Below are 71,773 nucleotides of genomic sequence, written 5' to 3'. Positions count from 1 at the left end.
CTTTCAATATTTAATAGGCTTCAGTGAGATTCGCCCCACCCCCATTCTTCTAAACTCCAGTGAGTACAGACCCAGGGCCATCAAATGCTCGTAATATGTTAACCCTTTCATTCCCAGGATCATTCTTGTGAACTTCCTCTGGACCCTCTCCAATGGCAGCACTTCTTAGAGATTGACCCATATCTGCTCACAATACTCAAGGTGAGGTCTCACCAGCGGCTTATAAAGCCTCAGCATCACATCCTTGCTTTTATATTCTAGTCCTCTCAAAATGAATGCTAGCATTGCATTCGTCTTCACCACCGACTCAACCTGCAAGTTAACCTTTAGGTAATCCCGCACAAGGACTGTCAAGTCCCCTTTCACCTCTGAATTCTGAATTTTCTCCCCATTTAGAAAAAAGGTCAACTAGCAACCAATCAATAAAGGCCTTTCTTTATTCCCACTCGTTGCCTCCTGCTCACCAGCCAATCTTCTATCCATGCTGGTATATTTTCTGTAATACCACTGTCTCTTTGCTTGTTAAGCAGCCTCATGTTGTCAAAAGCCTTCTGACAATTCAAATACACAGCATCTACCAATTCTCCCTTGTCTATCCTGCCTGTTATTTCCTCAAAAAACTCCAACATATCTGTCAGGTTCTCCTTAAGGAAGCCATGCTGACTTCAGCCTATTTTATCATGTACCTCCTAGTAACCCGCAACCTCATCCTTAAAAATGGACTAATAAATTATAAATTATAATAATCAATAACATCTTCCCAAACACTGAAGTCAGGCTAACTGGCCTATAATTTCTTTTCTTTGGCCTCCCTCCACTCTTTAAGATAGGAGTGAGGCAAAAGGGAATCTCAGAGAGTGGGAACATAAGAAGATGTGATGATTTCATTTAGGTCTGTGGCTGAAGATGAAAAAAGCAGCGCTTTGTGGCAGTTTTCGGAAATGGACTGCACCCAATCAGTGAATGGAACCATGGGAGAAGCAATTATTTCAACTTAGGTCCACAGCAATTTTTGGAGATGGGCTGTGCCCAATCAGTGTGCAGGATTCATTAGAAAGGGTGTATAAAACTAAGGCAGGGCCAAGCAGAGCGGCCATTGTGTGAGTGGGCCCGTTCTGGAGTGGTTTTCACTCATCAGGTTTGGGCAAAGTAAGTATCTGGTCAGTTTCTTCCTCTTTATTCTCCACTCCTCATCTGTTAGGGCATAGTCAGTGCAGTGAGAATGGCTGCAGAGGCAGTGTTTTGTTGTGTGTGTGAGATGTGGGGATCCTAGAAGACCTCCAGTCTCCCAGGTCACCAATCAGCACCAGGTGCACAGAGCTGCAGCTCCTCGGAGAACTTATTAAAGAACTTGGGCGCAGCTCGATGACCTTTAGAACATAGAACATAGAATAGTACAGCACAGTACAGTACAGGCCCTTCAGCCAACAATGTTGTGCAGACCCTCAAACCCTGCCTCCCATATAAGCCCCTACCTTGAATTCCTCCATATACCTGCCCAGTAGTCTCTTAAACTTCACTAGTGTATCTGCCTCCACCACTGACTCAGGCAGTGCATTCCACGCACCAAACACTCTCTGAGTAAAAAACCTTCCTCTAATATCCCCTTGAACTTCCCACCCCTTACCTTAAAGCCATGTCCTCTTGTATTGAGCAGTGGTGCCCTGGGGAAGAGGCGCTGGCTATCCACTCTATCTATTCCTCTTATTATCTTGTACACCTCTATCATGTCTCCTCTCATCCTCCTTCTCTCCAAAGAGTAAAGTCCTAGCTCCCTAAATCTCTGATCATAATGCATACTTTCTAAACTAGGCAGCATCCTGGTAAATCTCCTCTGTACCCTTTCCAATGCTTCCACATCCTTCCTATAGTGAGGTGACCAGAACTGGACACAATACTCCATGTGTGGCCTAACCAGAGTTTTATAGAGCTGCATCATTACATCGCGACTCTTAAACTCTATCCTCGACTTATGAAAGCTAACACCCCATAAGCTTTCTTAACTACCCTATCCACCTGTGAGGCAACTTTCAGGGATCTATGGACATGTACCCCCAGATCCCTCTGCTCCTCCACACTACCAAGCATCCTGCCATTTACTTTGTACTCTGCCTTGGAGTTTGTCCTTTGACTCATATGAGAGAATGAGGAGGTGATAGACAGGAGCTACAGGGAGGTAGTAACCTCCAGATTGCAGGACATAGATAACTGGGTGACTATCAGGAGGAGGAGAGGAAATGCACAGTCAGTGCAGAGTACCCCCGCGGCCGTCCCCCTTGATAATAAGCTTTGGATACTGTTGAGGGGGATGACCTAACAGGTGGGAGCTACAGCCATCGGGCCTCTGGCACTGTGGCTCAGAAGAGAAGGGAGGAGAGGAGGACTGCAGTGGTGATGGAAACTCCATAGTTAGAGGAACAGAGACGAGATTCTGTGGGCGCGATAGAGACACCTGGATGGTATATTGCCTCCCTGGTACCAGGGTCAGGGATGATTCAGATTGAGTTCACAGCATTCTAAAGAGGGAGGGTGAGCAATCAAAAGTCTTGGTACTTATTGGCATCAATGACAAAGGTAGGAAAGGTGAGGAGGTCCTGAAGAGAGATTTTAGGGAGCTAGGTAGGTAGCTGAAAAGCAGGACCCCCAGGGTGGAAATCTCTGGATTGCTCCCTGTGCCATGTGCCAGAGAGCGTAAGAATAGGGTGATCTGACAGATGAATGCTTGGCTGAGCAACTGGTGTAGGGGCAGGGTTTCAGATTCTTCTGTGAAAGGTATGACCTCTGTAAAAGGGATGTGTTACACCTGAACCCGAGGGAGTCCAATAGTCTTGCGAGCAGGCTTGCTAGATGTGCTTGGGAGGATTTAATCTAAGTTGGCACGAGGATGGGAAGGAGAGCACTAGAGCAGAGGATGAGGTCATTGGTTTAAAAACAGTGTAGCGAGACTGTCAGAAAGGACAAAGGTGACGGGGCAGAATCGCAGGCTACAGGATAAGTTGCAGTGTAAAAGGGGGACAAAATCAAAAGGGATGATGAATACAGGACTGAAGGTGTTTTATTTGAAGGCATGCTGTATACTGAATAAGGTAGGAGAACTTGTAGCACAGTTACAGATTGGCATGTATGAAGTTGTGGACATCACTGAAGTGTGGCTGAAAGTTTGTAGCTGAGAGCTTAACATCCAAGGATACGCATTTTATGAAAAGGATAGGCAGGTAGACGAAGGGAGTGGTGTGACTCTGTTGGTAAAAATGTAATCAAATTGTAAAGAGGTGACATAGGATCAGAAGGTATAGAATTGTTGTGGGTGGAGTTAAGAAACTGCAAGTGTTAAAAGACCTTGATAGGAGTTATATTCAGACCTCTGAACAATAGCAAAGATGTGGTCTACAGTTCACAATGGGAGACAGACACTGCATGTCAAAAGGGCAATGCTATGATAGTAATGGGGGATTCAATATGCAGGTACATTAGGAAAATCAGGTTGGTGCTGGATTCCAAGAGGAAGAATTTTAAGAATGCCTACGGGATGGCTTTTCAGAGCAGCCTGGTTGAGCCCACTAGGGGATCAGTTATTCTGCTTTGTGTGTTGTGCAATGAACCAGAATTGATTAGAGAACTTAAGGTAAAAGAATCCTTCGGGGTCAGTGATCATAATACAACAGAATTCACCCTGCAATTTGAGAAGGAGAAGCTCAGGTCAGATGTATCAGTATCACAGTGGAGTAAAGGGAATTACAGAGGCATGAGAGAGGAGCTGGTCAAAATTGATTGGAAGGGAACACTAGCAGGGATCGCAAAGAAGAATTGTCCCAAAAAAGAAATATTTTAAAGACAGGATGACGTAATTGAAACGTATAAAATCTGAAAGGGATTGGTCAGGCTAGATGCAGGAAGATTGTTCCCGATGTTGGGGAAGTCCAGAATGAGGGGTCACAGTTTGAGGATAAAGGGGAAACCTTTTAGGACTGAGATTAGGAAAATCTTCTTCACACAGAGAGTGGTGAATCTGTGGAATTCTCTGCCACAGGAAACAGTTGAGGCCAGTTCATTGGCTATATTTAAGAGGGAGTTAGATTTGGCCCTTGTGGCTAAAGGGATCGGGGGTATGGAGGGAAGGCAGGTACAGGGTTCTGAGTTGGATGATCAGCCATGATCATACGGAATGGCGGTGCAGGCTCGAAGGGCCGAATGGCCTACTCCTGCACCTATTTTCTATGTTTCTATGTAACCATGACTGACAAGTGAAGTCAAAGCCAACATAAAAGATAAAGAGAGGGCATATAATAGAGCAAATATTAGTGGGAAGTTAGAGGATTGGGAAGCTTTTGAAAACCAACAGAAGGCAACTAAAAAAAGTCACAAAGAAGGAAAAGATGGAGTACAAAAGAAATGGCGGACGAACTGAATAAGTATTTTGCATCAATCTTTCACTGTGGAAGACACTAACAGTATGCTAGAAGTTGGAGGGTGTCAGGGGGCAGAAGTGAGTAAACTTGCATTACTAGGGAGAAAGAGCTTGGGAAGCTGAAGTACCTGAATGTAGATAAGTCACATAGACCAGATAGTCTACGCCCCCAAGTGTTCTGAAAGAGCTGGCTGAAGAGATTGCGGAGACATTAGTAATGATCTTTCAAGAATCAATGGATTCTGGCATGGTTCCAGAAGTATGGAAAATTGCAAATGTCTCTCCAGGAATAGAGGCAGAAGGAAGGAAATTATAGGCCAGTTAGCCTGACCTCAGTGGTTGGGAAGATGTTGGAGTTGATTGTTAATGATGTGGTTTCAGGGTAATTGGAGGCACATGATAAAATGAGCTGAAGTCAATGTTATTTCCTTAAGGAAAAATCTTGACTAACAAATTTGTTGGAATTCTTTGAAGAAATAACAAGCAGGATAGACCAAGGAAAATCAGTTGATGCTGCGTATTTGGAATTTCAGAAGGTCTTTGACACTGTGTCACACATGAGGCTGCTTAACAAGCTACGAGCCCATGGTATTACAGGAACGATACTAGTCTGGATAGAGCATTGGCTGAATGGCAGGAGACAAAAAGTGGGAATGAGGGGAGCCTTTTCTGGTTGGCTGCCAGTGACTAGTGGTTTTTCCTCAAGGGTTTGTCTTTTGATGTTATATGTCAATGATTTGGATGACAGAATAGATGGCTTTGTTGCCAAGTTTGTGAACGATACGAAGATAAGAGGAGGGACAGGAAGTTGTGAGGCAGTAGAGAGACTACAGAAGGATTTAAACAGATTAGGAAAATGGGTAAAGAAATAGCAGATGGAATACAGTGTCCAGAAGTGTTTGGTCATGTACTTTGGTAGAATGAATAAAAGAGTTGACTATTTCCTAAATGGAGAGAAAATTTAAAACTCAGAGGTACAACGGCACTTGGGAGTCCTCATGCAAGATTCCCTAAAGGTTAATTTGAAGGCTGAGTTGTTGGCGAGGTTGGTGAATACGATGTTAGCATCCATTTTGAGAGGACTGGTATATAAAAACCAAGATGTAATGTTAAGGCTTTATAAGGCATAGGTCAGACTGCACTTGGAGTATTGTGAGCAGTTTTGGACCCAATATCTAAGAAATGATGTGAGGGTTCAGAGCAGGCTCATGAAAATGATTTCAGGATTGAAGGCTTGTCATATGAGGAGCATCGGATGGCTCTGGACCTCTTCTCACTGGAATTCTGAAGAATGAGAGGGGACCTCATTGAAACCTATTGAATGTTGAAAGGTTTTGATAGAGTGGATGTAGAGAGAATGTTTCCTTTGCTGGGGGAGTCTATGACCAGAGGACACGGCCTCAGAATAGAGGGATGTCCATTTAGGATTGAGATGAGGAGGAATTTCTTTAGCCAGAGGGTAGTGAATTTGTTGCCATGGGTGACTGTGGTGGCCAAGTAAACTACTTCTTTCTCTATGTTTACTTTTTTTAAAATTGTGGCTCTGCTACAGTTCAAGCCTGTGATCTACATTTTGGTAGTATATTTTCAGGACAATTGAGCAATCTGGTGTGTTACTGTCTCCGACTAAGTTTAGGGAGATAACAAGCAAAGGAGGGAACCAGTCTCTCTCTCCCTCTCGCTCGATGCTGCCAAAGGATTGTGCCAGATTCCTGGGTCTTGGACAAAGTTTAATTGACGTGGTTTGTGGTTTGGACTCTGTAGCTCATGTTATGATGTGCTTCTGGTATGTGTTTGCTTCTTTTTTTGTTGCTATGTTTGTACGATTTAGATCAGGACAGACTAGTACTGTGGCCTGAAGATAACGAAGACGCAGTGCTGGGATAGGATGAACTGAGCTGGACTGAACACCTGGACTTCTTCCATACCAGGTTGTGAAGCACCCGAGAAGAATGCTTTCTACAGTGCATCTATAAAAATTAGTGAGGGTGTTAGGGGACAGGCCAAATTTCTTTCGCTTCCTCAGGAAGTAAAGGCGCTGGTGGGCCTTCTTGGCAGTGGACTCTGCTTGGTTGGACCAAGTCAAGTCACTTGTGATATTGACTCTGAGGAACTTAAAGCTTTTGACCTGTTCCACTTGTGCACCACCAATGTAAATTGGGTCGTGTGGTCCGCTACTCCTTCTGAAGTCAACAACCAATTCCTTCGTCTTGCTGATGTTGAGGGATAGGTTATTGTCTTTGTACCATGCCACCAGGTTCTTAATTTCCTCTCTGTACTCAAACTCATCATTACCCGAGATACAATTGTGGTGTCACCAGCAAACTTATATATTGAGTTCAATGGAAACTTGGCTACATAATCATGGGTGTACAGTGAGTACAGCAGGGGGATGAGTACACAGCCTTGCAGGGCACCGGTGCTCAGAGTGATTGTAGAGGAGAGCTTGTCCCTTATTTTTACAGCCTGGGTCCTGTCTGTGAGGAAGTTGAAGATCCAGCTGCAGATCTGAGTGCTAAGGCCCAGGTTCCAGAGCTTAGGAATCAGTTTATTTGGAATGATGGTATTAAAGGCAGAGCTGTAGTCAATGAAAAGGAGCCTTACATATGTGTCTTTTAAAGGAAGTTATTAAAGAAAAGAAACAGTCAAATGTGCATGTAATTTGGAGGTCATCTTGAAGCTGTCTTTAACTCGCGCACTGGACCCTCGGTCTGCGTGAAAGCACACACCACCTCCTGAATATCGCTCGAAATCCATCTCAAACAAACGGGCTCCCCCACAGGAGAATAGGCCCTTCCTCCTTGAAGCCATTCATCTGCACAAAGCACCTCGTGCAACAGGGACAGGTTCCTCAGCCATCTTCCCTCCTGTCTTCTCCTAGCTCCCATCAAAAAGACCTCGACTGAAACTCGTCACAAACACCTCTCCACCCAGCATTCTCCAGAACCTTCTCCCAATTCCACCACCCTGATTGGTTGACACCACATTCCAAAGTTGAACAACAAAGCCTCTTCTCTTGGACTCGGTCTCAAACCCGAACCGAACCAGGCTGAAAGCAGAACAGACAGCTCTTACAGAACTGCTAAAATGAAATGCCTACAACATAGAGGTAAAAATCTTAACCAGGGCGTTACACTTCAAAGTAAATTTGTTATCAAAGTACATACTGTATATGTCACCATATACAACCCTGAGATTCATTTTATTGTAGGCATACTCAATAAATCTATCGAATATCTAGGTAATGATAGAGATCTAGAAAATTATAAGGCTAGTAGGAAGGAGCTTAAGAAAGAAATTAGGAGAGCCAGAAGGGACCATGAGAAGGCCTTGGCAGACAGGATTAAGGAAAACCCCAAGGTATTCTACGAGTATGTGAAGAGCAAGAGGATAAGACGTGAGGGAATAGGATCAATCAAGTGTGACAGTGGAAAAGTGTGTATGGAACCAGAGGAGATAGCAGAGATACTTAATGAATACTTTGCTTCAGTATTCACTATGGAAAAGGATCTTGGCGATTGTAGGGATGACTTACAGCGTATTGAAAAGCTTGACCACGTAGATATTAAGAAAAAGGATGTGCTGGAACTTTAGGAAAGCATCAAGTTGGATAAGTCACCGGGACCGGATGGGATGTACCTCAGGCTACTGTGGGAGGCGAGGGAGGAGATTGCTGAGCCTCTGTCGATGATCTTTGCATCATCACTGGGGATGGGAGAGGTTCCGGAGGATTGGAGGGTTGCAGATGTTGTTCCCTTATTCAAGAAAAGGAGTAGGGATAGCCCAGGATATTAAAGACCAGTGTGTCTTACTTTGGTGGTTGGTAAGTTGATGAGAGGCAGGATTTATGAACATTTGGAGAGGCACAATATGATTAGGAATAGTCAGCATGGCTTTGTCAAAGGCAGGTCGTGCCTTACAAGCCTGATTGAATTTTTTGAGGATGTGACTAAACACATTGATGAAGGTAGAGCAGTAGATGTAATGTATATGGATTTTAGCAAGGCATTTGACAAGGTACCCCATGCAAGGCTTATTGAGAAAGTAAGGAGGCATGGGATCCAAGGGACATTGCTTTGTGGATCCAGAACTGGCTTGCCCACAGAAGGCAAAAAGTGGTTGTAGACAGGTCGTATTCTGCATGGAGGCCGGTGGCCAGTGGTGTGCCTCAGGGATCTGTTCTGGGACCTTTACTCTTTGTGATTTTTATAAATGATCTGGATGAGGAAGTGGAGGGATGGGTTAGTAAATTTGCTGATGACACAAAGGTTGGGGGTGTTGTGGATAGTGTGGAGGGCTTTCAGAGGTTACAACGGGACATTGAGAGGATGCAAAACTGGGATGAGAAGTGGCAGGTGGAGTTCAACCCAGGTAAGTGTGAGGTGGTTCATTTTGGTAGGTCAAACATGATGACAGAATATAGTATTAATGGTAAGACTCTTGGCAGTGTGGAGCATCAGAGGGATCTTGGGGTCCGAGTCCATAGGACACTCAAAGCTGCTGCGCAGGTTAAGAAGGCATATGGTACATTGGCCTTCATTAACCGTGGGATTGAGTTTAAGAGTCGAGAGGTAATGTTACAGCTATATAGGACCCTAGTCAGACCCCACTTGGAGTACTGTGCTCAGTTCTGGTCCCCTCACTACAGGAAGGATGTGGAAGCCATAGAAAGGGTGCAGAGGAGATTTACAAGGATGTTTACAAGAAAGCAGGATCTCCCAGTGGCCACACATTTTAATTCCACATCCCATTCCCATTCTGACATATATATCCACGGCCTCCTCTACTGTGAAGATGAAGCCACACTCAGGTTGGAGGAACAACACCTTACATTCCGTCTGGGTAGCCTCCAACCTGATGGTATGAACATTGACTTCTCAAACTTCCGCTAATGCCCCACCTCCTCCTCGTACCCCACCCATTATTTATTTTTATACACACATTCTTTCTTTCACTCTCCTTTTTCTCCCTCTGTCCCTCTGACTATACCCCTTGCCCATCCCCTGGGTTCCCCCCCCCCCCTTTCCTTCTCCCTAGGCCTCTTGTCCCATGATCCTCTCATAGCCCCTTTGCCAATCACCTGTCCAGCTCTTGGCTCCATCCCTCCCCCTCCTGTCTTCTCCTATCATTTTGGATCTCCCCCTCCTCCTCCCACTTTCAAATCTCTTACTAACTCTTCCTTCAGTTAGTCCTGACGAAGGGTCTCGGCCTGAAACGTCGACTGCACCTCTTCCTAGAGATGCTGCCTGGCCTGCTGCGTTCACCAGCAACTTTGATGTGTGTTGCTTTACAAGGATGTTGCCTGGATTGGGAAGCAAGCCTTATGAGAATGGGTTGAGTGAACTCGGCCTTTTCTCCTTTGAGCGACAGAGGGTGAGAGGTGACCTGATAGAGGTGTATAAGATGATGAGAGGCACTGATCTTCTGGATAGTCAGAGGCTTTTTCCCAGGGCTGAAATGGCTAACACGAGAGGGCACAGGTTTAAGGTGCTTGGAAGTAGGTACAGAGGAGATGTCAGGGGTAAGTTTTTTACGCAGAGAGTGGTGAATGTGTGGAATGGGCTGCCAGCAACGGTGGTGGAGGCAGATACAAAAGGGTCTTTTAAGAGCTTAGAAAAATAGAGGGCTATGTGTAACCCTAGGTAATTTCTAAAGTAAATACATGTTTGGCACAACATTGTGGCCCAAAGTGCTTATATTGTGCCATAGGTTTTCTATGTTTCTATATAATAACTGTAACAGAACCAATGAAAGATCGCGCCTACTTGGGCACTCAGCCAGAGTGCAGAAGATAACAAGCTGTGCGAATACAAAAAGAAAGAAATTATATTAATAAATAAATAAAAGTTCAATGGTTCAAAGATTCAATTTAATATCAGAGAATGTATACAACCAGAAATTCACAGACATCCACAAAACAGAAACAAACCTCAAAGAAACAATTCACGAACAATGTTAGAACCCCCAAACCGCCCTGGCCCTCCACACACAAGCATCAACCCTCCCTCACCTACCTCAGCAAAAAAGCATGAAACCTCCCTCCTCACCGCCCACCAAGCAAGCAACAGTAATGCCCCCGAAGAGACCGTGATGCAAGTCCATACGAAAATAAACAATAAATATCAGGAATATGAGATGAAGAGTCCTTGAAAGTGAGTCCATTGGATGTGGGAACGTTTCAATGATGGGGCAAGTGAAGTTATCCCCTTTGCTTCGAGAATCTGGACAAGCTTTTGGATTACAAGGACAGTTCAGTCCATGCGTGGGAATTTGTCAGTGTTAAACCCTATGGAACACCAAATTATAGTACACTCCCTGGTTAGGCTTGTAGAAATTTCTGTCATGTGGTATAGAGTTGGAACAACTTCCTGTCACATGATATTTATCAAATCAAATGGTTCAATTTAATATCAGAGAAGGTATGCGTCATACATTCTTACTTGTCACAGACTTCTTCGAAACAAGAGACCCAGAATCAGAATCTGCTTTATTATCACCAGCATCTGTCATGAAAATAGAATGAATAATGGATTTAAAAACGCAAACACGAGGAATTCTGCAGATGCTGAAAATTCAAGCAACACACATCAAAGTTGCTGGTGAACGCAGCAGGCCAGGCAGCATCTGTAGGAAGAGGTGCAGTCGACGTTTCAGGCCGAGACCCTTCGTCAGGACTAACTGAAAGAAGAGTTAGTAAGAGATTTGAAAGTTGGAGGGGGAGGGGGAGATCCAAAATGATAGGAGAAGACAGGAGGGGGAGGGATGGAGCCAAGATCTGGACAGGTGATTGGCAAAAGGGATATGAGAGGATCATGGGACAGGAGGCCCAGGGAGAAGGAAAAGGGGGAGGGGGGAAAACCCAGAGGATGGGCAAGGGGTATAGTCAGAGGGACAGAGGGAGAAAAAGGAGAGGGAGAGAAGAATGTGTGTATATAAATAAATAACGGATGGGGGAGGTGGGGCTCCAGCGGAAGTCTGAGAAGTTAATGTTCATGCCATCAGGTTGGAGGCTACCCAGACGGAATACAAGGTGTTGTTCCTCCTACTTGAGTGTGGCTTCATCTTTACAGTAGAGGAGGCTGTGGACAAACACATCAGAATGGGAATGGGACACGGAACCAAAATGTGCGACCATTTCTGATGTGTCTGTCCACGGCCTCCTCTGCTGTAGAGATGGGGCCACACTCAGGTTGGAGGAACAACACCTTATGTTCCTTCTGGGTAGCCTCCAACCTGATGGCATGAACATCGACTTCTCTAACTTCCGCTAATGCCCCACCTCCCCCTCGTACCCCATCTGTTATTTATTTATATACATCCATTCTTTCTCTCACTCTCCTTTTTCTCCCTCTGTCCCTCTGAATATACCTCTTGCCCATCCTCTGGTTCCACCCCCCCTTGTCTTTCTCCCCGGACCTCCTGTCCCATGATCCTCTCGTACCCCTTTTGCCTATCACCTGTCCAGCTCTTGGCTCCATCCCTCCCCCTCCTGTCTTCTCCTATCATTTTGGATCTCCCCCTCCCCCTCCAACTTTCTAATCCCTTACTCACTCTTCCTTCAGTTAGTCCTGACGAAGGGTCCCGGCCCGAAACATCGACTGTACCTCTTCCTAGAGATGCTGCCTGGCCTGCTGCGTTCACCAGCAACTTTGATGTGTGCTGCTTGAATAATGGATATTAGCATTACACAATTTTTTTTGTGTTATCCGTATACTTAGTCAACCCCAGTTCCCTGAATTTGTGCTAAAAGAACATGAGAGATTTGGCAGATGCTGGAAATCCAGAGCAACGTGCACAAAATGCTGGAGGAACTCAGCAGGTCAGGCAGCATCTATGGGGAGGAAATAACAGTTGACGTTTTGGGCCGAGCCCCTCCATCAGCACTCATGCTGTGACAAACATTTCTACAGGTGTAGTGTCTATATAAATCAGACAATCACTTTCCAACCCACTTGTGTCAATCTAGTGGCTCCCCTCAGCCCTCTCTTCCAGTAGGGAGCAGTCATTGTTTACTCATCCGCTTCCTGTGCTCGCAACTTGTGAAATTCCAACTGAAGTGGCTTATTTGTGATATTATTTTCTGTATTTACATTTTTAACATGTTTATTGATGTATGCTTTTTTTTGAAAATTATTCAGCATAGAATGTGATGTGTATAAATTCAGCATTTAATGTATGTTTTTGACCTGGATAAAAATGTAGATGGGTGGGTTAGTAAATTTGCAGATGATACCAAGAATTGGTGGAGTTGTGGATAGTGTAGAAGACTAACAAGGAATACTGCACGACGTAGATCAAAGATTCAAAGATCAAAGCACATTTATCAACGAATGTATACGTAACCCTCAGGTTCTGTCGGCGGCGCAAGTCTAGGGAAGACAATCTCTGGCCCCACCAAACGTGTGAGATTGAGGTGCAAAACCTCCTGTCTGTGTGGATGCTGTGTGATTTGCTCCCCTGTTACAAATCAGTACCACGAAATAACACACAGTACACCATATGCCATTAAACGATTTAGCTTTATAATTCTTAATTTGTCTAAAGGGTTAGTAAAGTAAAACAAAAAGAAAAGTGCCCATTTTGATGAAACAGTCTATTGTGCACAAATTGGAGCTCACGGTTTCCCTTCCGCTGGTCCTCCATCGATTTCCTCGGGCTTCATCAACTCCCAGCCCCACTCCAAGTCCACTGCTTTCTGGTTTCTACGACCTCTCCTTTCTGGCATCTTCTCTCCCCATCTTCTGCCGAACAAAAGACCAATTCACCTCGGTCTCAGGCACACAACGAGAAAAAAAACACTCCCTTCATGGACAGCGCACATTCCAAAGCCCCCGTTATCTCTAGCCATAACCCAAACACTGCTGCTGCAGAAAAACCATTACATGAGCAGCAAAACCTTTCCCAGTCCGCTATGTATAAATTACACACCTTGAAATGTGTCTGCCTACAGTCAGCCACAAAGCAAAAAACTCTAATAACCCAATTTTTAAAAAGACCAAAAACCGGTGTGCAGAGAAAGAGAGGAAGAAAATCACACATCATGCAACAATAGAAGCAAGCCAACAGCATCCGGAACCAGATTGATTCCCACACCTGCTCGCGGAGGAGCGAGGGTGGGCCCAAGAAAAGCCACGATCCCCAGTTCATCACACCAGCGGGGATGAACTGCACAGCGGCTGGATCAGTTCACAGCCTCATGCCGCAGGGAAAGGAATGAAAATCCATGGGAGAGCGAGTGGAATCAGCCCCATCCTCACCCCTGCACCCGGCACTTGGGTTTCCAGTCTGTGTCGGCATTTAAATTGTCCAGGTACCAGGTAGTGCCACGCTCTGGGACCTGAATCCAGGTGCAGTGACACGCTGGGGCTGCCCAGCCTGAAGCCATTCTCTAGCTCAGCAAATTGGCTCAGTGCTTAGGCGATCCAACCTCGCACCCGGGTTAGGTGAACAGGCATCGAGATTCTTCCGCATCGACTCCTCTCCAAGTCACTCAATCATCTCCGGCAGCAATACAAACTCTGTCTGTGAACCCAGCAGCTTAAACACGTTGCACTTCGCAATGCTCCAGCACAGCTCATCTCCTGAACCAGTCTTGCTTCTGCCTGCCTCCTCAATTTGTTCACCACAATTTGTTTCATGAAAGATGTTATAAGCAATATCTTTAGTCGAGTCTCTTGCCTTATGATTTACCAGTAAGCCGTCACACATCTTCGGTAGGGTCACCTTAAACCAGAAACTGGATCAGTTACAGATCTGGGCAGAGGAATGGCAGATGGAGTTTAATCATGATAAGTGTGAGGTGTCACACCTCGGAAGGACAAATGCAAGGAGACAATACACAGTTAAAGGGAAGATCCTTAACAGTATTGCTGAGCAGAGTGATCTTGGGACCAAGTTCATAGCTCCTTGATAGTAGATATATAGGTTGATAGTGTGGTTGAGAAGGCTTATGGAATACTTGCCTTTAATAGTCAAGGCACCGAGTTCAAAAGTCAGGAGGTTATGTCGCAACTTTATAAAACTCTGGTTAGACCACGTCTGCAGTATTGTTTACTGTTCTGGTTGCCCCACCATAGGAAGGATGTTCAGGCTTTGGAGAGGGTGCAGGAGAGGTTTACCAGGATGCTTCTTGGTTTAGAGGGCATGCGCTATCATGAGAGGCTGGATAAACTTGGGTTGTTTTCTCTGGAGTGTCGGAGGCTGAGGGGAGATCTGATAGAGGTTTATAAGATTATGAGAAGCATGGATCGAGTGGATGGAGAGTATCTGTTTCCCAGGGTAGAAATGTCTAATACCAGAGGGCATGCATTGAAAGTGAGGGAGGTGGGGGTAGGTTCAAGGGGGATGTGAGGGGTAATTTTTTTTGCTCAGAGAGTGGTGGATGTCTGGAATGTGCTGCCTGGTCTGGTGGTAGAGGCAAATACATTAGAGGCTTTTAAGAGACATTTGGATAGGCACATGGATGCGAGGAAGATGGAGGGATGTGGACATTGTGCGGGTAGGAGGAATTAGTGTTTGTGTTTTTAAAACATTACTTTTTAGCCAGTTTGGTACAGCATTGTGGGCCGAAGGGCCTGTTCCTGTTCTACATAGGAGTGGAATTAGGCCATCCTGCTTATCGAGTCTGCTCCACCATTCCATCATGGCTGATTTACTATCCCTCTCAACCCCCATTCTCCTGCCTTCTCCCTGTAACCTTTGACACCCTCAGTAATCAAGACCCTACCAACCTCCACCTTACACCTACCCAATTACCTGCCCTGCACAGATACCTGCAGCAACAAATTCCACAGATTCACCAGCCTCTGGGGGAAGGAATTCCTCCTCATCCCCAGTCTAAAAGGATGCCCCTCTTTTCTGGAGCTCTGTTCTCTGGTCCTAGACTCACCACCACGGGAAACATCCACTCCATCTAGGCCTTTCAACATTTGGCAGGTTTCCATGAAATTACCCCCTCATTTTTCTAAACACCAGTGAGTGAAGGCCCAGATCCATCAAATGCTCCTCTTATTTTAACACTTTCATTCCCAGGATCATTCTCAAGAACTTCTTCTGGACCCTCACCAAGTATATTTAGGTTTGTTTGGAGAATGAACAGGTACAAGGCACCTGCAACTTCCATTGTTTGTGGGAAGTCAGTAACAATATCCCTCTGGGATAAAGAGGACTTTGAGTCCTGAACATTGACTGGAGGTCACAGTGTCACACAGCACAGAAACACGTCCTTCAGCCCAGCTCGCCGATGCCTCCTCACGTTCTCTGCATTATTTATTTAGTTACTTATTTATTTGCACAGCTTGTCTTCTTTCACACATTGGTTATTTGTCAGTCTTTGTTTGAAAAAGTCCTTCCCCATTGAGCACATTTACAAGGACTGCTGTCACAAGAAAACAGCATCCATCATCTAAGAACCTCACCATACAGACCACGCTCTCTTCTTGCTGCTGCCATCAGGCAGGAGGTACAGGACCCTCAGGTCCCACACCACCGGGTTCAGGAACAGTTATTACCCCACAACCATCAGGCTCCTGAACCAGTGTGGATAACTTCACTCACCACAACGAGCCTCAGGTCCCACACCACCAGGTTCAGGAACAGTTATTACCCCACAACCATCAGGCTCCTGAACCAGTGTGGATAACTTCACTCACCATAATGAGCCTCAGGACCCACACCACCAGGTTCAGGAACAGTTATTACCCCACAACCATCAGGCTCCTGAACCAGTGTGGATAACTTCACTCACCACAATGAGCCTCAGGTCCCACACCACCAGGTTCAGGAACAGTTATTACCGCACAACCATCAGGCTCCTGAACCAGTGTGGATATCTTCACTCAACACAATGAGCCTCAGGTCCCACACCACCAGGTTCAGGAACAGTTATTACCGCACAACCATCAGGCTCCTGAACCAGTGTGGATATCTTCACTCAACACAATGAGCCTCAGGAGCCACACGACCAGGTTCAGGAACAGTTATTACCCCACAACCATCAGGCTCCTGAACCAGTGTGGATAACTTCACTCACCACAATGAGCCTCAGGTCCCACACCACCAGGTTCAGGAACAGTTATTACCGCACAACCATCAGGCTGCTGAACCAGTGTGGACATCTTCACTCATCTCAACTTACGGACTCAGTTTTAAGGAATCTGCAACTTATGTTCTCAATATTATCTTTGAACTTTGCAACAAGGTGAACCATCCAAGCCAGTAGTACTTGCTTGTGTTTTGGTCCATATATTCCTAAACCAGACGTCCCCAACTGTTTTTATGCTATAGACCAATACCATTAAGCAAGGGGTCTGAGGTTGGGAACCTCTGCTCTGAATCTTTCTGTCCAATTGCTTTTGGAAAGCTGTTCAGGCCTACCTCAACCACTGCCTCGCAGCTTATTCCATATGCGGACCACCCTCTGGGTGAAGTAGTCGCCCTGCAGATGCCTTCTAAATCTCTCCCCTCGCAGCTGACGCTTATTCCCTCTGGTTTTGTTTCCATTTTGCTGGAGAAAAAGAATGTGCATTCATCCCGTCCAAGAGCCACACGATTTTATACACCCTCAGATCACCCAGTCTTCAACGCTCCAAGTAACAGTCCTAAGCCTGCCCAACCTCTCCCTTATAAGACCACAAGGGATATGAGCTACTTAGGCCATTTCGACCATTGAGTCTGCTCCAGCATTCCATCACAGCAAATTTATTATCCCTCTCAATACCATTCTTGTCTTCTCCCCTTAACCTATTCAATCTTTCCTTATAACTCAGGTCCTCCAGTCCTAGCAACAACCTTGTAAATTTTCTCTGTAGTCTGTCAACCTTACTTATATCTTTCCTGCAGGTTGTTGTTCCTTTCCACACCTTGTGGCACATCAGGTGGAAACTAACCGTTTCCTTTAGCATGTGGATTTTTTTTTACAAGGCCGAGCTGCTACCTCAATGCACAACCCAGCACGGATAAGAGTGCATAACACACACAAAATGCTGGAGGAACTCAGCAGGCCAGGCAGCATCTATGGGAAAAAGTAGTCGACGTTTTGGGCCGAGACCCTTCTGTCCTGGCCTGCCGAGTTCCTCCAGCATTTTGTGTGCGTTGCTTGGATTTCCAGCATCTGCAGATTTTCTCTTTGTGAACAGATGAAAGCGTGCAAGGAGCCGGCCGGATTCGAACCTAGAACCACAACTCGAAGTCTGGTGAGGATGCCACTACACCACTGGCTGGCTAATTCCTGTAGGTAGGTGACCAAACCTGCACACAATACACCAAATTAGGCCTCACCAACATCTTATACAACTTCAACATAACACCTCAAGTCCTGTACCCAATACTTTGATTTCTGAAGACCAATGTGCCAAAAGCTTTATTTATGACCCTATCTACCTGTGCTACCACTTTCAATTAATTATGGACCTGTATTCCCAGACCTCTCTGTTCTACCACACTCCTCAGTGCCCTACCCCTCACTGTGTAAGACCTGCCCTGGCTGGCCCTACCAAAGTGCAACTCCTTGTGCTTGTCTGCATTAAATTCCTTCTGCCATTTCTCAGCCTATTTTTCCCAGCTGGTCCAGATCCTTCTGCCACTCTGATAGCCTTCTTCACTGTCCACTAGACCCCTAGACCCCCTATCTTGGGTGTCATTCACAAATTTGCTGATCCAGTTTACCACATTATCACCCAGATTATTGATAAGAGATAGAAAACAACAACAGACCCAAAAATAAATTAGACAATAACAGGCAGCGATATCAAATCTTATTCTGATTCGATGGACGGTGAGATGGTAGAGGGATAAGCACACTCATGCCATTGGGTTGTAGACTAGAAGATCAGCACCTATCAGATTCCTTTTCTTTCCTCCCTTCACCTCTTCCATCTATCACCTCCCAGCTTCTTACTTCATCCTCCCTTCCCAAACCCACCCACCTATCACCTGACAACATGTTCTCCTCCTACTTCCCCCCACCTTCTTATCCAACCATCTTCCCCCTTCCTTTCCAGTCCTGATGAAGGGTCTCACTTCAAAATATCGACTATTTCTTTCCATAGATATTGCCTGACCTGCTGAGTTCCTCCAGTGTTGTGTGTGTATTGCTCTGCCTTTCAAAACCCACCAGAGAAAAAGCAGGGAGTGCTGGATTGACCATTTCCCACTCCGCTCTAGACCCTCCATCTCTGTCCAACCGGACTACAGGTGACTCCTGGCCCTCTCTTGCATGGGGTGACCCAGAGAGCAGTAACCTCATTTTCCCCCCATTCATTTTCTGGTCTACCCCCTCAGGTACAAAAGCTCGGGACCTGGTCCCACCAGACTCAGAGAGTCTCTACCCCATGCTTGAAAATACCACTTGTACAATAAAGGTGAATTTTTGATCTCTCAATGAATCTCGTTGCGTTTTGTCCACCTGTACTATACCTTCTGTTACTGTATCACTATCTTCCACAGGATTGCACTGAAAAAACATGCCAGAGGAACTCAGCAAGTTAGGCAGTTTCTGTAAGGAAATGAACAGTCAACATCTTGGGTCGAGACCTTTCATCAGGACAATATATTCTGCATTCCTGCTCATAAATCAGTCCTGATGAAGGGACTCCGCTCAAAAGATTGGCCATTTATTTCCCTGACGTGCCGAGTTCCTGTGAGTGTGAGTGTGAGTGCTGCTCTGGATCTCCAGCACCTGCAGAATCTCGTGTTCACTATATTCTGAATCATGGTTTCCCTCAACTGCCTTGTACGTGGGAACGATCTGTCCGCATGGCCAACAAAAGATTTTCACCGTATCTCAGCACGTGACAATAATGAACCAATTTCAGTATAACACCAATAATCCAGCACCTGCAGGACTGGCAGATTTTTATGAATGTTATTTCTAATAAACACCAACACACTTTGATTTCACAATAAACATGATAGCAGTATAATACATCTTTCACTGAACCCAGAGTGTTTAAAGAGAGTGGGGAAAAAAGACCCAGAGGGTTCCAGCTTGTCAAAACCACCAGAAACTGGTAAGCATACTGCTCTGGCTCACAATCCAGTTCAGAGTCCAGATCTCTGCCCACCATCCAGATCCAAGATCACAATCTGGACCAATTTGCTGGTGCAGGGTCTAAATCCCTGCTTATAATCCAGATCCGGGACTATGGGCCTAGTAACTGGTTCAGAGTCCAGATTCCCCCTCATAATCCAGATTGGGATCACGATCTGGACCAAGTCGCTGGTGTGGAGTCCGGATCCCTGTTCGCCATCCAGATCTGGGAATCCAGACCAAGTCGCTGGTGCGGAATCTGGATCCCTGTTCACGATCCAGATCTGGGAATCTGGACCAAGTTGTTGGTGCATTGTCCGGATTCTGCTCACAATCTGGATGCCGAGCCACAGCCCAGATGCCAGACCAAAATCCAGACTCTAGCTCCAATCCTTTTCCGCCTGTTTATACAAGAATGCGCCTGCTCACGCTCCAGATTAACGAGCGAGTCCTGTGAAGGGTCTTGGGCCGAAATGTTGACTGTTCACTCCCCTCCATGGATACTGCCTGACCTACTGTGTTCCTCCAGCATTGCGCTAGTGAGCGAAGCACAGGGTATTCCCAACAATCAGACGCCAGGGTAGCAAAGGATCACCTGCAGGGACCCCGGGATCGCTCCCGAATCTCGTCCTGCGAGGTGGGAGGGGTCGCGTCCACTCCTACACACCCCCACCCCGGGTTCACAGATCCCCTTTCTTCTGGCTGCAGTCCACGCACACCCGCACGGGATGATCCCAGCCCCGGGAGGGGACGCTCCGCAGGCCGGGGGAGCAGGGGCCACAGAAGCCTCGGCCGCAGGCCCGGCAGTGGTGACGGGAGGTGGTGCTGGTGAAGGCCTTCCCGCAGCGGTGGCACTCGGCGAGCTGGTCGTCGGGCACCCAGTAATCCGGCCTGGCCACATCCTTAACCAGCCCTGCAAAACAGAAACGCCAATAGGTAGTCACCTGATGTTCGCACGGGCGGGGGGGGGAGGGGAGGTGACTCCATGGAGACCCCTTTCACCCTCCCCTATCATAGAAACCATAGAAACTACAGCACAGAAACAGGCCTTTTGGCCCTTCTTGGCTGTGCCGAACCATTTTCTGCCTAGTCCCACTGACCTGCACACGGACCATATCCCTCCATACACCTCCCATCCATGTATCTGTCCAATTTATTCTTAAATGTTACAAAAATTACCACCTTGTTTACCACTCATTTACCACCTCGTCTGGCAGCTCATTCCGTACTCCCACCACTCTCTGTGTGAAGAAGCCCCCCCCTAATGTTCCCTTTAAACTTTTCCCCCCTCACCCTTAACCCATGTCCTCCGGTTTTTTTCTCCCCTTGCCTCAGTGGAAAAAGCCTGCTTGCATTCACTCTATCTATACCCATCATAATTTTATATACCTCTATCAAATCTCCCTTCATTCTTCTACGCTCCAGGGAATAAAGTCCTAACCTATTCAACCTTTCTCTGTAACTGAGTTTCTCAAGTCCCGGCAACATCCTTGTAAACCTTCTCTGCACTCTTTCAACCTTATTTACATCCTTCCTCCAATTTGGTGACCAAAACTGAATACAATACTCCAGATTCGGCTTCACCAATGCCTTATACAACCTCATCATAACATCCCAGCTCCTATACTCAATACTTTGATTGATAAAGGCCAATGTACCAAAAGCTCTCTTTACAACCCTATCTACTTGTGACACCACTTTTAGGGAATTTTGTATCTGTATTCCCAGATCCCTCTGTTCTACTGCACTCCTCAGTGCCTTACCATTAACCCTGTATGTTCTACCTTGGTTTGTCCTTCCTACGTGCAATATCTCACACTTGTCTGTATTAACCTCCATCTGCCATTTTTCAGCCCATTTTTCCAGCTGGTCCAAGTCCCTCTGCAGGCTCTGAAAACCTTCCTCACTGTCTACTACACCTCCAATCTTTGTATCATCAGCAAATTTGCTGATCCAATTTACCACATTATCATCCAGATCATTGATATAGATGACAAATAACAATGGACCCAGTACTGATCCCTGTGGCACACCACTAGTCACAGGCCTCCACTCAGAGAAGCAATTCTCTACCACCACTCTTTGGCTTCTTCCATTGAGCCAATATCTAATCCAATTTACCACCTCTCCATGTATACCTAGCGACTGAATTTTCCTAACTAACCTCCCACGCGGGACCTTGTCAAAGGCCTTACTGAAATCCATGTAGACAATATCCACTGCCTTCCCTTCATCCACTTTCCTGGTAACCTCCTCGAAAAACTCCAACAGATTGGTCAAACGTGACCTACCACACACAAAGCCATGTTGACTCTCCCTAATAAGTCCCTGTCTATCCAAATGCTTGTAGATTCTGTCTCTTAGTACTCCCTCCAATAACTTACCTACTACTGATGTTAAACTTACCGGCCTATAATTTCCTGGATTACTTTTCAATCCTTTTTTAAACAACGGAACAACATGAGCCACTCTCCAATCCTCCGGCATCTCAACCGTAGACAGCGACATTTTAAATATTTCTGCCACTACAATGAGCCTCAGATCCCACATCACCAGGTTCAGGAACAGTTATTACCCCTCAACCATCAGGCTCCTGAACCAGTGTGGATAACTTCACTCAACTTCATTTGCCCCATCATTGAAATGTTCCCACAACCAAAGGACTCACTTTCAAGGACTCTTCATCACATGTGCTCAATATTTATTGCTTATTTATTATTATTATTTATTTCTTTTTGTATTTGCAGTTTTTTTGGCCCACTGGTTGAATGCCCAGTTACTGCAGACTTTCTTTGATCCTGTTACGGTTTAGTATTCTGTGGATTTATTGAGAATGCCCACAAGAAAACGAATCTCAGGGTTGTAGATGGTGACACTTATGTAGTTTGACCATAAGTTCACTTTGAACTTTGAGTGTTGTAGATAAAGATCGTGAGGCATTGTCGGGGACCTCTTACCACCCGTCCCACAATCTCTCTGACTCACTACTGTCAGGAAACAGGCCTGCACTGCACAAACGACACACATCTTGTATTATACTTGAGTAATTTATGTGTGGTAACATTTTGCTTGATGTGCCGTATGTGACAGATGCTTTGTGGGTACACCATGGTGCAGAGGAACATTCATTTGGTTGTATATATGTACAGTCAGATTACAATGACATTGAGACAGCAGGCGCGGCTGTCAGAGGCCTCTGCACTCGAGCGGTCTCTCTCTTTCGATGGTGAGTGAGAGTCTGTTGGCTCAGAGTCGGGGAACTCGAATAAGTGATGCTGCAGACTGTAATGTCAGAACAGAGAGTTGTTGGCCTCCCACCCCAATGTGGCAGGAGGGATATCTCTCTCTCCCTCGCTAGTGAGAGAGCGGGCCTGTCTGAGATGTTAGGATGGACAGTAGCTTTTGATGGACTCTAGACTGTGGTCTCTGTGGGCTTTGCCATTGCTCGGGGGTGGGGTTTGGTGCTAATGCAGAAGAAAATTGGGGAGGGGGAGAGGGAGGGTTGATGATTTGGCTATTTGGCTGCTGCTTGTGCGTGGGGGAGGGGGCTTTGGAGTTTGAATGCTTCATTTTTTGGGTTTTGTTTTCTCTCTGTTTGTTGGATGTCTGTGAAGAGTAAGAATTCCAGGTTGTATACACTCTCTGATTATTAACTTGAACTTGGAGGTCAAGTCTCAGGAGGAGGCATGTGGCAATCCCCACTCTACCCCCCCCCCGCCAATCAACAGAGCATTGCAGCTCACAGAGAATCCCACTCACTCCCCAAAGCTGGCCGAAAGAGGCTCAGTCCCTCTGGCAGGATCCAGAAAGAGTTCTTCTGCTGGCTGACCGATCCCTGGCCGAGAGATGTGGCTGCCTCACAGACCCAGGATTCATCCCCAACCCCCATGCCAGCCGCAGTGGGGGAACGCCAATCAAAGCCCCTGCTGTCGGGGGCAGCTCTAAGGGAGGGGGTGACTGTGCTAGCGGCTGGGTGGCGACAGGGTCTGAGCAGAGGGTGATGGCGACGTGCCTAGGCTGGGCTGACCCAGGCAGGATGTAAAGCACAAGAGGTTCTGCAGATGCTGGAAATATCGAGCAACACACCCAGAACGCCAGAGGAACAGAGTGGAGTCAGTCCACCCGGCCCCTCGAGTCATGCTGTCCCAGCAACTCACAGCCCCGATTAACCCTAACCTAACCACGGGACAACTGACAATGACCAGTTAACCCGGTATTGTACGTCTTTGGACTGTAGGAAACCCGGATCAAACCCTTGAATTGATGGGGCGGGGACATAGAACTCCAAGCTCTGGAATGCCCAGAGCAGTACTAGCATCTCACTTATGTGGCCTCCTGATGGAGAGGTACACAAGGGAGGTGATGGGCAGGCGAGGAGAAGGGGGCCCCTCTCTCCCTCTGTTCCCCTCCTCCTTCCGTCTCCCATAGTCTACTCCAGCCCTTTACCCCTTCCACCCATCACCTCCCAGCTTCTCACTTCCCTCCCCCTCACTCCTCACCTCCCAGCCTGTACTCTTCCCCCTCCCTTCCCACCAGCTTATTCTGCCTTCTCACATCAAAGTTGCTGGCGAACGCAGCAGGCCAGGCAGCATCTCCAGGAAGAGGTACAATCGACGTTTCGGGCCGAGACCCTTCGTCAGAACTAACTGAAGGAAGAGCTAGTAAGAGATTTGAAAGGATCCCCCTCTCCCCTCGCACTTTCAAATCTCTTACTAGCTCTTCCTTCAGTTAGTCCTGACGAAGGGTCTCAGCCCGAAACGTCAACTGTACCTCTTCCTGGAGATGCTGTCTGGCCTGCTGCGTTCCACCAGCAACTTTTATGTGTGTTGCTTGAAATTCCAGCGTCTGCAGATTTCCTCATGTTTGTGTTATTCTGGCTTCTACTCTCATTCTCTCCCATCCCGATGAAGGGTCTCAGCCCAAAATAACATCTCTTTATTCCCCTCCGTAGATCCAGCATTCGGTGTGTGTGTTGTTCAAGTAAACAGTGCCACGGAAAACCAACAGGCCGACCAAACTGGGCCCGGGAGAGTAGGGGGAGCAGTTGACACTTTGGGGGGGGGGGGGGGGGAGAGGCCACCATACATACATACCAAGGGGATAATTGACGGCTGAAGACATCACCTCCAGGGTACTCTGGGCCATCTCCGTGATCCTGCGTGCCAGTAATCCGCTACCGGCCGCGGGTGGCACCTTCCCTGTGGAGAGGGAGAACCAGGTCAAAGAGAGCGGCGGGGAATGTTCTGATGTCAGACTGGAACCCACATGGTGCACCCACCTCCCAGTCCGCATTCCCCCCCTCCCCACCCCCCCGTTTTCTCACTATGACCATCAGGAAGGAGGTACAGGGGCCTCAGGTCCCACACCACCAGGTTCAGGAACAGTTATTACCCCACAACCATCAGGCTCCTGAACCAGTGTGGATAACTTCACTCACCACAACGAGCCTCAGGTCCCACACCACCAGGTTCAGGAACAGTTATTACCCCACAACCATCAGGCTCCTGAACCAGTGTGGATAACTTCACTCACCACAATGAGCCTTAGGTCCCACACCACCAGGTTCAGGAACAGTTATTACCCCACAACCATCAGGCTCCTGAACCAGTGTGGATAACTTCACTCACCACAATGAGCCTCAGGTCCCACACCACCAGGTTCAGGAACAGTTATTACCCCACAACCATCAGGCTCCTGAACCAGTGTGGATAACTTCACTCACCACGATGAGCCTCAGGTCCCACACCACCAGGTTCAGGAACAGTTATTACCCCACAACCATCAGGCTCCTGAACCAGTGTGGATAACTTCACTCACCACAATGAGCCTCAGGTCCCACACCACCAGGTTCAGGAACAGTTATTACCCCTCAACCATCAGGCTCCTGAACCAGTGTGGATAACTTCACTCACCACAATGAGCCTCAGGTCCCACACCACCAGATTCAGGAACAGTTATTACCCCACAACCATCAGGCTCCTGAACCAGTGTGGATAACTTCACTCACCACAATGAGCCTCAGGTCCCACACCACCAGATTCAGGAACAGTTATTACCCCACAACCATCAGGCTCCTGAACCAGTGTGGATAACTTCACTCACCACAATGAGCCTCAGGTCCCACACCACCAGATTCAGGAACAGTTATTACCCCACAACCATCAGGCTCCTGAACCAGTGTGGATAACTTCACTCACCACAATGAGCCTCAGGTCCCACACCACCAGATTCAGGAACAGTTATTACCCCACAACCATCAGGCTCCTGAACCAGTGTGGATAACTTCACTCACCACAACGAGCCTCAGGTCCCACACCACCAGATTCAGGAACAGTTATTACCCCACAACCATCAGGCTCCTGAACCAGTGTGGATAACTTCACTCCCCACAATGAGCCTCAGGTCCCACACCACCAGGTTCAGGAACAGTTATTACCCCACAACCATCAGGCTCCTGAACCAGTGTGGATAACTTCACTCACCACAATGAGCCTCAGGTCCCACACCACCAGATTCAGGAACAGTTATTACCCCACAACCATCAGGCTCCTGAACCAGTGTGGATAACTTCACACACCACAACTCTGAACTGATTCCACAACCTATGGACTCCCTTTCGAGGACTCTATGACTCATGTTCTCGGTATTATTTAATTTTTTAAAAAATTATTTGGATGACTTGCCCTCTTTTGCACATTGGTTTTTCATCAATTCTATTGTAATTTTTTATTTTTCTGTAAAATGTCAAAGATATTCAAAAGTTTGACGGGTCTCTCTCTCCCCCCTCACTCACTGCTGCTGGAGTCTTGCGTCTTGTTCAAGGTTTAATTGATGCAGTTTGTGGATTGGACTCGTGGTTTATGTTTAGGTGTTTCTGTTCCTTCTTTTAAAAATATTTTTTCTATTTTGTACTATTTTTAATCTATTTAATATACTTGCTGTAATTGATTTATTTAATTCTATATTATCATGTATTGCATTGAACTTTTGATGCTAAGTTAACAAATTTCATGGCACATGCTGGTGATAATAAAGCTGATTCTGATTATTGCTATTTTGATTGGGGTGGACTGTCTCTGCGGCCTGCAGTCGATGAACAACACAGTGATAAACTGAACTGAACTGAACATTCCTAGACTGTTTTACGGACTTCGTGTTTTGATGTTTTGTGATTTTCATTCTTTATTTGCTGATTGTGTGACTTGCTTTTTTTGCATGAGGGATGTTTGATGGTTTCTTTGAACGGGTTCCACTGTGTTACTTTGTTTTGTGACTGTCTGGGGGGGGGGGGAAGGCGAATCTCAGGGTGGTATACATACTGATAATAAATGTACTTTGAAAATACATCTCAGGGTTGTATATGACTCATATGCTTCGATAATGATTTTACTTCGAAAATCTCCCATTAGGAACTACCTTTGCTGCCTGAATCTCCTGCGAGAGGAGAGAAGCCTTTTCTCGCTTCTATGTAGCTGAGAGAACTGCCGCTCAGACAGCTGACTGTGGTCGGGAGTTTCTCAATGAATTCAGATCAATTAATATGATCAATGGAAGCACTTAGAAAGCAGCTCAGGCCATCAGTTAACAGCCAGCACTGCTTCCTGCTCTTTTTAACCAGTGCAGGAACAAGGTCCCGTCTGTCACTTTGTGTGGAGTGTGATTGATGCTCAGGAGCTGTCAGATGTTCAAGGCCAAGATCAACTGTGCAGAGGTCAAGTCCAGTTAGTGACCAACAACCCCATTGGTGACCTTAACAGGACCATAGGTGCAGGAGTAGGGGTTAGGCCATTCAGTCCATCAAGTCTGCTCTGTCATTCTATCATGGCTGATTTATTTTCCCTCTCAAAGTGCAAAGTAAATTTATTATCAAAGTACATATAGGTCACCATATACAACTGAGATTCATTCATATGTAGTATGCAACCCTGAGATTTGTCTTCCCCACAGACAAGCACGAGACAAAAGAACACCGAGGAATCTGTTCAAAGAGAAACATCAAACCCACCAACCACCAGCCCCCAGCCCAAAAAAACACAAACTAAAAAAACGAGCGAAAACGCAGGATATAAAAAACAAAATCGAAATCCAGGCATATTCAGTTCAGCTCAGTGTTCTTTATCTGCAGTCCACACTGATCAAAAAAAAAAAATCACACAAAATAACTAAAAAGAAAGGAGTGACCGGGGGGGGGGAGGAGGGAGACAATGGTGGTGAGAGGAAAAAGACAGAGACAGCCACATATAAACACCTTCCCCCCCCCCTTCAGCAGCAGTGAGTGAGAGGCTGGTAGGCAGCACTGAACACTCACTCGCCTCGATGACTTCAATCTTCATCAGCGCTTTAATTGGTGAGAAATCATGCCCTGTCTCCAGGCTTCTTGGCCTCAAGGCCCCACACTTTGCTTGAAACCTCACCAGACACCATCGGAAACCCAAAAGTGCCAGATCACTCAATCGGCCTTTCAACCTTTGAAAGCAAGTCCGTTGGTTGTGCGAACATTTCAATGATGAGGCAAGTGAAATAAAACCTATTCTCCTGCCTCCTCTCATATCCATTGATGCCCTTACTAATCCAGAACTTATCAACCCCATTGACAGCCATCTGTGACGATAAATTCCATAGATCCATCACCCTCTGGCTCAAGAAATTCCTCATCCCTGTCCTATGTGGACATTCCTCTATTCTGAGGCTGTGCCCTCTGGTCCTAGACTTCCCCCACCATAGGGAACATCCTCTCCACATCCACTCTGTCTAGGCCTTTCAACATTCAATAGCTTTCAATGACACCCCCCCCCACCACTACTACTACGACGTTGACTCAGGCCTAGGGGGCCGGCGTCGGGCATGATGACGGACTCTCCACTTCTCCCTCTCCCTCATCAGTGTGTTCAGTTCATCTACATTAGCCACACCGCTGTCTTCTAGGAGCGTGTTGACCATAGTCTTGAGAGGGCGCCCCCCCACCCTTCTTCTAAACTCCAGCGAGTACAGGCCCAGAGCCTTCAAATGCTCCTCACGCATTAACCCTTTCATTGCCGGGACCACAGACACAGCCTGACCTGCAGCGTTTTGTATGCAGAGACCAACTCTGGTCCTTCACTGGCACCACAGAGGCTCCAGGTGTTGGAACTTGCCTCTGCTCCCTGCCCTGCAACGCGGATGTTACCTGCGCCGCCACGCGGACGTTACCTGCACCATCATCCCTGGCTCTGAAGCAGCTGTCGCAGACGCGGACAGCAGCCGTGCCCCAGCCGCGCTCCGGGACGGGCATGCTCTCGCTGGAGCAGGAGTCGCAGCAGCCCTCCCCGCATGCCCGGCAGTGATGTTTCTGCTCCCCGGGTCCGAACGCCTTCCCACAATGGTGGCATTCCTGCGGTGAAAACCGGGAGAGGTGGGGCTTCTGTTAGTGGGTAGTCACTGAGGTCCCCAGATCTGCCCGCCCGCCCGCGATCCGTGGGAGGGAGGAGTGAGGCGTTAGAGGAGCGATCTGGGGGAGGCCATCCAGCCCATCGAGTTCATACTAGACAAGAGCGCCAATGGAGTGAACATCACCCATTGCCTGTCCTAGTCCAATTATGAAAACACCATGTGACAATAACTTTTCCATTTAACCAAATTTACCAAACTAAAAGTGCCAGTTCTTCCTCCACGTTCTTCAGGGATCAGACATAGAACAGTACAGCACGGGCCCTTCGGCCCACAATGTTAACCTACCCCAAGATCAATCTAACTCTTCCCTCCTACATAGCGCTCAATTTTTCTATCATCCTTGGGCCAAAAAAACCACCTTCCCTGGTTTCAGGCACCACCATCCTCTTGTAGAAAACTTAGCCCTGACATCCACCCACCCCTACATCTCCTTTGGGGCCGCACGGTAACGTAGTAGTTTACACGACGCTTTACAGTTCAGGTGACACGTGCTGACTGTAAGGAGTTTGCACGTTTTCCCGTGACAGCGTGGGTTTCCGCCGGGTGCTCCAGTTTCCTCCCACAGTCCAAAGACGTACCGGTTGGTAGGTCATTGTAAACTGTCCTGTGGTTAGGCTAGGGTTAAATCTGGGATTTCTGGGTGGTGTGGCTCGATGGGCCGAAAGGGTCTATCTCAATAAATAAATAAAAACAAATAAATTAAAATTCTGCCCCCTCATATTAGCCTGTCAGCAGGTGGGTGGGGAGGGGGAAGAGGAACAGGTTGTGCCCTCTGCTCTCCCGTCCCTTCGTCACACCCTTTCAGGGCATCTGACAACATATGGACTTGTCCATCGTGCCCTGGGCGTTTGGAAGTTCTGCAGAGCCCTTTCTACCCTTTTCCTATGAACAGGTTTCCCCTCTTCTCATTGCTACCGGGGGTGGGGGCAGGCCCAGGAGCCGGGAGCTTGAAGGTACGTATTCAACATTTCAGGTTCAGCTTCCTCCCCTCCACTATTGGATTCCTGAACAGACGGTGAACCAATCCACGATGACGAATGAAGTCACTGCGAGCCTAAGAGTCTATTAAAATGTCCCTCATGTACCTGCCTCTACCACCACACCTGGCAGTGTGGTCCACACACCCACCACTCCGGGTGTAAAAACCTACCTCTGACATCTTCCCCCCACCCATCATCTTAAAATCACCACCATTATGTGCCACGTGGCCAATTAAGGTCTTCCCCAGAAGTCTCTGGCTACCCACGTGATCTATGCAGGTATATCCAATAAAGTTGCCACTGGGTGCAAGTTTTACATTGGACCTGCAGGAGAGGGAAGGAGGCAGCACGGGGACATTGTACCTGCAGGAGAGGGAAGGAGGCTGGACGGGGACATTGTATCTGCAGGAGAGGGAAGGAGGCTGGACGGGGACATTGTACCTGCAGGAGAGGGAAGGAGGCTGGACGGGGACATTGTACCTGCAGGAGAGGGAAGGAGGCTGGACGGGGACATTGTACCTGCAGGAGAGGGAAGGAGGCTGGACGGGGACATTGTACCTGCAGGAGAGGGAAGGAGGCAGCACGGGGACATTGTACCTGCAGGAGAGGGAAGGAGGCAGCACGGGGACATTGTACCTGCAGGAGAGGGAAGGAGGCAGCACGGGGACATTGTACCTGCAGGAGAGGGAAGGAGGCAGCACGGGGACATTGTACCTGCAGGAGAGGGAAGGAGGCAGCACGGGGACATTGTATCTGCAGGAGAGGGAAGGAGGCAGCGCGGGAACATTGTACCTGCAGGAGAGGGAAGGAGGCTGGACGGGGACCTTGTACCTGCAGGAGAGAGAAGGAGGCTGGACGGGGACATTGTACCTGCAGGAGAGGGAAGGAGGCAGCACGGGGACATTGTACCTGCAGGAGAGAGAAGGAGGCTGGACGGGGACATTGTACCTGCAGGAGAGGGAAGGAGGCAGCACGGGGACATTGTACCTGCAGGAGAGGGAAGGAGGCTGGACGGGGACATTGTACCTGCAGGAGAGGGAAGGAGGCTGGACGGGGACATTGTACCTGCAGGAGAGGGAAGGAGGCAGCACGGGGACATTGTACCTGCAGGAGAGGGAAGGAGGCAGCACGGGGACATTGTACCTGCAGGAGAGGGAAGGAGGCAGCGCGGGGACATTGTACCTGCAGGAGAGGGAAGGAGGCTGGACGGGGACATTGTATCTGCAGGAGAGGGAAGGAGGCTGGACGGGGACATTGTACCTGCAGGAGAGGGAAGGAGGCAGCACGGGGACATTGTACCTGCAGGAGAGGGAAGGAGGCAGCACGGGGACATTGTACCTGCAGGAGAGGGAAGGAGGCAGCACGGGGACATTGTATCTGCAGGAGAGGGAAGGAGGCAGCGCGGGAACATTGTACCTGCAGGAGAGGGAAGGAGGCTGGACGGGGACATTGTACCTGCAGGAGAGGGAAGGAGGCTGGACGGGGACATTGTACCTGCAGGAGAGGGAAGGAGGCAGCACGGGGACCTTGTACCTGCAGGAGAGGGAAGGAGGCAGGGCGGGGACATTGTACCTGCAGCAGAGGGAAGGAGGCTGGACGGGGACATTGTACCTGCAGGAGAGGGAAGGAGGCTGGACGGGGACATTGTACCTGCAGGAGAGGGAAGGAGGCTGGACGGGGACATTGTACCTGCAGGAGAGGGAAGGAGGCTGGACGGGGACATTGTACCTGCAGGAGAGGGAAGGAGGCTGGACGGGGACATTGTACCTGCAGGAGAGGGAAGGAGGCAGCACGGGGACATTGTACCTGCAGGAGAGGGAAGGAGGCTGGACGGGGACATTGTACCTGCAGGAGAGGGAAGGAGGCTGGACGGGGACATTGTACCTGCAGGAGAGGGAAGGAGGCTGGACGGGGACATTGTACCTGCAGGAGAGGGAAGGAGGCAGCACGGGGACATTGTACCTGCAGGAGAGGGAAGGAGGCTGGACGGGGACATTGTACCTGCAGGAGAGGGAAGGAGGCAGCACGGGGACATTGTACCTGCAGGAGAGGGAAGGAGGCTGGACGGGGACATTGTACCTGCAGGAGAGGGAAGGAGGCAGGGCGGGGACATTGTACCTGCAGGAGAGGGAAGGAGGCTGGACGGGGACATTGTACCTGCAGGAGAGGGAAGGAGGCAGCACGGGGACATTGTATCTGCAGGAGAGGGAAGGAGGCAGCACCGGGACATTGTACCTGCAGCAGAGGGAAGGAGGCTGGACGGGGACATTGTACCTGCAGGAGAGGGAAGGAGGCAGCGCAGGGACATTGTACCTGCAGGAGAGGGAAGGAGGCAGCACGGGGACATTGTACCTGCAGGAGAGGGAAGGAGGCAGGGCGGGGACATTGTACCTGCAGGAGAGGGAAGGAGGCTGGACGGGGACATCGTACCTGCAGGATAGGGAAGGAGGCTGGACGGGGACATTGTATCTGCAGGAGAGGGAAGGAGGCAGCACGGGGACAATGTACCTGCAGGAGAGGGAAGGAGGCAGGGCGGGGACATTCTACCTGCAGGAGAGGGAAGGAGGCTGGACGGGGACATTGTACCTGCAGGAGAGGGAAGGAGGCTGGACGGGGACATTGTACCTGCAGGAGAGGGAAGGAGGCAGCGCGGGGACATTGTACCTGCAGGAGAGGGAAGGAGGCAGCACGGGGACATTGTACCTGCAGGAGAGGGAAGGAGGCAGCGCGGGGACATTGTACCTGCAGGAGAGGGAAGGAGGCTGGACGGGGACATTGTACCTGCAGGAGAGGGAAGGAGGCTGGACGGGGACATTGTACCTGCAGGAGAGGGAAGGAGGCTGGACGGGGACATTGTACCTGCAGGAGAGGGAAGGAGGCAGCGCGGGGACATTGTACCTGCAGGAGAGGGAAGGAGGCTGGACGGGGACATTGTATCTGCAGGAGAGGGAAGGAGGCAGCGCGGGGACATTGTACCTGCAGGAGAGGGAAGGAGGCAGCGCAGGGACATTGTACCTCCAGGAGAGGGAAGGAGGCAGGGCGGGGACATTGTACCTGCAGGAGAGGGAAGGAGGCTGGACGGGGACATTGTACCTGCAGGAGAGAGAAGGAGGCAGCACGGGGACATTGTACCTGCAGGAGAGGGAAGGAGGCAGCACGGGGACATTGTACCTGCAGGAGAGGGAAGGAGGCTGGACGGGGACATTGTACCTGCAGGAGAGGGAAGGAGGCAGCACGGGGACATTGTACCTGCAGCAGAGGGAAGGAGGCTGGACGGGGACATTGTACCTGCAGGAGAGGGAAGGAGGCAGGGCGGGGACATTGTCCCTGCAGGAGAGGGAAGGAGGCTGGACGGGGACATTGTACCTGCAGGAGAGGGAAGGAGGCTGGACGGGGACATTGTACCTGCAGGAGAGGGAAGGAGGCTGGACGGGGACATTGTACCTGCAGGAGAGGGAAGGAGGCTGGACGGGGACATTGTACCTGCAGGAGAGGGAAGGAGGCTGGACGGGGACATTGTACCTGCAGGAGAGGGAAGGAGGCTGGACGGGGACATTGTACCTGCAGGAGAGGGAAGGAGGCAGCACGGGGACATTGTACCTGCAGGAGAGGGAAGGAGGCTGGACGGGGACATTGTACCTGCAGGAGAGGGAAGGAGGCAGCACGGGGACATTGTACCTGCAGGAGAGGGAAGGAGGCAGCGCGGGGACATTGTACCTGCAGGAGAGGGAAGGAGGCAGCGCGGGGACCTTGTACCTGCAGGAGAGGGAAGGAGGCAGCACGGGGACATTGTATCTGCAGGAGAGGGAAGGAGGCAGCACGGGGACATTGTACCTGCAGGAGAGGGAAGGAGGCAGCACGGGGACATTGTACCTGCAGGAGAGGGAAGGAGGCAGCACGGGGACATTGTACCTCCAGGAGAGGGAAGGAGGCAGCGCGGGGACATTGTACCTGCAGGAGAGGGAAGGAGGCAGGGCGGGGACATTGTACCTGCAGGAGAGGGAAGGAGGCTGGACGGGGACATTGTACCTGCAGGAGAGGGAAGGAGGCAGGGCAGGGACATTGTACCTGCAGGAGAGGGAAGGAGGCAGGGCGGGGACATTGTACCTGCAGGAGAGGGAAGGAGGCTGGACGGGGACATTGTACCTGCAGGAGAGGGAAGGAGGCAGGGCGGGGACATTGTACCTGCAGGAGAGGGAAGGAGGCAGCACGGGGACATTGTACCTGCAGGAGAGGGAAGGAGGCAGCACGGGGACCTTGTACCTGCAGGAGAGGGAAGGAGGCAGCACGGGGACATTGTACCTGCAGGAGAGGGAAGGAGGCAGCACGGGGACATTGTACCTGCAGGAGAGGGAAGGAGGCAGCGCGGGGACATTGTACCTGCAGCAGAGGGAAGGAGGCTGGACGGGGACATTGTACCTGCAGCAGAGGGAAGGAGGCTGGACGGGGACATTGTACCTGCAGGAGAGGGAAGGAGGCTGGACGGGGACATTGTACCTGCAGGAGAGGGAAGGAGGCTGGACGGGGACATTGTACCTGCAGGAGAGGGAAGGAGGCAGCACGGGGACATTGTACCTGCAGGAGAGGGAAGGAGGCAGCACGGGGACATTGTACCTGCAGGAGAGGGAAGGAGGCTGGACGGGGACATTGTACCTGCAGGAGAGGGAAGGAGGCAGCGCAGGGACATTGTACCTGCAGGAGAGGGAAGGAGGCTGGACGGGGACATTGTACCTGCAGGAGAGGGAAGGAGGCAGCACGGGGACATTGTACCTGCAGGAGAGGGAAGGAGGCAGCGCGGGGACATTGTACCTGCAGGAGAGGGAAGGAGGCAGCGCGGGGACCTTGTACCTGCAGGAGAGGGAAGGAGGCAGCACGGGGACATTGTATCTGCAGGAGAGGGAAGGAGGCAGCACGGGGACATTGTACCTGCAGGAGAGGGAAGGAGGCAGCGCGGGGACATTGTACCTGCAGCAGAGGGAAGGAGGCTGGACGGGGACATTGTACCTGCAGGAGAGGGAAGGAGGCAGCGCAGGGACATTGTACCTGCAGGAGAGGGAAGGAGGCAGCACGGGGACATTGTACCTGCAGGAGAGGGAAGGAGGCTGGACGGGGACATTGTACCTGCAGGAGAGGGAAGGAGGCTGGACGGGGACATTGTACCTGCAGGATAGGGAAGGAGGCTGGACGGGGACATTGTATCTGCAGGAGAGGGAAGGAGGCAGCACGGGGACATTGTACCTGCAGGAGAGGGAAGGAGGCAGGGCGGGGACATTCTACCTGCAGGAGAGGGAAGGAGGCTGGACGGGGACATTGTACCTGCAGGAGAGGGAAGGAGGCTGGACGGGGACATTGTACCTGCAGGAGAGGGAAGGAGGCTGGACGGGGACATTGTACCTGCAGGAGAGGGAAGGAGGCAGCGCGGGGACATTGTACCTGCAGGAGAGGGAAGGAGGCAGCACGGGGACATTGTACCTGCAGGAGAGGGAAGGAGGCTGGACGGGGACATTGTACCTGCAGGAGAGGGAAGGAGGCAGGGCGGGGACATTGTACCTGCAGGAGAGGGAAGGAGGCTGGACGGGGACATTGTACCTGCAGGAGAGGGAAGGAGGCAGCACGGGGACATTGTATCTGCAGGAGAGGGAAGGAGGCAGCACCGGGACATTGTACCTGCAGCAGAGGGAAGGAGGCTGGACGGGGACATTGTACCTGCAGGAGAGGGAAGGAGGCAGCGCAGGGACATTGTACCTGCAGGAGAGGGAAGGAGGCAGCACGGGGACATTGTACCTGCAGGAGAGGGAAGGAGGCAGGGCGGGGACATTGTACCTGCAGGAGAGGGAAGGAGGCTGGACGGGGACATCGTACCTGCAGGATAGGGAAGGAGGCTGGACGGGGACATTGTATCTGCAGGAGAGGGAAGGAGGCAGCACGGGGACAATGTACCTGCAGGAGAGGGAAGGAGGCAGGGCGGGGACATTCTACCTGCAGGAGAGGGAAGGAGGCTGGACGGGGACATTGTACCTGCAGGAGAGGGAAGGAGGCTGGACGGGGACATTGTACCTGCAGGAGAGGGAAGGAGGCAGCACGGGGACATTGTACCTGCAGGAGAGGGAAGGAGGCAGGGCGGGGACATTGTACCTGCAGGAGAGAGAAGGAGGCTGGACGGGGACATTGTACCTGCAGGAGAGGGAAGGAGGCAGCGCGGGGACATTGTACCTGCAGGAGAGGGAAGGAGGCTGGACGGGGACATTGTATCTGCAGGAGAGGGAAGGAGGCAGCGCGGGGACATTGTACCTGCAGGAGAGGGAAGGAGGCAGCGCAGGGACATTGTACCTCCAGGAGAGGGAAGGAGGCAGGGCGGGGACATTGTACCTGCAGGAGAGGGAAGGAGGCTGGACGGGGACATTGTACCTGCAGGAGAGAGAAGGAGGCAGCACGGGGACATTGTACCTGCAGGAGAGGGAAGGAGGCAGCACGGGGACATTGTACCTGCAGGAGAGGGAAGGAGGCTGGACGGGGACATTGTACCTGCAGGAGAGGGAAGGAGGCAGCACGGGGACATTGTACCTGCAGCAGAGGGAAGGAGGCTGGACGGGGACATTGTCCCTGCAGGAGAGGGAAGGAGGCTGGACGGGGACATTGTACCTGCAGGAGAGGGAAGGAGGCTGGACGGGGACATTGTACCTGCAGGAGAGGGAAGGAGGCTGGACGGGGACATTGTACCTGCAGGAGAGGGAAGGAGGCTGGACGGGGACATTGTACCTGCAGGAGAGGGAAGGAGGCTGGACGGGGACATTGTACCTGCAGGAGAGGGAAGGAGGCTGGACGGGGACATTGTACCTGCAGGAGAGGGAAGGAGGCAGCACGGGGACATTGTACCTGCAGGAGAGGGAAGGAGGCAGCGCGGGGACATTGTACCTGCAGGAGAGGGAAGGAGGCAGCGCGGGGACCTTGTACCTGCAGGAGAGGGAAGGAGGCAGCACGGGGACATTGTATCTGCAGGAGAGGGAAGGAGGCAGCACGGGGACATTGTACCTGCAGGAGAGGGAAGGAGGCAGGGCGGGGACATTGTACCTGCAGGAGAGGGAAGGAGGCAGGGCGGGGACATTGTACCTGCAGGAGAGGGAAGGAGGCTGGACGGGGACATTGTACCTGCAGGAGAGGGAAGGAGGCAGGGCAGGGACATTGTACCTGCAGGAGAGGGAAGGAGGCAGGGCGGGGACATTGTACCTGCAGGAGAGGGAAGGAGGCTGGACGGGGACATTGTACCTGCAGGAGAGGGAAGGAGGCAGGGCGGGGACATTGTACCTGCAGGAGAGGGAAGGAGGCAGCACGGGGACATTGTACCTGCAGCAGAGGGAAGGAGGCTGGACGGGGACATTGTACCTGCAGCAGAGGGAAGGAGGCTGGACGGGGACATTGTACCTGCAGGAGAGGGAAGGAGGCTGGACGGGGACATTGTACCTGCAGGAGAGGGAAGGAGGCTGGACGGGGACATTGTACCTGCAGGAGAGGGAAGGAGGCAGCACGGGGACATTGTACCTGCAGGAGAGGGAAGGAGGCAGCACGGGGACATTGTACCTGCAGGAGAGGGAAGGAGGCTGGACGGGGACATTGTACCTGCAGGAGAGGGAAGGAGGCAGCGCAGGGACATTGTACCTGCAGGAGAGGGAAGGAGGCTGGACGGGGACATTGTACCTGCAGGAGAGGGAAGGAGGCAGCGCGGGGACATTGTACCTGCAGGAGAGGGAAGGAGGCAGCGCGGGGACCTTGTACCTGCAGGAGAGGGAAGGAGGCAGCACGGGGACATTGTATCTGCAGGAGAGGGAAGGAGGCAGCACGGGGACATTGTACCTGCAGGAGAGGGAAGGAGGCTGGACGGGGACATTGTACCTGCAGGAGAGGGAAGGAGGCAGCACGGGGACATTGTATCTGCAGGAGAGGGAAGGAGGCAGCACCGGGACATTGTACCTGCAGCAGAGGGAAGGAGGCTGGACGGGGACATTGTACCTGCAGGAGAGGGAAGGAGGCAGCGCAGGGACATTGTACCTGCAGGAGAGGGAAGGAGGCAGCACGGGGACATTGTACCTGCAGGAGAGGGAAGGAGGCTGGACGGGGACATTGTACCTGCAGGAGAGGGAAGGAGGCTGGACGGGGACATTGTACCTGCAGATAGGGAAGGAGGCTGGACGGGGACATTGTATCTGCAGGAGAGGGAAGGAGGCAGCACGGGGACATTGTACCTGCAGGAGAGGGAAGGAGGCAGGGCGGGGACATTCTACCTGCAGGAGAGGGAAGGAGGCTGGACGGGGACATTGTACCTGCAGGAGAGGGAAGGAGGCTGGACGGGGACATTGTACCTGCAGGAGAGGGAAGGAGGCAGCGCGGGGACATTGTACCTGCAGGAGAGGGAAGGAGGCTGGACGGGGACATTGTACCTGCAGCAGAGGGAAGGAGGCTGGACGGGGACATTGTACCTGCAGGAGAGGGAAGGAGGCAGGGCGGGGACATTGTACCTGCAGGAGAGAGAAGGAGGCAGCACGGGGACATTGTACCTGCAGGAGAGGGAAGGAGGCAGCACGGGGACATTGTACCTGCAGCAGAGGGAAGGAGGCTGGACGGGGACATTGTACCTGCAGGAGAGGGAAGGAGGCAGCACGGGGACATTGTACCTGCAGCAGAGGGAAGGAGGCTGGACGGGGACATTGTACCTGCAGGAGAGGGAAGGAGGCAGGGCGGGGACATTGTCCCTGCAGGAGAGGGAAGGAGGCTGGACGGGGACATTGTACCTGCAGGAGAGGGAAGGAGGCTGGACGGGGACATTGTACCTGCAGGAGAGGGAAGGAGGCTGGACGGGGACATTGTACCTGCAGGAGAGGGAAGGAGGCTGGACGGGGACATTGTACCTGCAGGAGAGGGAAGGAGGCTGGACGGGGACATTGTACCTGCAGGAGAGGGAAGGAGGCAGCACGGGGACATTGTACCTGCAGGAGAGGGAAGGAGGCAGCGCGGGGACATTGTACCTGCAGGAGAGGGAAGGAGGCAGCGCGGGGACCTTGTACCTGCAGGAGAGGGAAGGAGGCAGCACGGGGACATTGTATCTGCAGGAGAGGGAAGGAGGCAGCACGGGGACATTGTACCTGCAGGAGAGGGAAGGAGGCAGGGCGGGGACATTGTACCTGCAGGAGAGGGAAGGAGGCTGGACGGGGACATTGTACCTGCAGGAGAGGGAAGGAGGCAGGGCAGGGACATTGTACCTGCAGGAGAGGGAAGGAGGCAGGGCGGGGACATTGTACCTGCAGGAGAGGGAAGGAGGCTGGACGGGGACATTGTACCTGCAGGAGAGGGAAGGAGGCAGGGCGGGGACATTGTACCTGCAGGAGAGGGAAGGAGGCAGCACGGGGACATTGTACCTGCAGCAGAGGGAAGGAGGCTGGACGGGGACATTGTACCTGCAGCAGAGGGAAGGAGGCTGGACGGGGACATTGTACCTGCAGGAGAGGGAAGGAGGCTGGACGGGGACATTGTACCTGCAGGAGAGGGAAGGAGGCAGCGCAGGGACATTGTACCTGCAGGAGAGGGAAGGAGGCTGGACGGGGACATTGTACCTGCAGGAGAGGGAAGGAGGCTGGACGGGGACATTGTACCTGCAGGAGAGGGAAGGAGGCAGCGCAGGGACATTGTACCTGCAGGAGAGGGAAGGAGGCAGCACGGGGACATTGTACCTGCAGGAGAGGGAAGGAGGCAGGGCGGGGACATTGTACCTGCAGGAGAGGGAAGGAGGCAGGGCGGGGACATTGTACCTGCAGGAGAGGGAAGGAGGCAGGGCGGGGACATTGTACCTGCAGGAGAGGGAAGGAGGCAGGGCGGGGACATTGTACCTGCAGGAGAGGGAAGGAGGCTGGACGGGGACATTGTACCTGCAGGAGAGGGAAGGAGGCAGGGCGGGGACATTGTACCTGCAGGAGAGGGAAGGAGGCAGGGCGGGGACATTGTACCTGCAGGAGAGGGAAGGAGGCTGGACGGGGACATTGTATCTGCAGGAGAGGGAAGGAGGCAGCGCGGGGACATTGTACCTGCAGGAGAGAGAAGGAGGCAGCGCAGGGACATTGTACCTCCAGGAGAGGGAAGGAGGCAGGGCGGGGACATTGTACCTGCAGGAGAGGGAAGGAGGCTGGACGGGGACATTGTACCTGCAGGAGAGGGAAGGAGGCTGGACGGGGACATTGTACCTGCAGGAGAGGGAAGGAGGCAGCACGGGGACATTGTACCTGCAGGAGAGGGAAGGAGGCAGCGCGGGGACATTGTACCTGCAGGAGAGGGAAGGAGGCAGGACGGGGACATTGTACCTGCAGGAGAGGGAAGGAGGCTGGACGGGGACATTGTACCTGCAGGAGAGGGAAGGAGGCTGGACGGGGACATTGTACCTGCAGGAGAGGGAAGGAGGCTGGACGGGGACATTGTACCTGCAGGAGAGGGAAGGAGGCAGCACGGGGACATTGTATCTGCAGGAGAGGGAAGGAGGCAGCACCGGGACATTGTACCTGCAGCAGAGGGAAGGAGGCTGGACGGGGACATTGTACCTGCAGGAGAGGGAAGGAGGCAGCGCAGGGACATTGTACCTGCAGGAGAGGGAAGGAGGCAGCACGGGGACATTGTACCTGCAGGAGAGGGAAGGAGGCTGGACGGGGACATTGTACCTGCAGGAGAGGGAAGGAGGCTGGACGGGGACATTGTACCTGCAGGATAGGGAAGGAGGCTGGACGGGGACATTGTATCTGCAGGAGAGGGAAGGAGGCAGCACGGGGACATTGTACCTGCAGGAGAGGGAAGGAGGCAGGGCGGGGACATTCTACCTGCAGGAGAGGGAAGGAGGCTGGACGGGGACATTGTACCTGCAGGAGAGGGAAGGAGGCTGGACGGGGACATTGTACCTGCAGGAGAGGGAAGGAGGCTGGACGGGGACATTGTACCTGCAGGAGAGGGAAGGAGGCAGCGCGGGGACATTGTACCTGCAGGAGAGGGAAGGAGGCAGGGCGGGGACATTGTACCTGCAGGAGAGGGAAGGAGGCTGGACGGGGACATTGTACCTGCAGGAGAGAGAAGGAGGCAGCACGGGGACATTGTACCTGCAGGAGAGGGAAGGAGGCAGCACGGGGACATTGTACCTGCAGGAGAGGGAAGGAGGCTGGACGGGGACATTGTACCTGCAGGAGAGGGAAGGAGGCAGCACGGGGACATTGTACCTGCAGCAGAGGGAAGGAGGCTGGACGGGGACATTGTACCTGCAGGAGAGGGAAGGAGGCAGGGCGGGGACATTGTCCCTGCAGGAGAGGGAAGGAGGCTGGACGGGGACATTGTACCTGCAGGAGAGGGAAGGAGGCTGGACGGGGACATTGTACCTGCAGGAGAGGGAAGGAGGCTGGACGGGGACATTGTACCTGCAGGAGAGGGAAGGAGGCTGGACGGGGACATTGTACCTGCAGGAGAGGGAAGGAGGCTGGACGGGGACATTGTACCTGCAGGAGAGGGAAGGAGGCTGGACGGGGACATTGTACCTGCAGGAGAGGGAAGGAGGCAGCACGGGGACATTGTACCTGCAGGAGAGGGAAGGAGGCAGCGCGGGGACATTGTACCTGCAGGAGAGGGAAGGAGGCAGCGCGGGGACCTTGTACCTGCAGGAGAGGGAAGGAGGCAGCACGGGGACATTGTATCTGCAGGAGAGGGAAGGAGGCAGCACGGGGACATTGTACCTGCAGGAGAGGGAAGGAGGCTGGACGGGGACATTGTACCTGCAGGAGAGGGAAGGAGGCAGCACGGGGACATTGTATCTGCAGGAGAGGGAAGGAGGCAGCACCGGGACATTGTACCTGCAGCAGAGGGAAGGAGGCTGGACGGGGACATTGTACCTGCAGGAGAGGGAAGGAGGCAGCGCAGGGACATTGTACCTGCAGGAGAGGGAAGGAGGCAGCACGGGGACATTGTACCTGCAGGAGAGGGAAGGAGGCTGGACGGGGACATTGTACCTGCAGGAGAGGGAAGGAGGCTGGACGGGGACATTGTACCTGCAGGAGAGGGAAGGAGGCTGGACGGGGACATTGTACCTGCAGGAGAGGGAAGGAGGCTGGACGGGGACATTGTACCTGCAGGATAGGGAAGGAGGCTGGACGGGGACATTGTATCTGCAGGAGAGGGAAGGAGGCAGCACGGGGACATTGTACCTGCAGGAGAGGGAAGGAGGCAGGGCGGGGACATTCTACCTGCAGGAGAGGGAAGGAGGCTGGACGGGGACATTGTACCTGCAGGAGAGGGAAGGAGGCTGGACGGGGACATTGTACCTGCAGGAGAGGGAAGGAGGCTGGACGGGGACATTGTACCTGCAGGAGAGGGAAGGAGGCAGCGCGGGGACATTGTACCTGCAGGAGAGGGAAGGAGGCTGGACGGGGACATTGTATCTGCAGGAGAGGGAAGGAGGCAGCGCGGGGACATTGTACCTGCAGGAGAGGGAAGGAGGCAGCGCAGGGACATTGTACCTCCAGGAGAGGGAAGGAGGCAGGGCGGGGACATTGTACCTGCAGGAGAGGGAAGGAGGCTGGACGGGGACATTGTACCTGCAGGAGAGAGAAGGAGGCAGCACGGGGACATTGTACCTGCAGGAGAGGGAAGGAGGCAGCACGGGGACATTGTACCTGCAGGAGAGGGAAGGAGGCAGCACGGGGACATTGTCCCTGCAGGAGAGGGAAGGAGGCAGGGCGGGGACATTGTACCTGCAGGAGAGGGAAGGAGGCTGGACGGGGACATTGTACCTGCAGCAGAGGGAAGGAGGCTGGACGGGGACATTGTACCTGCAGGAGAGGGAAGGAGGCAGGGCGGGGACATTGTCCCTGCAGGAGAGGGAAGGAGGCTGGACGGGGACATTGTACCTGCAGGAGAGGGAAGGAGGCTGGACGGGGACATTGTACCTGCAGGAGAGGGAAGGAGGCAGGGCGGGGACATTGTACCTGCAGGAGAGGGAAGGAGGCAGCACGGGGACATTGTACCTGCAGCAGAGGGAAGGAGGCTGGACGGGGACATTGTACCTGCAGCAGAGGGAAGGAGGCTGGACGGGGACATTGTACCTGCAGGAGAGGGAAGGAGGCTGGACGGGGACATTGTACCTGCAGGAGAGGGAAGGAGGCTGGACGGGGACATTGTACCTGCAGGAGAGGGAAGGAGGCAGCACGGGGACATTGTATCTGCAGGAGAGGGAAGGAGGCAGCACGGGGACATTGTACCTGCAGGAGAGGGAAGGAGGCTGGACGGGGACATTGTACCTGCAGGAGAGGGAAGGAGGCAGCGCAGGGACATTGTACCTGCAGGAGAGGGAAGGAGGCAGCACGGGGACATTGTACCTGCAGGAGAGGGAAGGAGGCAGGGCGGGGACATTGTACCTGCAGGAGAGGGAAGGAGGCTGGACGGGGACATTGTACCTGCAGGAGAGGGAAGGAGGCAGGGCGGGGACATTGTACCTGCAGGAGAGGGAAGGAGGCTGGACGGGGACATTGTATCTGCAGGAGAGGGAAGGAGGCAGCGCGGGGACATTGTACCTGCAGGAGAGGGAAGGAGGCAGCGCAGGGACATTGTACCTCCAGGAGAGGGAAGGAGGCAGGGCGGGGACATTGTACCTGCAGGAGAGGGAAGGAGGCTGGACGGGGACATTGTACCTGCAGGAGAGGGAAGGAGGCTGGACGGGGACATTGTACCTGCAGGAGAGGGAAGGAGGCAGCACGGGGACATTGTACCTGCAGGAGAGGGAAGGAGGCAGCGCGGGGACATTGTACCTGCAGGAGAGGGAAGGAGGCAGGACGGGGACATTGTACCTGCAGGAGAGGGAAGGAGGCTGGACGGGGACATTGTACCTGCAGGAGAGGGAAGGAGGCTGGACGGGGACATTGTACCTGCAGGAGAGGGAAGGAGGCTGGACGGGGACATTGTACCTGCAGGAGAGGGAAGGAGGCAGCATGGGGACATTGTATCTGCAGGAGAGGGAAGGAGGCAGCACCGGGACATTGTACCTGCAGCAGAGGGAAGGAGGCTGGACGGGGACATTGTACCTGCAGGAGAGGGAAGGAGGCAGCGCAGGGACATTGTACCTGCAGGAGAGGGAAGGAGGCAGCACGGGGACATTGTACCTGCAGGAGAGGGAAGGAGGCTGGACGGGGACATTGTACCTGCAGGAGAGGGAAGGAGGCTGGACGGGGACATTGTACCTGCAGGATAGGGAAGGAGGCTGGACGGGGACATTGTATCTGCAGGAGAGGGAAGGAGGCAGCACGGGGACATTGTACCTGCAGGAGAGGGAAGGAGGCAGGGCGGGGAAATTCTACCTGCAGGAGAGGGAAGGAGGCTGGACGGGGACATTGTACCTGCAGGAGAGGGAAGGAGGCTGGACGGGGACATTGTACCTGCAGGAGAGGGAAGGAGGCTGGACGGGGACATTGTACCTGCAGGAGAGGGAAGGAGGCAGCGCGGGGACATTGTACCTGCAGGAGAGGGAAGGAGGCAGGGCGGGGACATTGTACCTGCAGGAGAGGGAAGGAGGCTGGACGGGGACATTGTACCTGCAGGAGAGAGAAGGAGGCAGCACGGGGACATTGTACCTGCAGGAGAGGGAAGGAGGCAGCACGGGGACATTGTACCTGCAGGAGAGGGAAGGAGGCTGGACGGGGACATTGTACCTGCAGGAGAGGGAAGGAGGCAGCACGGGGACATTGTACCTGCAGCAGAGGGAAGGAGGCTGGACGGGGACATTGTACCTGCAGGAGAGGGAAGGAGGCAGGGCGGGGACATTGTCCCTGCAGGAGAGGGAAGGAGGCTGGACGGGGACATTGTACCTGCAGGAGAGGGAAGGAGGCTGGACGGGGACATTGTACCTGCAGGAGAGGGAAGGAGGCTGGACGGGGACATTGTACCTGCAGGAGAGGGAAGGAGGCTGGACGGGGACATTGTACCTGCAGGAGAGGGAAGGAGGCTGGACGGGGACATTGTACCTGCAGGAGAGGGAAGGAGGCTGGACGGGGACATTGTACCTGCAGGAGAGGGAAGGAGGCAGCACGGGGACATTGTACCTGCAGGAGAGGGAAGGAGGCAGCACGGGGACATTGTATCTGCAGGAGAGGGAAGGAGGCAGCGCGGGGACATTGTACCTGCAGGAGAGGGAAGGAGGCAGCACGGGGACATTGTACCTGCAGGAGAGGGAAGGAGGCAGGGCGGGGACATTGTACCTGCAGGAGAGGGAAGGAGGCAGCGCGGGGACATTGTACCTGCAGGAGAGGGAAGGAGGCAGCGCGGGGACCTTGTACCTGCAGGAGAGGGAAGGAGGCAGCACGGGGACATTGTATCTGCAGGAGAGGGAAGGAGGCAGCACGGGGACATTGTACCTGCAGGAGAGGGAAGGAGGCTGGACGGGGACATTGTACCTGCAGGAGAGGGAAGGAGGCAGCACGGGGACATTGTATCTGCAGGAGAGGGAAGGAGGCAGCACCGGGACATTGTACCTGCAGCAGAGGGAAGGAGGCTGGACGGGGACATTGTACCTGCAGGAGAGGGAAGGAGGCAGCGCAGGGACATTGTACCTGCAGGAGAGGGAAGGAGGCAGCACGGGGACATTGTACCTGCAGGAGAGGGAAGGAGGCTGGACGGGGACATTGTACCTGCAGGAGAGGGAAGGAGGCTGGACGGGGACATTGTACCTGCAGGATAGGGAAGGAGGCTGGACGGGGACATTGTATCTGCAGGAGAGGGAAGGAGGCAGCACGGGGACATTGTACCTGCAGGAGAGGGAAGGAGGCAGGGCGGGGACATTCTACCTGCAGGAGAGGGAAGGAGGCTGGACGGGGACATTGTACCTGCAGGAGAGGGAAGGAGGCTGGACGGGGACATTGTACCTGCAGGAGAGGGAAGGAGGCTGGACGGGGACATTGTACCTGCAGGAGAGGGAAGGAGGCAGCGCGGGGACATTGTACCTGCAGGAGAGGGAAGGAGGCTGGACGGGGACATTGTATCTGCAGGAGAGGGAAGGAGGCAGCGCGGGGACATTGTACCTGCAGGAGAGGGAAGGAGGCAGCGCAGGGACATTGTACCTCCAGGAGAGGGAAGGAGGCAGGGCGGGGACATTGTACCTGCAGGAGAGGGAAGGAGGCTGGACGGGGACATTGTACCTGCAGGAGAGAGAAGGAGGCAGCACGGGGACATTGTACCTGCAGGAGAGGGAAGGAGGCAGCACGGGGACATTGTACCTGCAGGAGAGGGAAGGAGGCAGCACGGGGACATTGTACCTGCAGCAGAGGGAAGGAGGCTGGACGGGGACATTGTACCTGCAGGAGAGGGAAGGAGGCAGGGCGGGGACATTGTCCCTGCAGGAGAGGGAAGGAGGCTGGACGGGGACATTGTACCTGCAGGAGAGGGAAGGAGGCTGGACGGGGACATTGTACCTGCAGGAGAGGGAAGGAGGCTGGACGGGGACATTGTACCTGCAGGAGAGGGAAGGAGGCTGGACGGGGACATTGTACCTGCAGGAGAGGGAAGGAGGCTGGACGGGGACATTGTACCTGCAGGAGAGGGAAGGAGGCAGCACGGGGACCTTGTACCTGCAGGAGAGGGAAGGAGGCAGCGCGGGGACATTGTACCTGCAGGAGAGGGAAGGAGGCTGGACGGGGACCTTGTACCTGCAGGAGAGGGAAGGAGGCAGCACGGGGACATTGTACCTGCAGGAGAGGGAAGGAGGCTGGACGGGGACATTGTACCTGCAGGAGAGGGAAGGAGGCTGGACGGGGACATTGTACCTGCAGGAGAGGGAAGGAGGCTGGACGGGGACATTGTACCTGCAGGAGAGGGAAGGAGGCTGGACGGGGACATTGTACCTGCAGGAGAGGGAAGGAGGCTGGACGGGGACATTGTATCTGCAGGAGAGGGAAGGAGGCAGCGCGGGGACATTGTACCTGCAGGAGAGGGAAGGAGGCTGGACGGGGACATTGTACCTGCAGGAGAGGGAAGGACGCAGGGCGGGGACATTGTACCTGCAGGAGAGAGAAGGAGGCTGGACGGGGACATTGTACCTGCAGGAGAGAGAAGGAGGCTGGACGGGGACATTGTACCTGCAGGAGAGGAAAGGAGGCAGCACGGGGACATTGTACCTGCAGGAGAGGGAAGGAGGCAGCACGGGGACCTTGTATCTGCAGGAGAGGGAAGGAGGCAGCACGGGGACATTGTACCTGCAGGAGAGGGAAGGAGGCTGGACGGGGACATTGTACCTGCAGGAGAGGGAAGGAGGCTGGACGGGGACATTGTACCTGCAGGAGAGGGAAGGAGGCTGGACGGGGACATTGTACCTGCAGGAGAGGGAAGGAGGCTGGACGGGGACATTGTACCTGCAGGAGAGGGAAGGAGGCTGGACGGGGACATTGTACCTGCAGGAGAGGGAAGGAGGCTGGACGGGGACATTGTACCTGCAGGAGAGGGAAGGAGGCAGCACGGGGACATTGTACCTGCAGGAGAGGGAAGGAGGCAGCACGGGGACATTGTACCTGCAGGAGAGGGAAGGAGGCAGGGCGGGGACATTGTACCTGCAGGAGAGAGAAGGAGGCTGGACGGGGACATTGTACCTGCAGGAGAGGAAAGGAGGCAGCACGGGGACCTTGTACCTGCAGGAGAGGGAAGGAGGCAGCACGGGGACATTGTACCTGCAGGAGAGGGAAGGAGGCAGCACGGGGACCTTGTACCTGCAGGAGAGGGAAGGAGGCAGCACGGGGACATTGTACCTGCAGGAGAGGGAAGGAGGCTGGACGGGGACATTGTACCTGCAGGAGAGGGAAGGAGGCTGGACGGGGACATTGTACCTGCAGGAGAGGGAAGGAGGCAGCACGGGGACATTGTACCTGCAGGAGAGGGAAGGAGGCAGCGCAGGGACATTATACCTGCAGGAGAGGGAAGGACGCAGGGCGGGGACATTGTACCTGCAGGAGAGAGAAGGAGGCTGGACGGGGACATTGTACCTGCAGGAGAGAGAAGGAGGCTGGACGGGGACATTGTACCTGCAGGAGAGGAAAGGAGGCAGCACGGGGACCTTGTACCTGCAGGAGAGGGAAGGAGGCAGCACGGGGACATTGTACCTGCAGGAGAGGGAAGGAGGCAGCACGGGGACCTTGTACCTGCAGGAGAGGGAAGGAGGCAGCACGGGGACATTGTACCTGCAGGAGAGGGAAGGAGGCTGGACGGGGACATTGTATCTGCAGGAGAGGGAAGGAGGCAGCGCGGGGACATTGTACCTGCAGGAGAGGGAAGGAGGCAGCGCGGGGACATTGTACCTCCAGGAGAGGGAAGGAGGCAGCGCGGGGACATTGTACCTGCAGGAGAGGGAAGGAGGCAGCGCGGGGACATTGTACCTCCAGGAGAGGGAAGGAGGGAGGGCGGGGACATTGTACCTGCAGGAGAGGGAAGGAGGCTGGGCGGGGACATTGTACCTGCAGGAGAGGGAAGGAGGCAGCACGGGGACCTTGTACCTGCAGGAGAGGGAAGGAGGCAGCGCGGGGACATTGTACCTGCAGGAGAGGGAAGGAGGCTGGACGGGGACCTTGTACCTGCAGGAGAGGGAAGGAGGCAGCACGGGGACATTGTACCTGCAGGAGAGGGAAGGAGGCTGGACGGGGACATTGTACCTGCAGGAGAGGGAAGGAGGCTGGACGGGGACATTGTACCTGCAGGAGAGGGAAGGAGGCTGGACGGGGACATTGTACCTGCAGGAGAGGGAAGGAGGCTGGACGGGGACATTGTATCTGCAGGAGAGGGAAGGAGGCAGCGCGGGGACATTGTACCTGCAGGAGAGGGAAGGAGGCTGGACGGGGACATTGTACCTGCAGGAGAGGGAAGGACGCAGGGCGGGGACATTGTACCTGCAGGAGAGAGAAGGAGGCTGGACGGGGACATTGTACCTGCAGGAGAGGGAAGGAGGCAGCACGGGGACATTGTACCTGCAGGAGAGGGAAGGAGGCTGGACGGGGACATTGTACCTGCAGGAGAGGGAAGGAGGCTGGACGGGGACATTGTACCTGCAGGAGAGGGAAGGAGGCTGGACGGGGACATTGTACCTGCAGGAGAGGGAAGGAGGCTGGACGGGGACATTGTACCTGCAGGAGAGGGAAGGAGGCTGGACGGGGACATTGTACCTGCAGGAGAGGGAAGGAGGCTGGACGGGGACATTGTACCTGCAGGAGAGGGAAGGAGGCAGCACGGGGACATTGTACCTGCAGGAGAGGGAAGGAGGCAGCACGGGGACATTGTACCTGCAGGAGAGGGAAGGAGGCAGGGCGGGGACATTGTACCTGCAGGAGAGGGAAGGAGGCTGGACGGGGACATTGTACCTGCAGGAGAGAGAAGGAGGCTGGACGGGGACATTGTACCTGCAGGAGAGGAAAGGAGGCAGCACGGGGACCTTGTACCTGCAGGAGAGGGAAGGAGGCAGCACGGGGACATTGTACCTGCAGGAGAGGGAAGGAGGCAGCACGGGGACCTTGTACCTGCAGGAGAGGGAAGGAGGCAGCACGGGGACATTGTACCTGCAGGAGAGGGAAGGAGGCTGGACGGGGACATTGTACCTGCAGGAGAGGGAAGGAGGCTGGACGGGGACATTGTACCTGCAGGAGAGGGAAGGAGGCAGCACGGGGACATTGTACCTGCAGGAGAGGGAAGGAGGCAGCGCAGGGACATTGTACCTGCAGGAGAGGGAAGGACGCAGGGCGGGGACATTGTACCTGCAGGAGAGAGAAGGAGGCTGGACGGGGACATTGTACCTGCAGGAGAGAGAAGGAGGCTGGACGGGGACATTGTACCTGCAGGAGAGGAAAGGAGGCAGCACGGGGACCTTGTACCTGCAGGAGAGGGAAGGAGGCAGCACGGGGACATTGTACCTGCAGGAGAGGGAAGGAGGCAGCACGGGGACCTTGTACCTGCAGGAGAGGGAAGGAGGCAGCACGGGGACATTGTACCTGCAGGAGAGGGAAGGAGGCTGGACGGGGACATTGTATCTGCAGGAGAGGGAAGGAGGCAGCGCGGGGACATTGTACCTGCAGGAGAGGGAAGGAGGCAGCGCGGGGACATTGTACCTGCAGGAGAGGGAAGGAGGCAGCACGGGGACATTGTACCTGCAGGAGAGGGAAGGAGGCAGCGCGGGGACATTGTACCTGCAGGAGAGGGAAGGAGGCAGCGCGGGGACATTGTACCTCCAGGAGAGGGAAGGAGGCAGGGCGGGGACATTGTACCTGCAGGAGAGGGAAGGAGGCTGGGCGGGGACATTGTACCTGCAGGAGAGGGAAGGAGGCTGGACGGGGACATTGTACCTGCAGGAGAGGGAAGGAGGCTGGACGGGGACATTGTACCTGCAGGAGAGGGAAAGAGGCTGGACGGGGACATTGTACCTGCAGGAGAGGGAAGGAGGCTGGACGGGGACATTGTACCTGCAGGAGAGGGAAGGAGGCTGGACGGGGACATTGTACCTGCAGGAGAGGGAAGGAGGCAGCACGGGGACATTGTACCTGCAGGAGAGGGAAGGAGGCTGGACGGGGACATTGCACCTGCAGGAGAGGGAAGGAGGCAGCACGGGGACATTGTACCTGCAGGAGAGGGAAGGAGGCAGGGCGGGGACATTGTACCTGCAGGAGAGGGAAGGAGGCTGGACGGGGACATTGTACCTGCAGGAGAGGGAAGGACGCAGGGCGGGGACATTGTACCTGCAGGAGAGGGAAGGAGGCTGGACGGGGACATTGTACCTGCAGGAGAGAGAAGGAGGCTGGACGGGGACATTGTACCTGCAGGAGAGGAAAGGAGGCAGCACGGGGACATTGTACCTGCAGGAGAGGGAAGGAGGCAGGGCGGGGACATTGTACCTGCAGGAGAGCGAAGGAGGCTGGACGGGGAGGGAGAAGCATCTCGGACACTGGAGCACCAGAGTGGGACTTGAACCCTTCACCTCGGGTCTGCAGGACTATCCTCACACCCCCTCCCACCTCTCCGCCCAGCTGGGGAGGGGCCGCACGCACTGGACTCACTGTGATCTGGGAATTTGGGATCCAGTAGTCCGGGGCGACGTGGTCAGTCAGCCAGGCCGTAAGCGCCCGCGTGGGGCCGCTGCTATATTCGCCGACAGACTGGATCACATTGCACACGCTGTCCAGCACCCGCCGAGCTCCATTACTGCTCCCCCTCAGCCACGACTCACACTGCAAGACACAAGGACAGACTCCTGCATCGGTGTGGAGGCTCGTGCAGTCTCAGACCCACAGCAATTCAAAATTTATCATCAAAGGGCTCAGCGGCCACTTTATTAGGCACACCTGCTCGTTAATGCAAATATCTAATCAGCCAATCACATGACAGCAACTCAATGCATAAAAGCATGCAGACATGGTCAAGAGGTTCAGACCAAATATCAGAGTTGGGGTAGAAATGTGATCCAAGTGATTCTAACTGTGGAATGATTGTTGGTGCCAGACAGGGTGGTTTGAGTATCTCAGAAACTGCTGATCACCTGGGGGGGGGGGCAGAAAGTCCCTGCTTTATCTTTATTCCCCCCTCCCGGAATATTTGCCCCCAGCCTCAGCTCTCGCAGAGCTCAGGGACACTATCCTCCCCAGCATCCAGGGCATCTTCAAGGAGTGATGCTCTAAGGCGGCGATGCCCATCATGAAGGGCCCCCCCATCGCCCAGGACATGCCCTCTTCTCATTGTTACCATCAGGGAGGAGGTACAGAAGCCTGAAGACACACACTCAGCGATTCAGGAACAGCTTCTTCCCCTCTGCCATCTGATTCCTGAATGGACACCGAACCTGTGAACACTACCTCACTTAGTTGTTTTATTATGTATTGTGTACAGTTCTGGTCACCGAATTACAGGAAAGATGTCAATAAAATTGAGAGAGTACAGAGGAGATTTACTAGAATGTTGCCTGGGTTTCATCTCCTAAGTTACAGAGAAAGGTTGAACAAGTTGTGTCTTTATTCTTTGGAGCGTAGAAGGTTGAGGGGGGACTTGATAGAGGTGTTTAAAATTATGAGAGAGATAGATAGAGTTGACGTGGCTAGGCTTTTTCCACTGAGAGTGGGGGAGATTCAAACAAGAGGACATGAGTTGAGAGTTAAGGGGCAAAAGTTTAGGGGTAACATGAGGGGGAACTTCTTTACTCAGAGAGTGGTAGCTGTGTGGAACGAGCTTCCAGCAGAAGTGGTTGAGGTAGGTTCGATGTTGTTGTTTAAAGTAAAATTGGATGGGTATATGGACAGGAAAGGAATGGAGGGTTATGGGCTGAGTGCAGGTCGGTGGGACTAGGTGAAAGTAAGAGTTCGGCACAGACTAGAAGGGCTGAATGGCCTGTTTCTGTGCTGTAATTAATATATGGTTATATTGTTATTACAATGCACTGCTGCCACATAACAGCAAACGTCACGACATAAGCCAGTGATATTAAACCCAATTCTGATTTGCATACTTCGATAGTATATTTGCTTTGAGCCTTGAATACTTGTGCACCTGGTGGTAAACACAACTTAGACCTTCAGTTCCGAGACCGCAAGGCAATGGAACCCCACTCTGCAGTGAGGCACTGGACTCACCTCCAGCCACACGTGCCTCAGCTCAGCACGTACCACCGAGCCCTCCGGGTCTTGGTTCCCAATCCAGTACTGCCGACTGCGATAGATAATCCCACAGTTTGGACATTCCAGCACGTACCTATGCAGAGACAGAATACTCTGTGTTGTCACGGTGTTCCTTATATTCTTCTTCAGATTCATTTATTTATTTATCACATGTACACCAAAACATAGTCGGATGGTGGTGAAGAGGCTTCTGCACTGCACTTCGAGGTGACTGGTCCCGAGTTCGAATCTGGCTGGCTCCTCGCACAATTTCCACCCGTGCTCTGCGTTGGGTTAGCAACTCGGCCTCACAAAAATCAGACAAAAACGCGAAAGGGACCGCAAGGCTGCTGCCCAACGCGCCACGAGGCGTGGAGAGGAGCAACGTGGAAACATACAGTCAAGTGTATCGCTTGTGTTAACAACTAGCGCAACCCAAGGGTGTGCTGGGGGCAGGCCACAAGTGTCGCCACACATCCCAGTGCCAACGTAGCATGCCCACAATGCTCAGCGGACTCTGACAGTGTAGTGGTCACCGAGACGCAGTGCCTCCCCCACCCCCCATAGACACAGCTCACCTCAACAATCGCACTCAACTCACCCTGACCAGGCATAGCTGGCCAGCCCGAGCAACTGGCCGTCTGTGGAGGCGGAGGTCTTGGGGCTGATGGTCACCTCCAGGCCGTGCTTGAAACAAGTCTGGGTGGAGGAAGAGGAAAGAGACCGAGTCAGCAGAGGACTGGGAGGTCCCTGGGGCGACTGACGCCCAACAGGGCAATGGATGGAAGCAGAGTACAGATCAAAGGGGATTATTTCCCACCGCTCTGAGAGAATATTCTAGATCACTGCAATGTGTGACAGTCAACAGTTCACTGTCCTGGCACTATTCCGGTTCAAAAGTTACATCCAATTTTTCTGCAACATCTAAGATCCCGACCATCTAGGTAGGCCATGCCATCTTCTTGAAGCTACCATCACACAAGTACAGAATGCTGAAGCTCCTCTCCACCAGGTTCAGGAACATCTGGACTCATCTAGACTAGGTGAAAGCTCCCGAGCAACACACCCAAAATGCCAGACTGAGATGTCGGAACATGAGGAGAGTCTTCAAACATTCTCCTAAGGAAAAAGTGCAGGGTTTCCTTGCTTCTTTTAATTTTCCCACAACACATCAGAAACCCAACAACATGAGGCTGTGCTGAAGAAGGGTCCCAGCCCAAAACGTTGTCCGTTTACTCTTCTCCGTAGATGCTGCCTGACCTGCTGAGTTCCTCCAGCATTTTGGGTGTGTTACTCTGGATTTCCAGCATCTATTGAATCTTCTTATTCTAGCTTCGTCACCCTTCCTGTACAATCTTGGGTTCCTCCAGCATTTTAGATCATACAGTATAGGAGCAGAATTAGACCATTTGGCCTAAAATCTGTTCTACATTTCATCATGGCTGATCCATTTCCCTCTCAGCCCCATTCTCCTGCCTTCTCCCTTTATCCCTTCATGCCCTGACTAACCCCTGCCTTAAATATACCCAATGACTTGGCCTCCACAGACATCTATGCAATAAATTCCACAGATTCACCACTCTCCGGCTAAAGAAATTCACCAAACCGCCATCCTAAATGGACGTCCTTCTATTTTGAGGCTGTATCCTCTGGTCCTAGACTCCCCCACCATAGGAAATCTCCTCTCCACATCCACATTGAGGCCTTTCAGCATTTGATAGGTTTCATTGAAGAACCCCCCCGCCCCCCAATTCTTCTGAACTCCAAGCAGTACAGACCCACAGCCATCAGACTTTCTTCATATGACAAGGCATTCTCGTGAACCTCCTCTGAACCCTTTTCAATGTCAGCACATCCTTTCTAACGGGCCCAAAATTGCTCACAATACTCCAAATGAGGCCTCACCAGTGATTTATAAAGTCTCAACATTACATCCTTGCTTTTCTATTCTAGTCCTCTTGAAATGAACGTTAACATTGCATTTGCCTTCCTCACCACCGACTCAACCTGCAAATTAACCTTTAGGGAATCCTGCACAAGGATTTCCAAGTCTCTTTGCACCTCAGATTTTTGAATGTTCTCTTCATTTAGAAAATAGTCTACACTTTTATTTCTTTTACCAAAGTGCATGACCATATACTTCCCAACACGGTATTCCATCTGCCATTCCTTTGCCTATTCTCCTAATCAGTTTAAGTCTTACTGCTGCCTCCCTGTTTCCTCAACACTACCTGTCCCTCCACCTACCTTTATATAATCTGGCAAACTTGGCCACAAAGCCATCAATTCCATCATCCAAATCATTGACATGAAACATAGAAAGAATTAGTCCCAACAACAGACCCGTGTGGAACATCACTCGTCACCGGCAGCCAACTAGAAAAGGCTCCCTTCATTCCCAATCTTTGCTTTCTGCCAATCAGCCAATGCTCTATCCATGCTCTTTCCTGTAATACCATGGGCTCTTATCTTGTTAAGCAGCCTTATGTATGTCACCTTGTCAAAGGCCTTCTAAAAATCCAAATATACATCCACTGACTTTCCTTTGTCTATCCTGCTTGTTATTTCTTCAAAGAATTCCAACAGATTGCTCAGCAAGATTTTCCCTTAAGGAAACCATGCTGACTACGGCCTATTTTATCATGTGCCTCCAAGTACCCCAAAAGCACATCCTTAACAATCAACTCCAATTCTCCATTCTTGAGGAGTGGAATGACATTTGCAATTTTCCATACTTCCAGAAGCATGCCAGAATCTATTGATTCTTGATCATTAATAATGCCTCCAAAAATCTCTTCAGCCACTTCTTTCGGAACCCTGGGGTGTGCACCATCTTGTCCAGATGACTTATCTACCATCAGACCTTTCAGTTTCCCAAGCACCTTCTTCTCATTAATGGCAACCTCACTCTCTTCTGTGTGCTTACACTCTTGAACTTCTGGCATACTGCTAGTGTCTTCCACAGTGAAGACTGATGCAAAATACCTACTCAGTTCATCCACCATTTCCTTGTCCCCTATTACTACCTCTCCAGCATCGTTTTCCAGTGGTCTGATATCTACTCTCCCCTCTCTTTTACTCTTTATGTATCTGAAGAAACTTTTGGTATCCTCTTTAATATTATTGGCTAGCTTACCTTCATATTCCATCTTTTCACTCTTTATGCCTTCTGTTGGTTTTTAAAAGCTTCCCAATCCTCTAACTTCCTACTAATTTTTACTCCATTATACGCACTTTCTTTGGCTTTGACTTCCCTCGTCCACCACAGTTACATTATCTTGTCTTATCTAATTTTGCCCTATCGTCAGCCTGTCCTTGCTAGCAGTCTCACTACACGCTGCCTCTATAAACCAAATGCATGTGTTGCTCTGGATTTCCAGCATCTGCAGAATCTCTTGTGTAATTGATGCCGTAATTGTTTTGCCATTATGTAATCAAAATGATTTTCCCCCAGCTGAATGTGATATTAATAACTCGTGCTGTTTTAAAGATGAGCTGAAAATGAACTAAGCACTCCCAAGTATGAACCACCACAGAGTCCCTGACGATCACCCCTCTAAAGGGACAGAGGGTGCTGTCAAGTCCTGCACAATGGTCCTTTTGGGCTGTCATTAGTGGAAGGTGGGGAGGGGGACGGTGGAATTTAGATCACAGGGTCCTGTTACTCAGCACCGGATAGTCCAGGGGCATCTTGGAAAGGAAACAAAAAACTACTCGGCAGGTCAGGCAGCGTCTGTACAAGGTAGCATGCCGTCAGCATTTCTGGTGAATGGCCTTCCAGCAGAACAGGAAAAGTGAGACAACGCATTAGTTTTAATTTGCAGAAAGGGTGGGGGTAGGAAGGTTAGGACAAAGGGAATGCCTCTGATAGGGTGTGGACAGGGTTGCCATGACGACGTGTTGTCTATGAAGCCATCTGATTGGCAGATTAATGAGGACCACTGAGGGTATCCTGTGTTTTGCCCGTGGAGTATAGGACCTCTTTGTGGCGAGGTGGCGCCAGTGACCAACGCCCAGTGCCACAATCCTGTAGACAGCTCACGGAGTGGCTAGATGTTCTTCTTTTAAATATATTTCTTACCCTGAACTGAGACCAACTGCAGCCTGTAAATTCCATCTTGAGAATGTATTTTTGAGCCCACTAAATGATTTGGCGCTATTGCCAAATCTTCAGGGATTCGGCGAGGTTGAGAAAGGTTGTGCGGGGATGGTCATCAACTCCTGACAGCGGAATGCGAACCCGAGTGGAAAACGAATGGGCGTTCAGCGCCGTTTTGCCTGCATTTCACCGGTCTCCCTTTCCCTGTTGCCACTGGAAGGCGCAGGAGTCTTGGGTCGCACGCTGCAAAGTTCGATCGCCTCAGCGCCTCATGGCTGTGGACTCATTTTCAAGGGACTCTGCAGTCCGATGACCAACGTCCTCAACGCTGGACGCGCTCCACGGCTGTGGGCTCACTTTCGGGGACTCTGCTGCTCACGCTCCACGTGTTTTTCTTCACTCCTTTTTACGCCATCTTGCGCGATTTGATCACGGCGTTTCAGCGCGGAACTGGCTCTGCACACACGCTGTAGCCTGCAGCCGCTGACACAGTGCTGAACTCAGAGGCTGTGACTCCTAGACCGTTTCAGGGACCGGGCAGGGTGATGACGTTTAATTGTCGCTGTGTTATTTACTTGGTTTTTGCCAAGTGTTTAAATGGGTATGTGGTGTTTTCTTTAATCGGGTCCCGTGGTGTTTCTATGTTTCGTAGCTATCCATGGGAACATCAGGGTTGGATTCTATATACATAATTAAATAATAAGAGTAGTTTGAATCTTTGACCTCTGTGGTAACGAGGCCAATCAGTGACTTAGAAACACAAGAGATTCTGCAGATGCTGGAAATCCCAAAGAGCAACACGCACACACAAAATGGTGGAGGAACTCAGCAGGTCAGGCAGCATCTATGGAGGAGGATAAACAGTTAATGTTTCGGGCCGAGACCCTTCATCGGGATTGGAAAGGAAGGGGGCAGAGGCCTGGGCCAGGGACGTACAGATGAAGCTAAAGTTTGCAGAGGGCATATCTGACAGGGTGGCACTCCCTCAGCACGACAGCGTGCCTCTGACAGGAGACTGGGACTTGTGCCTCATGGAGTGAGCCGCACAGGAGACCTTCCCCCACTGTCCAAACCGAGAAAAAGCTACTGGCAGGAGGAGTGAAGCTCCCACTCACTCTGAACAAGGCCCCAATGAATCTACCCCACCCTCCTCTCTCTGCACTGAGGGCAAGGAGTGAGGGGTGGCATAGGGTGGGGAAGAGGACCCTGACCCCGAAGCTCCCGCTCACTCTCAACAGGCCCAGTAAATCCACCCCCCACCCCCTGAGGGGAAGGATGGGGGAGAGTGACACCCACCTTGCAGATCAACACCTTGTTGTTGTACTGGTGTGTGAAGCGACAGCGCTCGCTGGCCGTGTGAGCTATGCCATCCTTTAGGTGGTTCATGCTTCTCCCGCACCGGGCCCTGCAATGCACAACGTGGACAATTACAGGACAGCTCAGGCCCTACGGCCCGCAATGTTGTGCCAACCTTCTAACCCACTCCAAGATCAATCTCCTCCCAAAGGACCACAGCCTTGTCGTAGGGTTTGAGGCTTGTGTGCCTCGGTGACCCTGGGAGATGGAGTCGGGGCCTTGTGCTTTGGCTCTTGGTCGGGTCACCAATGCCAAACAGGTCAAAGGGTAGAGGCCAGACCAAGAGTGGTCCACTGGTACTCCAGGTTCGGGGGCTCAGCTCAGGGTAACAACCCTGACTGGTCAAACAAAACTGTTACAGAAACAGCAATGAAGAATCCTTCTGCATCTGAGTGTGACGGTATTCCTGAGTCTCCACCCGGGACTGTGTGGCCGACAGTAGTGAAAACCGACAGGAAGCTACTGACACGATGAAGGAAGCCCTGAACACCACCAGAGATGGAGGACCTTCATTGCTGCTCCAAACGCCAGCGGTGCAATGGGCAGTGAGTAAGTAATTTGGGAAAAAGTCCCTGGCAGGCCACTCAGTCTAAGCCCTTTATTGTCTTGTACCTCTCTAACAAGTTATCGCTCATCCTGCTCCGCTCCAAACAGAAAAGCCCGAGCTCGCTCAACCTTTCCTGATAAGACACACTCTTTAATCCAGGTAAATCTCCTCTGCACCCTCTCAAAAGCTACCACATCCTTCCTATAATGAGGCGACCAGAACTGAACACAATACTCCAAGTGTGGGCTAATCAGCTTAATAGAGCTGTAACATTATCTCACAGATCTTGAACTCAATTCTCAGACTAATGAGGGCCAACACAGCAAATGGCCTTCTTAACAACCCTACCGAGGGACTAGGCACAGTCACACCGCTTTCCAATTCAATAATCAAACAAAATTTATTAACTTAATAATAATAAAATGAAATAATCCAATAAATAAATTCCTCAACCCCCTTTCCTTCAGTTTTGGATTCACAAGATGGAGCCTGGAGCAATGCACGAGACAATACGACCGTGAAACATGTGAGCAGAATTAGGCCATTCGGCCCATCGAGTCTGCTCCACCATTTCATCATGGCTGATTTATTTTCCCTCTCTACCCAATTCTCCTGCCTTGTCCTCGTAACCTTTGACACCCTGTCTAATCAACCTCCGCTTTAAATATACCCATTGACTCTGCCTCCACAGCCACGTGTGGCAATGAATTCCACAGATTCGCCACCCTCTGGCTAAAGAAATTCCTCATCTCCGTTCTAAAGTGACGTCTCTCGATGTGGAAGCTATGCCTTCCGGTCCTGGACTCTTCCACTATTGGAAACATCCTCTCTCTCTAGGCCTTTCAATATTCGGTAGGTTTCAATGAGAGGAGGCATTTAAAGGCTGCTCAGGACTCACCCACAGCTGAGGCAGGTAGTGGAACACCTGAAATATTCATCGGGAAAGAAGGAGAGAGTTGGGAGTCGATCGTCGCTAATCTCCCCGTTGAAGCGCTCGCTCAGGGCCTGGAATAGAACATAGAACACTACAGCACAGCCCAGGCCCTTTGGCCTACAATGTCACACTAGCCTTTTAACCTACTTCAAGATCAACCTAACCCTTTCTCTCCTGAATATCCCCCGTCTGGTTGCCACGGTAACATAGCCGTTAGCGGGATGTTATTACCGCTCGGGGCGTTGGGAGGTCAGAGTTCAATCCCAGCATCCTCTGTAGGGTATTCATACGTCCCTCCTGTAGAATGTGCGGGTTGTGTCCAGTTCGGGCTGGTCAATTGGTCATTGCAAATTGTACCGCGATTAGGTTAGGGCTAAATCGGGCTTGTTGGGCAGGTAGGTAATCGCTAAATAAATTAAAAGGTAACATGAGCTGTAGGGAGGACTTGCATTGCTGTGGCGCCTGTCACAACCTCCGTGGCAATCACTCCTCAGCCCAACACAGCCATTCCATGTGGTGATTCATTTCAAGTCCAGCTCCTGGCGGAGGGAAGGCAGCGGGCAAATGGTGCTCAGCAAGATCACACCCACAGAGAAAGGAAACACTGAGGTGAACAAGGATCTGCAAGGCCGGTGCCCGAGTAACAGGGCACCTGTTATACAGTACGTCGGTGGTATTAAATCCAAACCTGACGCACTGTACCTCACTCAGTACGTGTGACAGTAATAAACCAATCATCAATGTGTATATTGATTATTTCACAGTGCTTGAACTTGTCCCCACCCCATACCTCCTCCTCCCTTGGCACCCCAATTACCTTCAGTGCGCAGTACACCACAGATGGGGGTCTCCGGGAGCGGGTGGAGGTGTTGCCCACACATCGCTGCACCGCCCGCAGGAAGCCGCTAAAGTCAGTGGGCCGGCCCACGGTCCTCGTGCCGACGTACTCAATGGAGTTGAAGGCGTCAGTGGACAAGCCCAGCTCGTGGAACCGCTTCTGGAGCAGCTGCTCAGCACTTCCGGGGGCCCGGGAATCTGCGGGAGGTAGGACCACAGCAGCACACTTCTGCTGGTTCACTCCAATGAGGTGGCCCACCCCCCCCCTTCCCACAGCACCTTCCCCATCCCTTTCAGGAACATCCCAAGGCACCTTACCGACAATTGGGGCTTGTTTTGGAGTACAAGCAGCAATCAGGGATGCCAATTTACACACAGCAAGATCCAAATAACAACATAATGAAATTACTGCAGGTCATGGGTAGTGTGTACAGTTCAGGAGACATGGGTTCAATTCCTGCCACTGCCTGTTAACAAGTTTGTACGTTCTCGCATTGCAATACGTGGATTTCCCCGAGGCACTCTGGTTTCCTCCCACAGTTCGGTTGGCAGGTCAATTGGGCATTGCAAATTGCCCTGTGATGAGGCTAGGGTTAAATCGGAGGTTGCTAGGCCAGAAGAGCCTATATCTCAATCGATCAATAAATAAGGCATTTCAGGTTGATAAGAGGCATCGACACAGACAGACTTTTTCCCCAGGCCAGAAATGGCGAACACAAAGCAACACAACCTTACGGTGATTGGACTGAACGACAGCGGGAATGTCAGAGGCAGATATTTTCCCTCCCTCACACACAGAGTCGAACACCCTGCCAGGCAGATACATTAGGGACTTTTTTAAAGGCTGTTAGTTGAAAGTAAAATGGAGGGATATGTGGGAGGGAGGGTTACATTGATCTTAGAGCAGGCTAAGGGACAGCACAACATTAAGGGTATTACTCTACACCCTAACATTACACAGCAGGGGACAAGCCCTGTGGCCCAACTCAGACATGCAGACCTCCAGACAGCGCCCACAGAGGGGTCAGAAGAATGAAAGGGTTAATGTATGAGGAGCATCTCCTGGCTCTGGGCCTGTACTCACTGGAGGTCAGCAGAATGTTATTGATTTATTGAGATAGTGTGGAGTAGTCCCTTCCGGCCACACCACACAGCAACCCCTCCAATTTAATCCTAGCCCAATCACAGGACAATTTACAATGACTGATTAACCTACCAACCTGTACGTCTTTGGACTGTGGGAGGAAACCAGAGCACCCAGAGGAAACCCACACGGTCACCGGGAGAATGTACAAACTCCTTGCAGACAGAAGCAGGAATTGAACCCAGGTCACCAGTACCGTAAAGCGCTGTGCTAAGCACTACACTACCACGCTGCCCAAGGGACAGCGGTGGGGGTAGGATCTCCCCTATCAAATACTGAAAGGGCTGGACAGAGTGGATGTGGAGAGGATGTTTTATATAGCGAGTCAGTCTAGGACCAGAGGGCACAGACAGTGTGAATGTAGAGAGGATGTTTCCCATGGTGGGGGGAGTCTAGGACCAGAGGACACAGATAGAGTGAATGTAGATAGGATGTTTCTCACGGTGGGGTAGTCTAGGACAGGAGGGCACAGCCTCAGGATAGTGGGACATCCATTTAGGACTGAGATGAGGAGGAATTTCTTTAGTCAGAGGGTGGTGAATCTGTGGAATTCATTGCTATAGTTGGCTGTGGAGGCCAAGTCATTGGGTATATTTAAAGCAGACATTGATAGGTTCTTGATTAGTCAGGGTGTTAAAGATTACGGAGAGAAGGCAGGAGAATGGGGTTGAGAGGGAAAATAAATCAGTCATGACAGAATGGTGGACCAGAATCGATGGACCAAACGGGATATCTCCTGGTCCAAGTTGCCTGCCTGAGGTAGCCCAGTCTCAACCTGCCAATGTCATGAGCAAACACCCTTAGGGCACAGGTGCCTTTGGGGAGATGATGCTTCCCCTGCCTGTGGGTGGCTGCGAGGGTCCAGTACCAGTCTCCACCAGGAGGGGAGTCAGTAGGAGGGGTCATGTCTTTCACCGTACCTTCACACCATGGGGTGGGGGGGGGGGACTTACCGCTGCCCAGTGGATCAGTGTTGGTAGTCTCATGGAAGATGATGACCGCGGGGCCGAGGCTGGACAGAGGCATCTCCAGGTCGCAGCGAACGGACACTGCCCTGAGCTCGCCGGCAAAGTGCCGGAGAAAGGCCCGTGAGGCGTCTCCCAGGAAGCCGAACAGGTCGTTGCAGAGGCGCTGGGCGCGGGTGCGGTAGACGACCACGTCGGAAACGGCCAGCACCTTCAGCAGCAGCCGCATCTGCCGCATGGGCTGAGCCGAGGCCCCCAGCAGGCCCTCGGTGTCGAGCAGGAGGAGGGAGGGCGAGGGTTTGAGGGCTGCCCACACCCCCACCGTGCAGGAGCTCTGGCTCTCCGAGGTGCCGAAGACCTGTTGCCCCCCGAAGAAGGCGGCGTTCAGGGTGTGGGACTTGCCGTCACCAGTGTTCCCAAAGATGGAGAGGACCTTCACTGTCTGGCCCGGCGTGGTCCCCAGTCGCTCCAGGAAGCTCTCCTCGTTCGCCACCTGCCCAACAAGGAGAAGCGTTAGCCCACACGGCTAGTAACTCACCTCTGGGTCCAGAGCTTACCAACAGAGAACAGGACATGCCCTTCGGCCCACAAAGTTATGCAGTTAAGTACACTTCCCTCCATTTTTTCCCTCTTGTGCCTCCTCTGTACTAGAGTTAACCAGACATACACAGCACTTTGACCAACTATGTTGTGCCAACCTTTTAACGGACTCTAAGGATCAATCTAACCCTTCCATCCCACATAACCCTCCATTCTTCTATCTGCCATGTGCCCAGCTAAGAATCTCCTAAACGTCCCTAATGGGTCTGCTTCCTTCACCACCCAAGCAGCACATTCCACACGCTCACCACTCTCCGTGTAAACAACACAGCTACCTCTGACGTCCCTCTATACTTTCCTCCAGTCACCTTAACATTACGCCCCTTCTGCTCTGGGGAAATGTTGCTGACTGTCCACTCGTTCTGTGCCTCTTTTCAGACCGTACAAGCCCACATCCCTTGACCAATTATATATATAGCGGTTAGCACAACACTTGCAGCAGAGTTCAGAGTTCAATCCCGGTGTCCTCTATGAGAAGGTTTGTACGTTCCTCCCATCAGCGTGTGGGTTTGTCTCCGGGTGCTCCAGTTTCTCCTCACAGTCCAAAGACATTCGGGTTCGTGGGTTAATTGGTCGTTGTAAATTACCCTGTGATTAGGCGAGGGTTAAATCGGGGAGGGCTGGGAAATCCACATCTGACTAGTTACAAATGGACCAAGACAAGAACTCAACTCTCTGACAGCAGGTGCTTTCTATGGCACCCCGGCACACCCCCAAAAGCAGTTTACATCCAACGTACCAAGCGTATTCAATCATTTAGTGACACAGTACAGAGCAGGTCCTTGCAGTCCAACAACCCACTGATTTAACCCCCTGTCCTAATCACTGGACAATTTACAAAGACCAATCAACCTACTAACTGGTACGTCTTTGGAGTGTGGGAGGAAACTGGAGCCAAAAAAAAAGAGATTCAAAGATTCAGTTATTATCAAGGCTGGTATCCATATACAACTCTGAAATTCTTCTTCTCCAGATAGCTACAATTAAATCACGTGAACATCATTCAGAGAGAAACATCACCCCCCCCCCCCCACCCGGCATATAAAAAAGAACGGTTTCCCGATCATCAGCCCCCAAAATCCCCTTTCCCTGCAAAAAACAGAACAGGAACTGACCCCTAAAAAACAACACCCCCCGCACAAATAAAATCTAACAGACCACCAACTCCCACCCTCCCCTCGGACAACAAAACGGAAAAGGAACGGGCATTAAAAAATACAAAATATCAAAACCACAAGTCTGAAAAGTCCAGAGTCCGTAAGCACCCGGACGCATGGGAAGAGCAAACAAACTTCCTTACAGAGGACAGAAGTGAACTCTGACACCCCGAGCTGCAATAGCGATTCTCTGCTACAGTGGCACCCAGTGTAGCAAGCTGTCAGCCAATCCGCGCAAGGCGTCAAGTAACTCTCAAAACTGAATTTTGATCAGAATAGCAAGTGTCTTATGAGGATGGGTTGAACAAGCAAGGGCTTTTCTCTCTGGAGTGAGGGGGATGACAGGCAACTCGATAGAGGTGCACAAGATGATGTGAGAGATACAGTCCTGAGTAAAAGTCTAACTATATATACGTGCCTAAGACTTCTGCAGCGTATTGTAGCAATTTTATGTATTACACTGTACTGTTGCTGCAAGACAAAAAACAAATTTCGTGATAGATGTGAGTGATGATAAGCCTGATTCTGATAGGAGTCTCTATTGTGGACTGGGAAGGGGGCAGGCAGAGGGGAATCATGACTGGGAAAAGGGGAAGGGCAGGGGGGAGGGAGTGTAATGATCAATAAGCCAATTGTTTGGAATCAGATGACCTTGCCTGATATGAGAGGTAAGATGCAATGGGGTGGTGGTAGAGGCAGAAACATTAGAGACATTAAAGAATCCCTTAGATAGGTAAATGGACGAAAGGAGAATTCAAGACTGTTCATTGTCATTCATCAGTACAAGAGTCTAAAAGAGAACAAAATCATTGTTATTCAGCATAAAACACACACACACAATAAGATAAAGAACACACTACATATAAATATAAAACCAACCCTGTAAAGCTCAGTGTACAAGTAACTGCTTGCGTGTGGAACACAGACCGACTACACTTACATAAAGTGACGCGCAATGCTATGTAGACAGGCTACGCGGGAGGGAAGAGTTAGAATGTTCTTGCAGCAGGTCAGCATGACATAGTGGGCCAGTGGCCTGCACTGTGCTGTAGTGTTCTGTGTTCAATATCTGTGCTGGTGATGGGCTGTATATCAGAGGAAGACCTTTATCCCCTCCACACACAGAGAGAGTGGAGGCTGCGTGGGACGCACACAGGGCGGCGGGTGCGTGGGACACTCCGCCAGGGGAGCTGGTCAAGGCGGATACACTTGGACTTGGGTCATTTAGGAATCTCTTAGATAGGCACACGGATGACAGAGAAATGGAGGGGTTAAGTCAGAGGCAATCGTTAAACTGATCCTAGAGCTGGCACAACATCGTGGGCTGAAGGGACTGTACTGTGCTATAAAGTTAAACTAGCTGAGGGTCCAGAACGTCCCTCCAAAACATGAGGATAGGTTGAGTGAACTAGGGTTTTTCTCTTTGGAGGATGGGAGGTGACTTAGTAGAGACATACAAGATGATAAGAGCCATGGATCGAGTGGACAGGCAGAGATTCTGTCCCAGGGTGGAAATGGCTAATACCAGGGAGCAGAATTTTAAGGTGATTGGGTGGGTGGGTGGTGAGGAAGATGTCAGAGGCAATTTATTTTTTTTAAAACAGAGACTGGTGGGTGTGTGGAACCCCTGCCAGGGGTGGTGGTAGAGGCAGATACTGCAGGGACATTTAAGATAGGCAGGTGGATGATAGGAAGTTGGTGGGCTGTGTGGGAGGGGAGAGTTAGACTGATTATTATTTATTGGGGTACAGCATGCAGTAGCTCCTTCGAGCTGTGCTGCCCAACAATCCCCTTATTTAACCGCACAGACAGCAAGGTGTCTCCCAACAATATAGAAACCAGCCCTTCAGTCCATCCAACTCCCATTTACACAGATCCTATTTTACTCTCAAATCATCAACCCCCCCCCCCCCAGATCTACCCCCTCACCCACACACCGACAGCAGGCGATAAAACCACCAACCTGGCCGCCACGAGGATGCGAGAGGGAACCGCGGCGCCCGGGGAGAACCGGCGCGGTCACGGGGAGACATTCAAATCCCACACAGCTCCAGAGATCCGGACTGAACTCATGATGCCAGAGCTGGGCTGAAGTACAGTCCACAGATCCTAGACAACTTCCCTGATGGCATGAACCACACAGCCTCCAACCCGACGGTCTTTCCCCCCTCTCCTTCAGTTCCCTAGTCTGGTCTCCTCCCTCTCCTCCTCAAATGCCTGTCCCCTCCTCCTTCCCTTTCTCCCATGGTCCACTCTCCTCTCCTATCTGATTCCTTCTTCTCCAACCCCCCACCTCCCAGCTTCTCACTTCATTCCACCCCCCCCCGGCTGGCTTTACCCATCACCTTCTAGTTTGTCCTGTTCCCCACCCCCCAACGTTCCCCCTTCCTTTCCAGTCCTGGTGACGGGTCCCAGCCCGAAACGTCGACTGATCATTCAGTTCCTCCAGCATTTTGTGTGCATTCCCAGTTACAATTCTCCCTGATTCTTCCCTTCCCTCGGCTGGCAGCTGTACGGCTACCTCACTCCAACACAAGAAACAATCCCGTTAACCGGATGCCAGAGGGAAGCCAGACGTGCCAGGGTTAACTCTGGGGCAGCAGGAACAGCAGGAAGCTGGGTGAATCACCACAGGAAGACCCGGGTGCCAGAATTTACTTTGGGGCAGCAGGAAGCCGGGAGACCAGCCTGGTGCTCAAGAAGCTGAGTGAACCACCACAGAGAGCCAGGTTATCAAAGCCCGGAGACCAGCCCGGTGTCCAGAATGGGAGACAGGGATTCTCTCCCTCAAATGTAACACAGACACAAAATGGGGGGGGGGGGGGCTCAGCAGGTCAGGCTGCATCTGGGGAAATGAATAAACAGTCGACATTTTGGGCTGATACTCTTCATCTGGACTGGAAAGGAAGAAGGAAGATGCCAGAATAAAAAGTGGGGCAGGGAAGGAGATTCCCAACCTGGGGTCCTTGGACTCTATGCTGAATGGCATAAGAAAGGTTTGGAAGCCTTGAGCCAGGAGGTGAGGGGTGAGCCCAGGTGATGGGTGCGCTAGAAGGTGATGGGTGAGCCTGGGTTAGGGGTGGGCCCGAAGGTGAAGGGGGAGCCCGGGAGAGGGGGGAAGGCGGGTGGTTGGGGGAAGGGGGGAATGAAGTAAGAAACTGGGAGGTGAGGGGCTGAAGAGGTAAAGGGCTGGAGAGGAAAGAATCTGATAGGAGAGGGAAGAAAGAGATGGAGGGGAGGACGGGGTGGGGGAAAGAAAAGAGGCGAGGAGAAGGGGTTAGAGACGAGGTGGGGGAATAGAGGGTGGGGGCTGGAGAGAGAGGGGGTGGGGGAAAGCGGAAAGATTACCGGAAGTTGGAGAAATCGATGTTCATGTAACCGGGTTGGCGGCTGCCCAGACGGAATGTAGCCAAGTCGGGGGTCAGCCACCACCCCTCGGGATACAATGTACCGAGGGACATTGCAACATCTCCCTTAGCGACGCCGACCGGAGGACACTCTCTCCCCCGTCACTACGCCCTCTGCAACAATATTTACCAGCAGCTCCTCATTCTCGTCCAGCAGCAGGAAACTTTTGACCCGATCTTTCCGCTGCTCGTCGCCCAGCTCCCCCATTTCCCCAAGGACAAGCCCCCTTCTGGGTGGGGGCCCGGTCTGTTCCGGCGGGGAACCGCGCAGCTCCAAGCTCCCTCCAGCCCGCAGCCCGCAGACCGGAGACGGCGGTCTCTCGGATGGGCGAAGCCCGGCAACAAGGCAGCACGCCAGCGAATCAGCCCGCCTCGCCGTGTCATATGACCGGGCCACCGCTCCGCTCCGCTCCGTCCCTGGAGGCTGGCGAACGCCTGCGGAAGCCGGCTCCGGATCAGGTTAAAAATCACCGGCGTACGTCGTGAACTTTGTTGTTATGCGGCAGCAGTACTTTGTCATGCGTAATAAAAACAGTAAATTACAGTAAGAGATTTAAAAGAGAAAATAAATATGTATTGCAAAAAGGGAGAAATAAAAGTAGTGAGGTAATCGGCTGTTTACTGTTTTCCATAGACGCTGCCTGACCTGCTGAGTTCCCCCGGCGTTATGTGTGTGTTGCTCTGGATTCCCAGCATGTGCAGAGTTTGTCGTGTTGGTGAGGTGGTGTTCAAGGGTTCAATGTCCATTCAGAAATCAGGTGGCAGAGGGGAAGAAGCTGTTCCTGAATCGCTGAGTGTGTGTCTTCAGACTCCTGTACCTCCTCCCCGACAGTAGCAATGAGGAGAGAGAATGTCCTGGGTGATGGGGGTCATTAATGGCGGTCCTTAATGATGGACAGCCCCTTCTTAGGGCATCGCACCTTGAAGATGCCCTGGAGGCTTGGGAGACTAGTGTCCTTGAAGATCTGAAGTTTATTTTGATCGGAAGCACAAAATAATCTGCAGATGCTGGGGTCAAAGCAACACATCACAACACGCTGGAGGAACCCAGCAGGTCGGGCAGCATCCGTGGAAACGATCGGTCGACGTTTCGGGCCGGAACCCTTGGTCAGGACTGTAGGGGGAAGGGGCAGAGGCCCTATAAAGAAGGTGGGGAGAGGGTGGGAAGGAGAAGGCTGGTAGGCAGCTGGGGGAGGGGGCAGAGTGAAATAGAGATAGAGGAAGGGAGGGGAAGGGAATTACCGGAAGTTGGAGAATTCTATGTTCATACCAAGGGGCTGGAGACTACCTAGATGGTATATGAGGTGTTACTCCTCCAACCAAGCAACACCTCATATACCATCTAGATAGTCTCCAGCCCCTTGGTATGAACATAGAATTCTCCAACTTCCGGTAATTCCCTTCCCCTCCCTTCCCCTATCCCTATATCACTCTGCCTCCTCCCTCAGCTGCCTATCACCTCCCTCATGGTTCTGCCTCCTTCTACTACCCATTGTGTTTTCCCCTATTCTTTCTTCACCTTTCCTGCCTATCCCCTCCCTGCCTCCCCTCCCCCACCCCATTATCTTTCCCCTTACTGGTTTTTCACCTGGAACCTACCAGCCTTCTCCTTCCCACCCTCCCCACGCCTTCTTTATAGGGCCTCTGCCCCTTCCCTCTACAGTCCTGACGAAGGGTTCTGGCCCGAAACGTCGACTGATCTTTTCCGCGGATGCTGCCTGACCTGCTGAGTTCCTCCAGCGTGTTGTGAGTGAAGTTTATTTTGATGCTGTGCAGTGCCCCCACCCCCATACCAGACGGTATGGTAGCCAGTTAGGATGCTCTCTGCAGTACATCTGTAGACATTTGTGAGCGTGATTGGTGACAAACCAAATCTCCACAAAATCCTGCTGAAACAGCTGCGTGTTGTGCCTTCTTTGTAGCTGCAGTGATATGTTAGGTCCAGGACAGATCCTCAGAGATATTGAAACCCAGAAACTAGAAACCGCTCACTCTTTCCACCCCTGTGATTTGGCGTCAACTGTAGGCAAGACGAAGACCATGCGGGGCAAGTCCAGGAGCACTTCTGGCTCCGTTTACCCTCATACATTGCGGTCAGTCTGATGAACTCACTCTCACAACGACAAGCCACAGAGTCACAGAACAATACCTCACCGATATAGATCCTTCTGCCCAACAAGTTCATGCCAGCTGTGGTACCCACTCAGCTAGTCACTATTTCCTCGTTAGGACCATATCCCTCTAAGACCCGCCCCTTCATCTACCGATCCTAATGTTGTCCCACTCATTCATCTACCGATACTGGTGTTGTCCCACTCCTTCATCTCCCGATCCTAGTGTTGTCCCACTCCTTCATCTACCGATCCTAGTGTTGTCCCACTCCGTCATCTCCCAATCCTAATGTTGCCCACTCCTTCATCTCCCGATCCTACTGTTGTCCCACTCCTTCATCGCCCAATCCGAATCTTGTCCTACTCCTTCATCTACCGATCCTGGTGTTGTCCCTCTCCTTCATCTACCGATCCTAGTGTTGTCCCACTCCTTCATTTCCCGATCCTAGTGTTGTCCCACTCCTTCATCTCCCGATCCTAGTGTTGTCCCAGTCCTTCATCTACTGACTCTAGTGTTGTCCCACTCCGTCATTCACTGGTCCTAGTTGTTTCCTACTCCTTCATCTACGCATCCGAGTGTTGTCCCACTCCTTCATCTACCATCCCTAATGTTGTCACACTCCGTCATCTACCTGTCCTTGTTTTGTCCCATTGACCGGTCCTAGTGTTGTCCCACTCCTTCATCCACCAATCATAGTGTTGTCCCACTGACTGGTCCTAGTGTTGTCCCACTCTGTCATCTGCATATCCCAGTATTGTCCCACTCCTTCATCTCCCAATCCTAGTGTTGTCCCACTCGTTCCTCTATATATACTAGTGTTGTCCCACTCATTCATCTCCCGATCCTAGTGTTTTCCCACTTCTTCACCTACCGATCCTAGTGTTGTCCCACTCCTTCATCTACCGGTCCTAGTGTTGTCCCACTCCGTCATCGACCGATCCTAAAGTTGTCCCACTCCTTCATCGACCTATCCAAGTGTTCTCCCACTCCTTCATCTACCGACCCTAGTGTTGTCCCACTCCTTCATCTCCCTAACTTAGTGTTCTCCCACTCCTTCATCTCCCGATCCGGGTGTTGTCCCACTGCTTCATCTACCGATCCTAGTGTTGTCCCACTCCTTCATCTACCGACCCTAGTGTTCTCCCACTCCGTCATCTACTGGTCCTAGTTGTTTTCCACTCCTTCATCTACCGATCCTAGTGTTGTCCCACTCCTTCATCTACCGATCCTATTGTTGTCCCACTCCTTCATCTACCGATCCTGGTGTTCTCCCACTCCGTCATCTACTGGTCCTAGTTGTTTTCCACTCCTTCATCTACCGATCCTAGTGTTGTCCCACTCCTTCATCTACCGATCCTATTGTTGTCCCACTCCTTCATCTACCGATCCTATTGTTCTCCCACACCTTCATCGACCGATCCTAGTGTTGTCCCACACCTTCATCTAGCGATCCTATTGTTGTCCCACTCCTTCATCGACCGAACTTAGTGTTGTCACACTCCTTCATCTACCGATCCTAGTGGTTTCCCACTCCTTCATCTCCCGATGCTAGTGTTGTCCCACTCTGTCATCAACCCATCCTAGTGTTGTCCTACTTCTTCATCTACTTATCCTAGTGTTGTCCCACTCCTTCATCTAACTATCCTAGTGTTGTCCCACTGCTTCATCTCCCGATCCGGGTGTTGTCCCACTGTTTCAACGACCGATCCTGGTGTTGTCCCACTCCTTCATCTACCTATCCTAGTGTTGTCACACTCCGTCATCTACCGGTCCCAGTGTTGTCCCACTGACCGGTCCTAGTGTTGTACCACTCCTTCATCTACCGGTCCTAGTGTTGTCCCACTCCGTCATCTACATATCCTAGTGGTGTCCCACTCATTCATCTCCCGATCCTAATGTTGTCCCACTCCTTCATCTAACTATCCTAGTTTTGTCTCACTGCTTCAACTCCCGATCCGGGTGTTGTCCCACTGCTTCATCGACCGATCCTGGTGTTGTCCCACTCCTTCATCTCCCAAACCTATTGTTGTCCCACTCCTTCATCTACCGATCCTGGTGTTGTCCCACTCCTTCATCTCCCGATCTGAGAGTTGTCCCACTCCTGCA

At 52.2% G+C, this 71,773-nt stretch overlaps 1 protein-coding gene across 1 annotated transcript; it reads right to left on the bottom strand.

The window, feature by feature from the left end:
• Positions 1–19,248: 19,248 nt before the first annotated feature.
• On the bottom strand, positions 19,249–68,199 carry LOC140206194 (zinc finger FYVE domain-containing protein 1). Its single transcript, XM_072274500.1, has 11 exons — positions 67,686–68,199; positions 62,380–62,884; positions 60,263–60,480; positions 59,410–59,516; positions 57,905–58,013; positions 53,111–53,208; positions 52,486–52,603; positions 50,923–51,093; positions 28,626–28,806; positions 24,530–24,634; positions 19,249–20,349 (listed from the first exon to the last, which is right to left on the bottom strand). Exons 1-11 carry the CDS (start codon positions 67,761–67,763, stop codon positions 20,117–20,119), a joined length of 1,923 nt encoding a protein of 640 aa, XP_072130601.1. The 5' UTR covers positions 67,764–68,199; the 3' UTR covers positions 19,249–20,116.
• Positions 68,200–71,773: the final 3,574 nt, after the last annotated feature.

The sequence above is a fragment of the Mobula birostris genome, chromosome 12 (genome assembly GCF_030028105.1).
Source record: "Mobula birostris isolate sMobBir1 chromosome 12, sMobBir1.hap1, whole genome shotgun sequence".
Taxonomy (NCBI): Eukaryota; Metazoa; Chordata; class Chondrichthyes; order Myliobatiformes; family Myliobatidae; genus Mobula; species Mobula birostris.
Note: the sequence above shows the minus strand (reverse complement) of the source record. Positions and strands in the feature narration are given on the sequence as shown.

What these genes read in the sequence shown, in the direction of transcription:
- LOC140206194 (XM_072274500.1), bottom strand. Translation starts at nt 67,763, where the DNA reads ATGGGGGAGCTGGGCGACGAGCAGCGGAAAGATCGGGTCAAAAGTTTC. An exon ending in CACTGATCCACTGGGCAGCG is followed by an intron (nt 60,481 to 62,379) that starts GTAAGTCCCCCC and finishes TACCTCCCGCAG; the next exon opens with ATTCCCGGGCCCCCGGAAGT. An exon ending in TGAGGCACGTGTGGCTGGAG is followed by an intron (nt 51,094 to 52,485) that starts GTGAGTCCAGTG and finishes TGTGTCTTGCAG; the next exon opens with TGTGAGTCGTGGCTGAGGGG.